The sequence below is a fragment of the Lupinus angustifolius genome, chromosome LG19, assembly GCF_001865875.1.
Source record: "Lupinus angustifolius cultivar Tanjil chromosome LG19, LupAngTanjil_v1.0, whole genome shotgun sequence".
Classification (NCBI taxonomy): Eukaryota; Viridiplantae; Streptophyta; class Magnoliopsida; order Fabales; family Fabaceae; genus Lupinus; species Lupinus angustifolius.
Genome location: NC_032027.1, coordinates 13,874,207 through 13,943,418, shown reverse-complemented (window position 1 = coordinate 13,943,418; position 69,212 = coordinate 13,874,207). Strand labels below are relative to the sequence as shown.

Here is a 69,212-nt window from a genome sequence, read left to right as displayed (position 1 = left end):
TACCTGGATTTATTATTGCTCTTCTCGTGGTATCAATATTGAAGTCTACATCCTTTTTCTTTCAACATAACTGCCTCTACTAAGTTATTTTAATGTGGAGTTAAGACAATTTTGATTCTTTGTACTATCCTGACTGAACTAACCATTGTTTCTTCACGTATGGTTTTTTAATCATCTTTTTATTTGATAAAAATAAATTATTTACTTATCATTCTCATAAAAAAAATCTAATTTTATTTTATGCCTCAATTTTAGCAAACACGTGAGCATAATAATATCTGTATCAGTAATTTGTATATTTTGCTGGATAAAAATTACAGATTCCTTATCTGGATGAGTGGTCTGCTCTGGAAGAAGATTACTCAGTCTCTATTACTGAAACAATTCAGGGTTTGATGAATGCCTTAGTGCAACTTCCAACTGGAGGGAAAGTTAGGGTATGATTATTAATCCTCTTCTCATGTTTGTTGATTATCTAGACAAGTGAATTGTGTCTCTTTTTGTTATGCTTGTTCGTTGGGATTGTATACTAACCAAACTGTATCACGCCACAGGTTGATGTAAGAGAGATGGAAGAGGCACTAAATTCAGCATTAAAGATGATGGAAACAATTGTTTTCCATATCCAAAGATTCATGCCAAAGGTGAGACAAATGAATGAATGAATCTATTCAGCTTTCAGGAAATGTTCTTGTATTCCTTCAAGCCATCTATTTCATCTATTGCAGTCTTAAGTTTACTGGAACTTGAATTGGACAATAGCTTTCTAGTAAAAAGTCTTCCTTGTCCTGCTTTCCCTTCGATTATAGGTGTTTCTCATTTAGTCAGTGTTGTTCACTTTGTACTATAGACATTAGGGGTCAAAAAATGAGTTTCTTTGACAATATTGGTTAAGAAACATATCAATGGTTGAAGTTTGAATAAATAAGTGTGTGTAAGCAGATCTAAATGGATTTTGACAAAAAACAATAGCATCATTCGATCCATATAGCCAATCTGACCTAGTGGAAAAAGTCTTTTTGTTATAATGTATGGAACCAGATGTCTTTTCAATTATGTACTAATGAAGTTTGTGAAACACAGGCAGAAGAAACAGATACTTCTATTTCGGAATTAGCCATAGTTGCTGGTGGAGAAAGATCTCTTGTTGGAGAATGTGGAGATTTGTTGTCAAAGACACACAAGTCACAGGTTTGTCTTGCTAACAATCCTGCCATCTTCATTGTAGATAATGGCTAAATTCTACTATCATCTGTAGTATACTCTTTATCCCAGGCAGTTTTTTTATATCGTGAAGCTGCTCTACTTTTCAGATGGAGGAGTGTACCTTAAGGAGCCAGCTAATCCAACTTCATTCAGTTTGCCATAAGAATAAGAGTACAGAACAAGTTACTGATAATTCAATTGCAAGTCCACATAAGTAAACTGTGGATAATACCGACACATCTGACTGCTGCTGATCGCGGTGAAACTAAGTGCAGGACCTGAAGATTCATTTCTTTTTACCATTTGTTGAGAAAAGGGGGAGGATCACAGTTTTGACTGTTCATAATGCAAAGTTTGTTTGGGTTGCTGTAGAAGTTGACAAAGGATTGTATTGTTGCCCATGTGTAATAATAATTTGTGTATAGAGCTCAGTAGCTCAACATTTATTCTTGTTTCACTCACTGGATAATGTAATGAAAGTAATAGGATACTTTGTCCATGAATGGATGAATGAAATGTTTAGCTGGCACAAATTGTAGCAAACTTTTTGCTTTGAGAGGCTTTCATGCTTGTGAATATTTTCTCATACAGACAAAATATTTCATGCAATGAGTTTGATGTTTGAAAATTTTAAAACAAGGTACTGTTTTTTCCTTCTTTTTGCCATTTCGGTGTTGTGAATTCTTCTCCATACTATACAGGCTTCAAGAGTGATTACTGTTCTTCTACATTATATGAGTATTTCTGGAATCATGGGAAAGTCTCATAGGGATGGGAATAGATAAAATAAGTAGAAATGGATAAAGAAGTCTCATAAAATTATTTGTTTCATCTCATCAAATTATTTGGTTTATTAAAGAAGTCTCATAAAATTAATATAAAAAATGTGCACTGCATACCCAATATCTATATCATATACTGATACCTATGAAATTAACAAGGCTCAATCAGATTCAAATTATAAATCAAGTGAAGGAGAAAGACTTATTCTATATAGAATTTCATACATGATACACGATATACCAAATTTGATAATTTGATACGTGGTTCATAAGTTAAGCTAAATGAGAGAACCATGCACATCACGATATATTTTGGAGGTGATTGTCTATGTGATGCTGGGTGATTTGATTACTAATTTTAGTTAACCTCAGTTCTCCTTAGACCTCTCTTTCATGTGCTTTCTTCCTTGTATTAAACCAACATTTGTTATGTGGAAAACTGTTTGATATATCAATGAGATAAGCTATTTAGCCGAATTAAATATTTTTTTGTGTGTGATTCGAGTTGAGAAAATCCATTTAGGGAGTGAAGCTCTCAATATTTTTATTAGACATAAAATAATTGAATCAGTGTTAAAAGGACAACATTGTTAAAAGGGGCAAGTATCAATGCCTCAAAAATAACCTAAGGGTGAATGTTAGCATGTAGTAAAAACTTATCTCTTACCTTAAACAACAATTTATACTATACCATATAGATTTAGCAAAGTTTTATATTGGTCATGGAACCACTATGGTGGTTGTATTAGTAAAAGTGTAACTGATAGCCTATGAATGCTTAGGAGCAGACAAAAATAAGGTTGCAGGCTTAGAATAAAGGGAAGAACGTGTTGTTCTTAATATAGGCAATGATAATTGCTGGTCCATACTTTAGTTGCATGTCTCTATCATAGTTTTTTTTGGTCAATAAGGGTATTCTCCCCTTTTGGGTGAGGAACTAATCCCTTTTAACAAATGTCACTCTCAGGAATTGAACCTTTGACTTTTTGGTCATCGCGGGATCTAGCATGGCCTTATAACACTAGACCAGCTCGTTATTGGTTTTCTCTATCATAGCTTTGAGTAAATAATTACCTAATATTGTCACAAGACTCACAACTTCTAACTACTCCACCTTATTTGCAGCTAAGTGTGATTATTAAACTTATTAAATGCAACTCTTGCCAAAAAAAACTTTTGGTAATTGTGCTTGATATCACTTTCATGCCAGCAAGTGTGTAGTAATGAATTTATGGTAATACAGTAGAACAAGTTGGTGATGTTTATGGCATGTTCATTCCCTTATTTAATATATTTGATAGAGATAACTATATCTGTGTACAAAGGACACAAGGACACTGATAAAGTAATATTTGGCACATGGTTGCCTTTCCTTTACTCTTTTCATTTTTTGCATGTTTGGATCAAGTGCTTCTCAAGTTTACTCAAATCATATATGTAAAGGGAATGTATATGTACATGGTGATGGTCACATAATGGAACAAAGATTTGTTCTTTGGTGCCAATGATAATAAAATAAGAGCAACTAAGGTGGTTGTTTTGTTCTTAAATAAGAACAATTATTGGTTATTTTTAGCCAAGAGAAAGTGAAGAGAGAGTAGACGTTGTAGAAAAATGTAGGACCCAAATAAGAATAGAATAAAACTGATGTTTGTCATTGTAAGAAAAAAATTGATGTTGTTCTTATTTTATGAGAAATTATAATAAATTATAAAATAATATATGAGAAAAAAAAATGAAAATATTGTTTAACATTACAGATGATTAGATGTTCTTATATTTGGGTTATTTTTTAGTCTATTTACCCTCTTTATTTAATGGCATATAGGATGCACATTTTTAATATTATTTTTATTGTATGTATATGTTTATCATCCCAAAATTGATATCTAGCTCTTTTTCTTTCTAACCGAACTCTAAATTTTTTCACTTTCTCACTTCCCTCTTCTCTCACTTTCAACTATTCAACCAAACAAAACATAATTATATCATTAATGGCTTATTGCCGTATAAGTTTTATGTATATCATTTATAATTAAAGATGATTCTTCAACAACAAAAATTTAATATAAATAAATAATATAGTGAGTTATGGATTATATATAAATTTTTACATTACTACTATATAGATATTACACTATTGTATAAAAGTAAGTAGTATTTATGATATTGTTGTAACTTGTAACAACCATGGTGTATCGCCGTATATTACACGAGGGAAACAATGGACCATGTTTCTGGTTTCTCCATCACTATTCATGTCTACACGTCGTGAACATATTTAAAGCACTCACTGTTATGTACATAATGCAAGAAACTCCTTTGACCTTTGGCCCCACACTACACATGATCATTAATTTCATTTGTACAAAAGAGGGTGAACACCTTATTGGTCATTGATAATCACGAGTTTAAATCATGAAAACAGTAACTCTAGTTCACTCCTTCATACCAAATTCAGTATCATGTCTATCATGTATAAGTTCATTATAATAGAAGAGAAGTCTTGTAATAATAATAACATAAAAAGTGACAGACGAGTATCGACCATGTACCATATTACTTAGTCTCAGACTCTACTAGATAGGAACCTCGATGTCCCTTTCTATTTTAAGCTGCCTCACTAATAAGGGAAACTGTCGGTGGACCTGAGAGTAGAGCATTAGTGCAACATATATCTTCTGAGATAAGAGTCAGAAGCTGCAACATAACCAAATTTTCAGAGCCAGTGAAGTTGTGTGTACAAGATGAGCTTGTTTTGGCTTCTACTTTTCTCTGCACATCTTGCAATAGCATCTTCTCTTGTCAAATTTGAAGGCATGTATCACAATCACAATAACTTCATAGCTGATTCTTAACTTTATGGCTGCAAAAGCTTCCTATTTAGATTGTAATATGGTGCTACATAATTATCTACTTTCCTTGTTGATGCAGTGTTTAACTTTGTTTAATTTACCACAATATTATCTGTGGTACATAATTAAAGAAAACAATCTTATGAATCTCTTTTTCAACATCATAATGATTATGAAATCCTGCTACCAATTATGTACATTAAACAATTAAACTGTCCATTTTGCAGATAATGATTTGAGGCACAAGCAAGATTCCATGTACCTTGATTTATATCATGTTACAAGCCTTGAATCCTATGTAACATCCACATCACCATTTACATTCTCTGACATGTTCAAAAAAGATGAGGATCATGTCAGATACCTACATTCAAGAATAACCAACAATGAGGATGTCAGAATTTCAGGTACTACTTCCTCCTCAGGTAAAGTGAAGGGACCAAAACCTGTGAGCATACCCTTAAAATCAGCTCTACCACTTGCTTCAGGAAACTATTATGTGAGAATAGGACTTGGAACCCCTGCTCAGTATTTTAGCATGATTATAGACACTGGTAGTTCCCTATCTTGGCTCCAATGCCAGCCTTGTAAAGTATATTGCCATGATCAGGTTGATCCTATATTCAACTCTTCGACATCGAAGACCTACAAAACCTTTCCATGTTCATCCCCTCAGTGTTCCTCTCTCAAGGGCTCTACACTCAATGAGCCAGGTTGTTCAAGTAAAACTGGTACTTGTGTTTACTCAGCAAGCTATGGTGATTCCTCTTTCTCATTTGGCTATTTGAGTCAAGATGTGTTAACCTTAACTCCGTCCGAGACGCTATCGAGTTTCGTATATGGCTGTGGACAGGACAATCAAGGGTTGTTCGGAAAGGCTGCAGGCATTATAGGCCTAGGCAATGACAATCTCTCCATGCTTGCACAATTGTCAAGCAAATATGGCAATGCCTTCTCCTATTGTCTTCCAACGTCTTTTTCCGCATCGAGCTCGAAGGAAGGTTTCTTGTCCATTGGAACCTCATCATTGACATCATCATCATCATCATCATCATCATATAAGTTCACCTCATTGGTTAAGTTTCCAAATAAGCAAAGCTTATACTTTCTTGATTTAACTTCCATCACAGTGGCAGGAACCCCAATAGGAGTGGCTGCATCAAGTTACAAGGTTCCTACAATCATAGACTCTGGTACAGTAATCACAAGGCTACCTATGCCAGTTTATACAGCACTGAAAGATGCTTTTGTGAAGATCATATCAAAGAAGTTTGCACAGTTACCAGGAGTTTCCATATTGGATACTTGTTTTAAGGGGAGTGTCAAAACTATGTCAATATCAGTGCCTGAGGTTCAGCTTATATTTCATGGGGGTGCTGACCTATCACTTAAGGCTCATAATACCCTTATAGAAATTAAGAATGGAACTACTTGTTTGGCTTTTTCAGGTAGCTCTGGATTTAACCCTATTGCCATTATTGGCAATTATCAACAACAAACTATTAAGGTGGCTTATGATGTTGCCAATTCCAAGATTGGATTTGCACCTGGTGGCTGCCAGTGATCACTATAGTTTATCATATGTTGTTTTTCATATATATATATATATTATAATAAGGACCACATGTAGAGGGAGTACTTGATTTGTGCAAATAAGAAATGGAACTGAGTTCATATTAAACCTATAGTTACACTAGATTAAGGGCAAGTTTTACTTTGGAAGTTCATATTTGTAACACTGGGTAGCAGCATATATAGTTGCATGTGATGAAATATTTTGCAAGTTAAACTATTACTCATGTTCTAGTCCCATCTTCTGCAAATGGTTTTGTCTGCTAAACATGGCTTATTGTCATGTTCTGCTGTTTACTCAGCTTAATTGCTATTGTTTTGGAGCTTCCTTCAACAATTATTTTGAGTTGGAGGATTGAGAATAAAATAAATTATTGTGCAATGTCAAACCAATCTAATATTCCAATGATTTTACTTCTGTAACAATCTTCTCTTTCAAAGAAATGAATTTCTAGTTTCATAACCATGCTCAAAATAGATAAACAATATATAATATGACTAAATTTATGTGTTCTTGACATGTCAAATGTACAAAAATTTGGTCTTATTTATATGACAATGACAATAGACAAAATAATGAGATAATCAAAACAAAAAATAAAAAATAACTGCTAAGAGATCGAGCAAGATATTCTAAAATATTCCAATATACAATTAAATATTATGTGGTATCTCTTCCATAGTCGAATACTCGATCGACATGATTCAAGATAAATCATTATCACGTCGTTTGGTCTGATCTAACCAAGTGGAAAAAGGCTCTTGTTTTGCTGATAGCATAACAAGTGCAGCACATCATTACCAACTAGTTGGTCAATCTAATTACCAAACCATGTATGAACTGGATTTAGTTTACTTGTGCCTTCAGGAACTTTAAGGGACCCATTCTTTGCTGTCCAATTCAATTTTCACTACAATTGAATTAATGTAACGTGCATAATTTGATGGGTAGCATTAGCACATATTTGGTGGGACCATCCCATATTTAATTATTATATCATATGTTTCTTGCATCCTATGCTGACTATTCTATATCTAAAGTCCAAACCTTGAAAAAAACTGCATATAGAAGACATAATCAGAGACAAAAACTAAACATAAGTTATTGATTCATCTTTACTCCATTAAGCCAAGTAAGTTCCTATAACATCATGAGAACATTATGTTGTTCATGTTCATAATCCTCTTACCTATGATTGTTTGATGTTGTTTGTGCATGTTGTTAGTATATTCTTATTTATTAGTCTTTTTGTTGGGAGAAGTAATATTTTTGCACAAAACCTGGATGAAAACCAGATTGTTTATTTATCTAACATTCATTGAGCAATGTGCAATGGACATAAATTAATATATAAATGGAAAAAGGTAGAATTAGATGGAAACAATGCATGTTTTGGACCACTAAACAATTATCTCTAATGATTCACAACAACTACTAGCACAATATTAACAATTTGAAATCTGGCTCCATTTTTGTTTAGTGTAAATATTGCATGCCCCACCATTAGATATTAGTATTTAAATTTATAAAAGGCCTCTCTCAGAGCATATACACTGTTAGATTATTAGTGAGTCAAGATTATATTGCAATTTAGATTATATCAAGGGTGTATATGTAGATACCCCTATTTGGTCACCTCACACAGAAGTTCACTTTAGAAGTGTTTTTTCCCTTAAATCTTATTAGGCTTTAGGGATTTTCCTTCATGAATTTGGTCACTTAATGCAGTAAAATATCAGGTAATAAAAATGTGATGAAGTGTAAAGTTGGATTTTCCTTTCAAAGCATAGCTGTGAAGTAAAAAACTAATGATGTCTTAAAAGTGCCTTGCTGGATTTTGCTTTCATCCAAAAAGTTATCTATTCTTGTTTCAGGTTCATACCCTTGCTTTGTATTCCCATAGGCCAAAGCCTACAAAGTCTTCTACTTTTGAGTATTCAATCACTAAATCACTTCTGTGATAATAGTTCTATATCTTTTGCAAGTGTAAACTTGAGATTGGACACCAACTACTGGTAAGTATTTTCCACTTAATCCTGTAAAGTCTAGAGTTTGCTTATATACCTAACATTATTTGTTGAAATATGGGTCACTAACACATTTCAGCTGTGATGTTCCCTAAAGATCCGTTTGCGAGTTGAGTTTTGGAAAGGAAAAAGAAGGTTTTAGAACCATCTCACATGTGTATTTCATGGCTCTCAAGCCTTCTCTTTCTCTTCCTTCCCCTCCAAAACTCAACTCGCAAATGGATCCTAAGAATTTGTTTCTAATTTGTGAATCCAAGTTTTCTATGTGACTAATCATATGTCTGATTAATACAAGCCTTGTTGCTTCTATCTATCTCCATTTCCCCATGTCAGGTGTGTCTTATAGCTACTTACCATGGGGTGCATTTCTTCAAAAATCATAGCTAGATCATTGAGCTACCATGAAGAGAGAATGCAAGGGTCGCGGAGATCAGCTAATGATATTCCATTGCTGGAAGATATAATCATCTCCGCTAATGGCAGTGACCAGTACCTTGCTCTTGTATGCGCAGCTAACAACGTAACCAACAAACTGTATTCAAGGAGTTTTAGTTCAAACAAGTCGCCGAAACAAGCCATTGAATCTGCCTGTTCCGAAACTATTGAGAAGCTGGAGATATCATCAAGGCAAGAACAAGAAGGAGGGAAACAAATTGAGGGTGATGAAAAAACCAGGTCCAAAAGTTGGCACTGGTTTCCAGATTACATTGTGTCATCTCTTGCACAGGAGAGTTTATTTGATATTGAAGAGCAACATGATTTAAACTCTAAGGGTGCGGCGCGTAGTAGGAGTTTTCACACCGTGGAGGATTACGATGATATGGTTAATAGAATATGGTTGTCCAAGTACCACAGTGTCGATCAATGTGAGTTTAATGATGAGGAAGACAACGGTTCGGTAACCAACATGGACCTTCAGGTATCTGAAGATAAGGATTCAGCCATCAAGAAAGTGCAACCATTTGGCTTACACAAAAAATATTCATTCCAAGAGAGAAAAATAGTGGAGAAGAAGAGTATTCTGAGCACAGCATCAGAAAGCAGTGTGGTAAGTACAAGTCCTAAAAGCCAAACCTGTAGTTCAGGTATTAAACATGAAGTAGTTCCAAATCAGAAAACAAATATAAGTACTATGGACAAGGGAAATAAAAGAAAGGCTTTAGCAGAGAGGCTAGAATCACTTAGAGTCCCATCTAATATCGAATCTCCGGCCGTTGCTAGACTTAGAGAATGGCTACCTGCTGGTGGAATATACTCTCCTGGATCCTATGTCACCCCAAAATTTGGCAGCTACTCTCTAATGGACATTAAGAATGCAAATGAATCTAGTGAGAATGAGGATTCTATATTCAGTCCTGAGTTGGTATCTGCATTTGAACAGTGTATGCAAGAACTCAATGCAGATGAAGAAAACATTCTGAAACAAATTATGGAGGGTGTAGAAGAAGAAAGTTATTGAAGAGTGCAGCATTAAGAAAGAACCCTTCCTTGCATAGAAGGTTAAACTCATACTTGCAAGAGAATTTAGACAATAGTGGATGTCATTTCTACTCCATTACTCTATTTTTTTTACTTCACATCTTCCAAACATGTATGCAAGTGAATCTCAGGTTCACATTTTTTCTTTCAAATTTATTTTGGGGAGAGGTTTTAATTTACATGGCAGTAATGTAAATGCAGGTTGTTGTATGTTTAGATTTAATGCTTGGTCTCATGTTTTATATCATCATAATTATAAGAGTGGAGAAAACAGTTCCATTGGAAAGAAATATCAACAAGCTTGTGATTCTTAAATAAATCAGGAGCATGCAAGTGTCAAGACTGTTTCACCTCATACAATGAGAAATGTATCAATCATTATAATAACTCCATAATTCTTATCTGTCATGCATGTATCTTGTCATATACTGAACATACTCAAATAAGACACGAACCATGTTTTCTACTATAGGAGTTACCTTATATTCATAATTCTATATTCTCTAGTATATCTACTCATCTAACGCAAGATTCTCATATATATATATATTGAAATTATTCTCTAGTATATTGATTTCAACCATAAATTTGGCATCTTATCAAACAAAAACCTGCCTCTCAGGATTTTTGACTCAAATCATTTCCTCAGCGACCTCCTGATTCAAATGAATGTTCCAATCTTCATTATAAGATAGGGAAATGCAAGGTACAGATGACTGCTATATCTGATGAGACAATGTGCCCTCATAATATATTTTGAGCAAACAAAGGTGAATGTGACCAACCAAATGCAGTAGAAGATAAGGTGAAACTATGCATGTACAAAATTTGTTCCTTTTCTATCATTATTATCATCCAAAGATTTAAAAAACATAGATTGGCAGACAATGTTATTTAACATAATGGTGTACAACAACTGTAACATCCTCAGGCTATGTCCAACTTTGTGTAATGGAGCAGTACACTGGTCCTCTTGATTTTGGTGGGATGGTGCCACAGTACTCAAATTCTCAGATGAAAGGACATAAGCTGTAGGTACTTTAAAGGTTATGCTCACAAATTTACAAGGAGTCGAGATACATGTAGTTTCTGCGTCGGTTGTATTGAAGAAGACTTCCATAGGTACGATCCCAGACACCTATGAAAAGTGATTCGGTGTCGGGGCTAAAAGATACACCAGAGATCTCTCCGAAAAAATCGATCCCCTGCTCCTTCTCAAACCCATGCTTTGCATCATAGATATGCACAAAGTCAGCAGGCTCAGCCATTGCCATGAACTGTCCATCAGATGTGAAACGTATTGATCGTATAGCTCCAAGGTTTCCCTTAAGAACAGCAACAGACTGAGACAGGTTCCTAATATCCCAAACACGGCATGTTTTGTCTTGGTTCCCAGTGGCAAAAATGCGCCCATCAGGGTGCCATGCAGATGCAAAAGAGTAATCCAAGTGTCCACATAATGATGTGATAGTCTACAATGACAACCGGAACTTAAATTAGATGTTAACAGTTCTCCCACACTTAACACATACACCCCACCCTATCTTAATTAAAAATATACAACCAATAGTTCGTAACATAGACAAAGCAGAATATGCCAACCTTTCCAGTTTGAGAATCAACCAGTAGCCCTTCCGGGTTGTCTCCAACAATAGCAATTAGTTTACTATCCGGGCTCAATGAAGTATGCTGTAGACAGAAAGGGCACAAAATCCCATTATCATTTATGCTATTAACCAAAAAAACATCGTTATGCATTTTCGAATAAGTGATGGGCCTTCATAGTGTAAGTTCAAGAAAAAAATTAAATGTATTTAGACACACTTATTCTAAATTCTCTCTCCTTTTTTTTTAACTTTGACCATCAGTTGTAACTTTCCAATTATGCTACTATTTTGAATATGTAAGAAATTTCATAAAATATACATGTGAGTCATGTGAGTGTGAAATTGAACCTAGGTTACTAAGCTAAAAATTATGCATCTCACCCTCTCCTCATCCTCAATATATAGAAATAAAGAACACTAAGCTTTTAAGATAAAAATTGACACCAAATGAGGAATTTTCCTTCAAATAGACACATAGACAAAGACACTCGCAGCTGTCCCGATTGACTAAAAAAATTCAACATTTAATTACAGAGAATAAATTCATTTTACTAGCAATCATGGAAACTCAGGATGCAAAATGGTCAACATACTAATTTTTTGTCACAAAGCAGTTGGCCAGATAGTCAGTACAAAGAGGAGAATATAATCAAAACCATTAAAAACAGAAAAAGAAAGAAAAGAAAGTACACAAGTTTCCAAAACTGAATTTCAGTAAATTCTTAAGAAAAGAAACTTGCTTTCAAGGACCATGAATATGGTATTTTTGTTTCACTAATAAATTATTAAAGGCAGAACTCTTTGTTGTTGTTGGGCTAAACATTTAAAGGTAACTTCAAATGTGATTTCAATTCCTAGACAATTCAAAGAGCCCAATGACCATAATGCTACACAACTAAAATGTTAGACCAAAATTTTGAAAAACAACAGCAAAGGTGGGAATATATATTCAAATAACATTGTAGGTATTTCAAGACAAAAACTGTTCTTTTCTCTCTCTTCTCATTCTCTTGTATATTGAAGTATTGGAAACTAACATATTCATCCTGAATCTAAATTTGTCACGAACTCTGACTCAGCTCTAGCGAAGTTTCCATATCTATTATTCAAACATGGAAAGTAAAGTGAAAGTACTTACATTTACTGGCCAGGGGAAGCAGAAATGTTTGGAAAGCTGAAACCTCTCCAAATCGAAGTCTCTGACACCACCATCATTATTTGAAGCCATAAAATGAACAGCTCCACTGGCAGATTAATTGATTGTTAGTAAAGAGCAGTCCATAGGTGAGGGTTGTAGTGACTAACAACAGATCAACAATGTAAGACCCAAAAAATATAGAAAAGGAAAACAAGCAGAGAATAAAGACCTGGGATGGTCATAAATCTCAACAGCGTTTGTGATCGCGTTGTCCTCATAAGTAGTTCTGGAGCAAAAGCTGACTCCGGGTCGATCTAAGTACTGCAAAAAAACATTATTTATATTCGTTAATCAGTAAATCAAGATAAATTAACAGAACTAATGACTATTGAACATTATTTATATTCGTTAATCAGTAAATCAAGATAAATTAACAGAACTAATGACTATTGAACATTATTTATATTCGTTAATCAGTAAATCAAGATAAATTAACAGAATTAATGACTATTGAACATTATTTATATTCGTTAATCAGTAAATCAAGATAAATTAACAGAACTAATGACTATTGAACATTATTTATATTCGTTAATCAGTAAACTTTCAATTACTCATAGAAAGGAACTCCACCACATCTCAAAAACAAGGTGAACATATACATATTAAAAGATCGGTGTAAAACCCATAAACTAATTTGTGCCGTATAAAGCAGCAAAATGGCAATATTGAGCACAATGTATCTCACTGATCATGTTATATGAAAAACTACATTTGTTAAAAATTGTTGAGAAAAAGATATTTCAGTCCAGAGAAGAAAACTGTAAGTACGAAAGATATACCTTGCAAATAAGTTCTCCTTGAAAGCCACCAGCAATTAATAACTTATCTCGAACAGCCAGTGTACTGATTTGTGTCTGAGTAAATCCTTCCAAGAGACTTCCAGGATGTTTCTATTCACATTACACACTTATAATCTCAGATGCCCTCTCTAAGTGGTGCTTTCAACAACAAAACAGTGTAAACATGATAACTTACCTCACATGGGGCTACATGCCCTGATACATTCAGTACTTCAGATCTCTTAGAATTTAATGAAGACCAATGTACAATTGAGTAATGTGAAACAAGATATACATCATGCTTTGATGTTGACCAAACCAAGTTCCTCAACTGCAAATAACAATTACAAGTTTCACATTAGTGTTACTTAAAATTATTGGCAGCAATTGCAAAATCTAAGTGTCTAGAAGCAAGTAAGAAACCATAAAGATAAATCGCCATAAAACACATGTTATCACACAGGTGTGCGTGCAGGCACATGCGTTTCCACAAGAGACAAGATAACATGGAGGTGTAAACTAAACAAATCTTATCATATCCACACATGATTAAAGGTAAAGGGTTACTATTTTAACGTACTTGGAAATGAAGTATCGTTGACTTCACGGATCTAGTGTTTTGCCAGAAATCATAATACATTCCTCCTTTCTCTGTTGGTTTGCATTCCTGTAGACAATAAAGGGGGAAATCACAAGGTCAAAGATCTAAAAATCATTACTCAAATACTTAGGAACTCGAAAGAAGACATAGTTTACCTTCTCTGATCGCTCCCCTGATTGAGGTATATTTTCATAATTCTTGTACTGTTCTAGTCTAGTTTGTCTATACTTCTTCCGACTAATGCTCAGTCTATCCCAAGGTATACCTTGGATATCCTTACCCCTCCTAGCTTCTGCAGCAGTAGTATCTGTTATCCGGTTTTCCTGCAGTACCCAAAGCCCCACCACAAGAAAACATGCAAGCAGATGAGAAGATTACGTTAATGGCAGAACTGCAGCAAATATAAGCCATACTTGCCTTTCAAACAAAAACCTTCCTAGGAGTAATGAGGCAAAGCAGAAAGTAGCAAGAATAGAAAAGAGATAACATATATGCATCGAAGGACTTTGCAATGGGAATGAACAAACAATCACACACAAAATAAGTTCAAATGATAACAGAAGTTTTGCTTATGACTCGAAACAAACCAAAGGGTCATATTCATCATCGTCGTCATCAGAATCTGATTCTCCAAATCCTCTACCACGGAAATATATGTCATCGTCTACATCTGCCATTTCATTATCGTCGGCATTAGCAACGTATTCCATTTCGTCTCCTTGGTTCTGAGACATGTTTCCTGATGCCGTTAAAGCTTAATACCTAGTACATACAGTGAGCATGATAAAATGAGTTTCATAAAAAAAATTAAGTGAAAGAAAATAAACATAAAATTCTTTGGCTTATACACTAGAGATACTAAGGTTAAACTTTTGTAGTGTAAAGAATACAAATTCGCTAAACATCAAATTCTGTATGACCTTTGAAGCTACAGATGATAAGTTCAAAATTAATATAGCGAAGCATACCGGATAAAGACATTTAGCAGTAAGATGAACTATAACTTAACCCTAAAACTAGATACTTTCCTTTTACTTCATTTATAAGAAAATATACAATCTAATTTGGACTCTGAACCTAAACAACACCCAATAAGCAAAAACTACCAAAATTTGAGGAAACATAGCATATACCCCAGGAAATGAATTCAAGCCTCAACATACATAACAAGAAAAACAAATTTCCACTAAATTAAAAAATTGAAAGTTGCAACGAATATTGTACATGGTCTCAGGAAACAAACCTCAAAAACAATAATTATTAAATAAAAGGCTACCTACCCAGAAACAAATTTGCATTATATGCATACACAAAATTGTAAAAATACAAACTTTAAGAGAGAAAAAGGTTAATTGAATTAAGAAAATTAAAAGGGTGGAGCAATTGCAATTCACAACATGAAATAACATGAAAGGGGTTAATGGGCATCATAAAAATCCTGAACTTGATTTTATTTTTATTTTATATTTAGATTTTAGGGTTAGTGAATAATGAATATGGGGAAAGGAACTAGTTATTGGTGATAAGGACCTGAATCTGATCTGAACGTATACGAATGAAGCAGCAATTTTTGCAACAGAAGAAATATATAGAGAGAGAGAATAGATAATGCAACGTCCGTAACCGCAACTTCACCTTCCTTTGAGTCTGTGATTCATATCATCATACATAAATCATGGATTAGTGGTTTTTGTCAGATTCTTTTCCCAAAACAAATAATACTATTAACTAAATCTACATATTTGCTCCAATGTTGCTTTTTCGGCTTTATATTCGATAAAACTCAACGAGCCAAATTAAAACTAATAAACACCAAGCATGTAATGTATTTTTACCTTTTTTGGTAAAGAACTAATAACTTTTGGGGTATGATTGTCATTATTAAAAAGTGTTAATTTTTTTGTCTTTCTAGAGATTAGCGAGATTTTATACTACTATACCAACAATTTGGTTTAGCAGAAGATAAATGTGATTTCTTGATTTATGCAACTTATTTTATAATTTTACAAATTACTTTTGGAGAAACTAAAGTCAGGTTTGTACCAGGCATGAAATTATAGTGTTTATGTTTGATTGAAAGTTACATTAAATTTTTCTAAAGAAAATTTTTTAGAATAAAAATCCACTTAATCTAAAGTCTAAACTCAATTATAATCAAAATCTGATTTTACTTTCATATACTCAAATAAAAGAGATTAGTTCATTATTTAAAGGTGTGAGCGATACTTATTGGGGGAGCGACTATACATTTCGAAAGAGATTAGTTCTTTAATCATAGAGTGAGAGTTATCTTCGGACCTTGGTTATCCAAAAAAAATGTGCTCCAAAAAAGATAGCAGACTGTTGTACTTTTGTACCCCATTTCCCTTCTCCTCTTACACACCTTTGATGGTAAGAATTATGAAAAATCTGTTTCAAAGTGCCAGAATGTTGGTACACCTATTATCAGCAACCTAAAATACAAGAAGATGTTGATTAAATTTCATATCAATGTCCAAGTAATTATTCTTTGTTTCCATAATCATGTTGTGTTATTTTCCTCATGTGTAGAAAAATATACTTCCTACATCAAATGATTAAGGAAGAAAAGATAAAGATCAGTCTAGTGTTTCAAACAAATCCGTTTACACTAATATAAATTATTTTTCATTTATAATCATTATCCCAATTTTCATTTAAGGGTAGTTACTTTTTTTTTGAAAAAGAAAATTGTAGTACTGTAGTTTCTCGAAAATGAATATAGAAAATTGTAGTACTGTAGTTTCTCGAAAATGAATATAAGATTGATCATATAGCATATGGTTCTAATATACTTGTGTTACCTAAGCGATTGGCAGTCACATATCTCGAAAGACATTTGTTACTTACTCATCGAGTAAGGAGATATCTTGATTAACACAAAATAATACAAAATCATCTGCTACATATTCCATGCATATTACAAACTTTAACATATCTTTTGAGTCAAATTCCAGTATCTCATCCATTAGTTATACTCACCATTCAGTGAAGAAGCTTTCTATTAATCCAATCCAAACCATTCAGTAAAGTAATGAACTGAAAATTAATAAACATATGAATCTATGAAGAACATGTTCCTTCATCTATTAAGCAATACACTAAACACACACAAAAAACTAAAATGAGTCCTAGTGCACAAGCTACATACTACACCAAATCACACATTATTTCTCCAACTCCTCACCACTTCTGCCAGATATACCCCTCAATGAAGGGTCAAATTGCTCTTGGCAAAGGAAAACAGTATTTGCATGCTGATATGAAGACATACTTGACTCCAGTATCTGATGTGGAAGCACCATGTCTTGCTTAGAATATGCTGCTTCTTCCATGCTTACCCTTTGCTTCTTGCTTGATCTCTCCCCTTTAGGACTCTCAGCAGGGGCACCAACATGGCAGCCGGAATCAGGAGTCCACGGTTCATGGTGAGATGAAAAAGATTCAATCGAGAGACTCTTTGCCGGGGAGCGCTCTTTGGCAGCCTTTTCTGGGTCAGGGGTTGCTGGGTCAGTCTTGTTATCATGTTCTTGGCACATATCTCCTTGAGCTGAAGCTGTGACCACAGAATCAGGTGCATCTGAAAGAACCCCACTTAGACGATTTTGCTCTTCAATTATCTTTTTCAAGTATTTACCTTGAGCTTCGATTCGTAGTTGAAGCTGTCTCTGCACCTGTTTTACATTAAAAAAATTACAAGCTCATTTAATTACATTCACCATTCTGCAATATTCTGCCTTGTCACCTAAATTTTAATGATTTATATAATAAAAATAATTTATGCGATTGGCACAAACCAAAAGAGATTAATCTCATCACTTCATCTCCCACGATTAAACATCATCGGAATCATAAATAGTACAGTCTGCTAATATAAGTCATTAGATCAGTTCAACAAGGAAAATATACCTCCAATTGTTCATGTAGTCGCTTCTGCACCTCCATTTGAAGCTTTAGTGCTTCAGTAATCTGCATCCCACTGCAGACAGACAAACCCGTTAATAACTTCAGTCATTTAGACCACTAGAAGTTATGAAACAATCGAGATCTTTGAGGCATTGAACATGAAAAATTAAATAAGAAGCTTCATTTTGTTAACAGTGGTGTAAATTTAACCGCAGGATGTAAAAACAAATGAGAGGGTTAAAGCCCAGCTGAATGTGCACCAAGTAACAAGAACAGAAATATTTTGATCATAAGCTTTCCGTCAGCTTGCGTAAGTACATAAACTCGAGAAAAAACAGCCAGCTATACTCACGATGAACCATCAAGGTTGGAAAGAACATCCCCGGTTTCTTTCTTCTCAGCATTTTTCCCTTCTGTCAACAATTTAAGAAGTTATCACCGACAAGTATTAGGGATAATACAAAATTACAGAGTAAAGACAATATGCTTGATGGACTAAGAACAATAATCAATCAACCCTGAATATTACGCACATGCGCATTTGAAACAGCGAAAATCAGATAAACATACCATCGGATGAGGAATCAGGTAGGTACTTTGCTAGTCGATATTTCTGGTTACAACAGAAAAGTAGAGTGAAAAAGATTAATGAATGAAAATGACAGACATTAAGCGAAGAGGACCTAAAGTGCAGATTACCTGTAAATGACTTTTGACGTGATAAATTGTTAAGCCTTGCACACCCATAACTCTGAGGACCCCTTTGGGTGTGGCACCTGCGAAAAGCACGGTTAAAGGTTTAACATATTTTTATCTACGGAATGTAAACAAATCATGCATAAAAGCTTTGCAAGCTCATTATCCAACATTAGGATATCTACCCAACATAAGTATTACATATCTGAAAACATAACCAATATTCTTTACATGTCACTTTTAACATTATCTCATGAATTCCTTGCAAACAAAATTCTCATCTGATCTCCGTCTGAGTTATCTAGTAGCTTTTCCCATCCGATAGAATTTTAAATGAAAATAGTCGCTCATGTAAATGCACATTTTCAGAAAGAGAGCAGGAGAAAGATTACTAAAACTGTAAACATTCACAGATGAATTATAACTTTAACAGTTGACTTGACATATCTGCAGTAACATGTAAAATTGATGAGAACTATGCAACATGCATTATATTTTATTATGTGATACACAAACTAGTAACCACATTTTACTAAATAGTCATTCTTATGTTTCTATAGAAGTCATAGACAAGAAGAAAAACTAGTCACAATTACTCAAAATAATAGGGGGGAATACTCACGATCTGGTCCACCGAGTTGTGCCACAGCATCCACAAAGCGTTCATGTAGCTCATGTGTCCAACGTAAACGTTGTTTTGAGGAGAGATTAGGGTTGTTGGTGATACTGTTTCCTCCATTGTCAGGATCCATTGTGCTGCCACCACAATCTATTTGCTGATCATGAACTAATGAATTGCTTCCAATTAGACTTTGACTAGGAAAGTTCTTTGTATGATACATTTACCATTTATCTGACAGAAAACGAAGTAAATGAAGTAATGAAGAGAATACAACATCAACATTAATACTAAGATCTCGAACTTAACTGCATAATAGAAGTGGTTAATGAAGAAATGTCGGGAAAATCAGACATGCACACAAACACAAAGACACATAAATATATTGTTCCTCGAGATAGGAATACCGCTAAAGTGGGTTCTGGAATGAGACCCAACCTGACTCAACCCGCCACAATAGTAGTGTTTGGTTGCTAAAAAAGCACCCCACAAGGACCTGAGATGCTATGAACCGGCTAGCTTAACATGTGTCTCAAACTGGGTTGGCTCACAGGCTAGAGAATTAAATTTATAAAAATAAAAACTAAAGAAATAAATAGATTCTGGGCGTGCGGCTTAATCGCAGCCTCTTTTCACTTCACTTTCTTTGTTGTTATCAGCAAAAGGGTTATTGGACTATTTCTTCTTTTTGGGTGAGAAAGCTTCACGGATGACCTTCTTCCCTGTTGTTGATCTCTTCGGTTGCTTGGAGACAGAAGTGGGCTTTTAGTGGATTCAAACAAATTTATTGGCTAGAACTAGTGGTACACACAAGATGGAGCATTCACTTTTTCTTCCAATCATAGCAATCACTGTAACAATGAGTTTTGGAGTTCTATTAATGGTTTAAGTTGCAGATACAATTACATTAGGCTTACTTGCAGTAAAATGTGGCTTGATACGGCTGTAACTGCAGTTGAGATGCAATTGTGGAGACCAGTCAGACTACCAATACCACATCATAACGGCCAGAATTTAAACCCTTTGTACCATCAACTTTTATCCTCTCTTAGACTACAGCTGAATTCTCCGGATTTCTTATGATCTCTCCTAAATATGTGTGTATATATCATACAAGTGGAAAGCATCTTCCCATTGAAAGCTATTATAATGCTTTGTTGTGCTACAAATGTTTTCTCTGGAAGTAAATTTGAAGAATTTGCCAGGATGGAGTAGTCTCATACCAAGATCGTTAAAAGTTATTTTCTGTTAAATTTTCAAACAAAATAGTTAGGTGGGGAAGCCAACTTCATTCACCAACTCACAGCCATGGTGCCAATCACAACTTTCCATGTTGCATACCTTCTCAGATTTAGCCCAAACTGGAATTGCTAGGTATGTGAACGGAATGCTTCCTATTTTGCAAGAAAGAAAATTCGCCGCAGCCGCTAAGAAGCTATTGGAAACTTTGACTCCAAACAAAGAGCTTTTCTGGTAGTTGACCTTTACACCAGAAACTAATTCAAAACATCTGAGAATGTTTTTCATACTCCAAATATTAGGAGTGGTTGGCTTGCACACCATTATTGTATCATCCGCAACTGCAAATCAAACACTTCAATACCTTGCCCGCCAACCTTCAAACCCTCAAACAAACCTACTTTCTTTGTATTGCAAACCAAACCTGCGAAACCCTCCGCCACCATTAGGAATAAAAAAGGAGCCATTGGCCCCCTTGACGGATGCCTTTAGAAACTGAAAATTGGGAAGAATGGTTGAACAAAATTTGGTTTGCCACTAAAGGCAGGCCAGCATGGACCAACTCACTTTGTAAGCAACCTATAGTTAGAGAAAGGCGATTAAGCTGTGTTGGCCCATTTTGGATACCCTACGACTTTCAGATTGCCGCTAACAGAATTTATACAGTTGATCATTTAGGTACTCTGAACAAAAAACTTAACAAATACTCCAAGACAACCAATGGACCATTTGGTCAAATTTTACAGAACCTTAAACATATCTATGACTTTCCATAAACAGCACTGTTGATGAGTGGCAAAGCATCACAAATTAAGGACCAAATGGGTGCTCGTTCATTTTCTTGTAAAGATTTGTGCTTCATCATTTTTCACTTCAGGTAAGTTTACGGGAGAAACTCAAGCCTCATGAAACACACTGTCTCCATGTCCACAAAACTTAAAGCCAAGTGGTCTTTCACCTTCCTAAGTAATTCTAGAACAAGGTTAACTTTTCTTGTGCTTTTATTCGACGAAACTATATCTACCGAAATCATATCAAATAGTACTTAGCTTCCTAAGATCTCTTATAGTAAGGTCATTTTTCTACAACTACAACATGCATAGACATCTCAGAACTAATGATTCTCTCCCTAGCATAGATATCTCAGACACCCCACCTAACAGAAAAACTTAAATAATATTTGGAATGAAAATAAATACAGTTTATTGGTCAATATACTCAGTAAGTCACGAATATATAATTCCTATATGTTCAGAGCTACAAGTTTAATATCATTATGCAAACAAACTCTTCGATGAACAACAAAAGCTGAAAATTTTACATCTTTGAGACTCTAAGAAATGTGGGATTTCCCAGCACAAAGCAAAAAACTTTACAACTTGGGGCAATAGAAAAGTTGAAGTCAAAGCTTAAAAACTCAAACTTTAAGGTGATGCAGAAACAATGGCATCACTAAGATGAAGCTCAAAGAAAAGAATCCAAAAGGGTCACACAAAAACAAAGAAAAATTGCAGAAGGTTGAAAGAAGAGGAAGAAGAAGAAGGTGTGAAATGAAGAAAATAATGAAAAACAAAATTGAAAAGGGAAAACAAATAGAAATACAAAGACATACCCAGATCTACGAATTCCAACAAAATTTCGCAGCCTTCAATTTTGGAGTTGTGCAGTTCTAATCGTGTCTCTGTTTTCTCTACACTGATTCCTCTAATAACTTTTATTTTTTTCTTCTGTTTCATTCATTTAATTTTTTTTAATATATTTCAATGAGGCTATAAAACAAAAAACATGTTTCTCTCTCTGTTTTTTGAAGCTATAAAACAAAAACATGTTTCACAAAACTGTTTTGGAATAGGAATAACCTTAAAAAAATTAGAGGTTGGAGTGGGATAAGGTTAATGTACTTTTTTTATATAATAAAACTGTTTTTTCTTTCACAAAAAATATAGGATATTTTGTTGGAGGAAGTGTGGTATGATATTGTTCTATATTAAATAAAATATATTAGATACAAGATTATAATAATATATTATAATGTGTATATAATATAAATGAGGGAAAAAAATGTATACATTAACTATATATAACTTTTTAAATCGTCAGTGCATAGATATTATACTCAATATAAATAGTATTGTTTAAATATTATATCTTAAATGTGAAAACAAGAAATAGACTATTGACTATACTACCCCGTCCAAGTTTAACCAACCCTTCTTCCCTAATTGAAGAATTTCAAAGTCTTCTTCACTGACCCATTTTCTGCTTTTTTATCCACCTATGACTTTTTTCTCTATTGATAAATTAAAAACTTGTGATATATTGCTTACATAAGTTTATGTAAAAAGCTTGACTTGTGAAATTCTTGCTATTACTATATGTCTCTCATAGGTGTCATCAGCTATTTATAGTTTACTAGCAAACCATGCATACCAAGTTCAAATAACCAACCAATTAACTTTTTAGTGAAGTTGGTTTATAAAAAAATTAAACTCAAATTAGTCATAAAAAATTATGAATATTACTCAAATTATTTCTATTAGTAAGGGTTAAAGTGTCTAAAAAATTCTCATAAAAATTATAAATAATGTTTTGAGGAATTAAAAAGTTTCTTCCCTCTTAATTTTTTTTTCATGTGCCAATACTTTATAGTAAAGCTCAAATATTAGATTTTCTGGTCATTATCAACTTGACCATGCATTGCTTGTTGTGAAGTTCCTGCTATTGAAATTTTGTATAAATGCATATTATATAACCATTTTGAGCCTAAGATGTGATGACTCAAAATCCATTGCACACTTACTACTTAAGCTAAGCTAAGCTCAGGTAATATATAAAAAAAAAACAAAGAAAACATGGAATGTTATGTGTTTGGTTCAGTTAAAGAGGCACATAAGGAAAGGAGAGGAGAGAAAATACCTTGTTGTGGAATAGAAGAAGAAAGTTTGAAAACACAACATCTCTCTCTCCTTTCTTTTTTGATTTATTATGTACACTTCACTCCTATAAGTTTTAATTTGTAAATTTTTTATTTGGTATAACTAAAAGTATTCCTTCATCATATAGTAAGGTTAGCACATACCCTTCTCAATAAATGTTATTTCATGAATTAAACATTTGATATTTTTAATTTATTAGGAATCTAGTAGGATTTTATATTACTAGATTAATATGTTATCAATTAGACTGTATATGATTATTTTTATTATTCTTATTAACATTATATGGATTATTATTATACCTAGCAGAGTATTGGTTATAACAATACAATAGTTGAACCAACAGTTAACTAATTAAATCAACATAAATTAACTTATTTATATTTGATAAATTATATACATATAAATATTATTATTTACAATAATCATTAATAAATAATATAATAATAATATAAAAACTAAAAAACTATATACTTTCTCTTACCTAATATCCTTATGGAATAATAATCTATGACTAGTAGTGCATAGTTGAACATGACAACAATGTCGCCTAGTAATCGACTAAGATGGAATCTTCCATTTATATTCCGATTCTTCCACCAATGCTTCACAATATTATAATGTTCCGGTAGTGTAGTCATTTGAGTATTTCCCTTCAACAATGAAGAATACAAAACAATTAATATCAACATTTGCCTAATCCACTTCCTAACATATTTTCATCTATGTCTAGTATATATATGTAGCAAAAAATACTACTATGTCTACTAAACTCCCAATTTTGAAAGGAGCATTCATTCTTTGAAGAACATGCTCTAAAGTTGATGTTGAAAGATTATTAACACGTTGTTTAATTTATATATTTCTAAAACTTTATGTCTAAGTATTCGATATGTGGTGGTTATGTAGCATATACACTTCATATGAAATTATTTTAACTGACTGTATATAAATCTTCTGAATATATTGAGCATTGATTACAACTAAATTATCACTATCCAAACAAATATCGTATTCCGATGACTACTGCCATCATTATGTGAGCACCATGTGACTATCATCGACATCACCTTAGCCAATGGTCTCAACTACAACCATTAGAATGACCACCACCATCACCATTCAACCATCACAAACCAAACAACCACCAGCCTAACCACCACCATCATCACCAATATGATGACCACTAGCACCACCACCACCCGTCCAACTAAGATGATAACTATCATCACTTTGATATAATAATGGTAGTAAAGTGTGTCTTGTGGGATGATAAGAGTACAACTCTTCTCTAGTATTGGAGAAATCAGTATTAGAATATAAGGATGAATTTTTAAAGATTTTTTATTTATTTTTAATAGAAAATAACATATAATCATAACCATTAAAAATTTTCTTTTACCACATGTCTTAATCCTATCTTGTTCAGGACTCTCGAGGAGAAGATCCCCACGCGTGTAATAATGACAAAGAGGGTATTAAGGTGGTGGGTTGTTATTAAATATTGGCAATAAATAAAGGGTGCACCACAGTCCACAAATAGCAACATTTGAGAAATTATAAATTTGACAATAAATTTTGAAAACCATAAAAGTTGATGTTGAAACTATAAAACTAAATTAATTTATAAAAAATCAAATGCTTAAGCTTTGATTGGATTTTATATATATCATGACACTTCTCTTTTGTTGTTATAAGCCAAAAAATGTTTCTTTAGTCATTGGTCAAATCTAACTGTAAGAGATACTGAGTGCAATAAATCACTATGGTTTCCTCTAAATGATTTACTTAGGTAGAAGCATGGATTAAGTCAAACCAAGTAGGTGGACTAGAATCTACAACCTCACTTTTGCTTTATAAGTTGAAGATTTTATCCAACAAAATGACATCATGTGGAGACAAAGAAGGTCATCCTATTTAGCATTAAAGCAATAAGCCATAATGAATCCATAAAAATCATCAAATCACATAGTAGTTTGAATTTACAACGTGGGATAAGTGTAGATTGACAACATGGGATAAGTGCACATAACACCTCTTTTCCTAGTTCCATTAACAAGACAAGGAAACATGTCAGAGAATTCAAGTACCTACCCTATAAATAAAGGAATGAACCATCAAGTATAGACCTTTCATCCTTACATGCCATACCTACTCATTCCATGAGGGTTACCTTGTGATACATTGATGGCTTGAGTTCTCATCTTAGCTTCACTCCATATCAAAGGTGCTGCCATAGACTCCATGCCCAACATTCTTATTTTTCCACCACCTTGAGTTCCTTCAAAACCGATTCCTCCGGAAGTCTCGTGTGAAGTTAGGCAACTTTCGGTTGAACAATCACCCCGTTGGGGTGGGAGACTTGGTGGTATTTCTTCTTCCGGGAGGTGCACTCCGACCACCTCAACCGATGACATGGAGTAAAAGCCGAGAGCATCAACCATGGGACCTCTTGGTGATTTACTTCCAATTCCTTGAAACTTTTGGCTATCTGTGTCTGTAACAGTAGCACCTATAAATTGATCAGCCAGCATCTTGCAAGCTCTTTCGAGCATGGCCATGTATCTCCGCTCTGCATCCTGGCGAATTTGCACGTGCTTCTCTGCCTACAGTGAAATCATTATTTATTGTTATCGGTATGCATTATCAGGAAAATGTTTTCAGAAGAATTTCTTCACAAATTAACAAGTCGCAACTTCCTTCAATTCAATGTACAACTTTCGACTACCTTTAAAATACCAACCAATTTGGTAAAAATTCATTAAGCCATATTGGATACATCACTTGCACTAGGAAAATGAAATTTACCTCCACTTGCAAATGTAGTTTACTTTGCACTTCCATCTGTGCTCTTAATGCCTCCTTGATTTCGTAACCCCTACGACAGAACATTAATTATTCCCTAAATCTGGTAATTCAAGACCACTGAACATCCACAGGAAAACAAAATGACTTTCAAGGATTAATGAAAGTTCTTACTCGTTTGTATCGGAAGCTGGCAAATTTGGAGGAGAGTTATCATTACCAGGGCTTTCTAAAAGATAAGAGCCTGACATTCCTTCCATAAATTTTCAACAAGAGTTATCAGAAATCCAAGACTAAAACAAAAAAATTAGCTAAACTTACAATTTAGGAAGTTTTTAGATTTAAAAGGTTTGTAGATAGACATGATTTACGAGAACACATTCTAAGGTTGTTAGATCCATGTAGCCAATCTTATCTAGTCGGTAAAGACTTGTTGATTGTTATACAATTTAGGAAGCCTTGGCAAAGTTTCTCCCAATTTAGGGACAGTCACCCAAAGTGAACATAGAATGGTTAGTAACGGTTCAAAATCAATGAGTAATTTAATGGGTTAACCATAAATTAACTTGGCTAGCTACTCTACCAAATCTTTGGCTAAGTTGCTTCATAAATGGAAAAATATCCAACAAGATTCCCTAATTGCAATTCTACATGGACAGTTCCACACCAATGTGTATCAGTAATATATCGTGCCATTAGTTCATTCAGATTAAAATTCCAGGTGCAGCCTTTCCGTTAGGAAAGGGAAAAGAAAAAGACTCCACTGAAAACATTGGACAGAACAAAAAACACCCAGGATAGGAAAGATTCAGATGAGAGGAACATAAATGGAATGTTCGGAGAGGAATGACAAGTGACAACCATACCATCTTTGCATGCCTCACTGATATCTTTTCCTGATTGCTTGCCAAGCCTGTATTTCTGCAATGCAGAAAGGAAAAGTTTCATTTACATCACAAAGCCTAAGATAGGCCAGATCATTATTATATAAAGAATTAAAGAGACCTGAAGATGACTCTTTAAATGAAATAGAGTCAGACCCTTGACGTTCATAGTCCTCAAGATTGCTTTTGGTGTAGCTTCTGCAGATAACATCAAGAAACTCATCAGAATATGATATTGATGATAACATACACGTGAAAGTTCCAACAGGAGCAAGTCAAAAATGGAAACTGGAAAGTAGGCTTTAATAGCAAGTTCACAAACAAGTGAAGTTAGGATATTTTATAAGCCTCAACAGACATAGATGCATGATTATTAGTACTTTCATATTCATATCTCAACTGTAAATTTAAAAAAGTGTAGTTATACTAAGAATGCAAATATATCGAATCATAGTATCACATACCACCCATTCAAACCATCCAAAAATCATGTAATATGATAAAATTTAGTTGGTATTCATGTTTGTCATATCATCGAGAGTCTGTCTTAACTAATGATCTCAAGACAATCACAATTCACAAGCAAAAAAAGTCTTGGCCTTTCTAATGTGAAGTCTATGAAAATGTTAATTTTAAATATTCAACATCCTAGAATCACATTTGAGCATAAACAAATGAGTTATGTCATATTTTACGTTAAAAAATATATTTTATTATCATTTTTTCGTGCACCCTAAAGTTTAGTTCATGATTCATCTCACTGGTCTATCAAAAAACATCTAAATATCAATCTTGTGATCACATATTTGATGAGACAACATTGTTGAAACGAAGTGGACTTCGTTTCAACAATGTTGTCTCATCTTTTTTTACGAGATCTTGAGGAATCGAAACTGAAACCCTAATCTAATCCCAACTTAATTTTATTGTGATTCAAAATTTGGTTTTTGGCAAAAATGTTTTGTTTTGCCTTGTTTAGAAGTGATTTTGTTTCCAAAATGAAAGACAATTAATGTTCATAAAAATTGTAATATAATTTTAGTAATGAATGTGAATAAAGTAGGGCATGAAAGAAGATGTAAACTTGTAGTGCTGTATTGATTGACTTCTACATTGAATGTACATATATAATATTATCAGTATTAAATCGGAACTAAGACAATTTTGAAGTTGAATTGCTTTTGAAAAAAACCTTGGGCAATAGTTTTAGACTTCAATCATATTCTCATCCTAAGAGATATACAAGAAATGCAGCCGTTGATACTGGCACACTCTCATACTTCATTGAAGTGAGTGGAGTACATTTAGGGTTGTATCGGCTCGGTTTGGTTTGTCTACACAACACAATACCTGGCCCTTAAGAATCATGCTTGAAAGGATAAGAGAAGGTGTAACTGTGCTCAACAAGTAATGCATCTGGCTACGCAATGCAATAAATCGTTTATTACTTGCTAAGCAAGTGATGCATTAGATCAGGGTTGATTTATTCTCGAGTAAATTAACAAGGTTTGAATTGAATCAATTGATCTCCAGAAAAAACGTCAGCACCAGCAGTTTCAAAATCAAAGTAGTTTATGACAAAACATGCTAGCTATTACATCTCACGTTTACGGTGCTCCATGCCACAACTATATAATGTTTTCCTATAAGCGCTCTTTTGGCTGCTCTTCCATTATAACAATGTATGGCTGCTATTGACAACCTTGTAAAACATGGCTACAACTCTATATAATCAAGCAAATTTATCAAGTGACACATGCAAATTTTCCAGAAAAATAATTGTATTAATCATTTCAAAAGTAATTATATACTTAATAATAGCCGAACAAACTCAAAATTTAAAATCCATAATAGCCAAACAAACAGGGAGTGTAAGATCTAAACATTAAAGATCTTCAAAGTTGAATTTAAAATGTTCACCCAACTTCATTGCATTGTTTGAGTCTATACTCCTTTGCAACAAATGCTCCTACAAATACTTTTTAATATCCGAAACTCGAATGAGTTTCAACTTCTTAATATCACTAGCAAAATAGCCATTCTTAAAGATTATGGCACAGTTCTTGCAGTCCGTCATTACTTGACTTGTTCCTAATAGACAAATAACTTCCCTTTTATCATTTAAAGATTTAATATAGCATCTAAAAGTGCATGGAGTTCTAGCAATTCTTACTAAAAATTCTAGTTACTGCATATAACTTTAGAGTCATAACACAGAAATCCTCTCATTTTTTCCATGCTCCTCAAAGTCAAAGGTGGATCATTTCAAAGCATATCCCAGCAATACACAATTTACAAATCAAACTAAGCCAAGACTTAAAGTCTACCAAATTTTTTCATGAAAGAAATAAAAGGCAAAGGAAATTTCACATATGCCATAGAAGGAAAACTGAACTAAAATTAAGAGAAGATTAAAAGGGAAAAGACACTTACTGCTAGCACCTCCAAGCTGAGTAACAGCATCAACGAACCGTTCATGAAGGTCCTGTGTCCAACGAAGTCGAGGTTTTGGATCAGCAGTGAGAACCAGACATGGATCTCCCTTATGATTATGAGAGAGGTTTGAACCACCACAACCACCTTGAACATCTTCAACGAGCCCATCAATGGGGTGTATCATTCTTGGAAACATGGCTGTTCTTCTTGTCAAATGGAGAAAAATTCAAGAACCCCAGAAAGGGAAAAGTGTGTAAATGATGGATTTTGTGGTAAAGGTAGAATCTTTTTGAGATTTGAGGGGTATGTGTGAGATTGAAGACAGAGAAAAATGAAGGGTGAAAAACAAAAAAGGTAAGAGTGAAAAAGAAGATGACGTTAATAGTGGCACACCTTTCAGGGATCTTGTCCCTTTCTACTCTTTCTATGAAACACAAACAAGAAGAAAAGAAAGGGAAAATTTAAGGGTTGTTGTCTATGTTCTGTGGGTCTATCCTATTATTGCTGTCTCTTTCTCTCTCTTTCTCTCTCTTTCTCTGTATTTTCTTTTTATTTTGTGTCTATATCATTGGGTCCTTTTCTTTGGGCTGTAATGCAAGTAGATGGAGTCACTGAATGTGGATTGTTGGGTGATTAATTAAAAGATATATCATATTTTTTTTTATATTATAAAAGATATTTCCTCACTCTATGGATAAGGAAATAATCATTTTCGAGATGTATGATTGCTGATTTCAACAAATATTGCATCCAGGAAATATATCATATTTATGTGTATGTTTTTTGGTACTATCGTTTATGACTAAATTCTAATTAAAATTAATTTTTAATGTTTTGTTAATATTTTATTGGGACTAAATTTTAAATAAAAGTAATTTTTAATGTGTTGGAAAGATTTTATTGTTTATTTGTATGTAAATATTTCTTCACCTTCCGCAATTGACAATGAATGAAACTTGTTTCTATTCTTTGTTTATATCCCTTTAATTAAGGTTTAGTTTGTAGAGTAGTTTCAATTATTTTGGAAAAGATTAAAAAAATGAAGCTGAATGATGGGTTTTTAGATGGTCAACTTTGGGTGATGATTGATGTTGTTGAGTTTATCTTTGTTTAGTGATTACTATCATGTGTTAGTTTGTAATAATTTACAGAAAACAATGTTAGTTTGTAGGGTCTGCTTACCTATGTTTGTATTTTTGTGATTTGTTCTGTCCCTTGTTTTCTACATTTCTAATACACATTATTAATTTGGATTAAAATGTCTTTTTATTTATAGTTGTTGAACTAAAATATTAATTTGCTCTCTAATATTAGTAATGTTCAACTTGGGACCTAATATCTTTGAAAATATCAATTAATTTAATCCATAACAATAATATAAAATGTGATTCACGTGGCATATTAAATACCTGTTAGCACAACTTTGATGAAAGAGTATTCAACTTTTGGACAAATAATTCTAAAGTCAAATGTTGGAGCTTTACAATGACTACGTTGACAATGCACCAAATTTTATCTATCAATTTAAAGGATCGAATTAATAATTCATTAAAGTTAAGGACCAAATTAATAACTTGGCTACTCCTACCACCTATGTTTACATCCCTCACTATCTCTTCAGAACCTTCAGTAACATCATCATCACGGTCTCCTACACCTACACCAGTTCAGTTTTTCATATTTGGTAGCCCAAAGGTATACTTTTACCTTTTGGGTAATGAACTAATTTCTTTCGGGGTATGTGACAGTCCCTCCCAAAAAATGTCACTCTCATTAATAGAACATTTGACCTTCGGGATCTAGCAGGACCTTACAGTACTAGACCAACGCGTTGTTGGTACTTGTACTCCCAACACACTCATCAATTTCACTTTCAATGTAGCTATACTCTACATACACATGATTGCAGTCACCCAAATCTATAAGAATTCTTCTTTCTTCTCCACCTCTTATCCCTCCAATTCTTATGACCCTGCCAAGTCTCTTGTTTGCATCAGCTAGGGTGGTAGCAGACCAATGTTTGAATTAAGCAGTGACACTCATAGTAACTAATGTGCATAACTCAATGTCTCAATAAACTATACAATTATGGTTGCTCTTTAACTGATAGGGAATTAATCTAACATTAATGAGTTATCTGGTGCATGAACCATTTCCCTCATCAAAGGTTGAAGATTATGTTGTAACAATATGTAAATTTCATCAACCTGGGGATGAGATTTCTCCCCAATGAAAAATACATGGTTTCTTCCATTTACTTGTATTTGACTATATCCTGGAATTTTCTTCACGTTCATCTCTCTCATTCTTTTCCTTACTTGTGCAAACTCATCCCATTGCCCATCGGCAGCATATGTATTCGCCAGTAGTACATACCCTCCCGAACTAGCTGGCTCTAGCTCTAATAGCTTCTCACCAATGAAATTTGCCATTGCAACATTCCCATGTAGCTTGCATGCACCAAGCAATGCCACAAGAACAGCTTCATCCCTCTCAGAAGGATGGATTCCAGATACTACCTCCATTGCTTCATTAACAAGTCCTGCACGACCTAGAATGTCTACGAGGCAAGAATAGTGCTCGGCCTTAGGATTTAAATCATAAGTACCCTTGATTGAGTCAAAAAGTCTTCTACCTTGGTTGACTAGTCCAGCATGACTACAAGCTGATAAAAGTCCCACAAAGGTGACCTCATCTGGCTTGATTCCTGATACTATCATGCGCACGAATAATTGTAGCGCGTGGTGACCATGTCCATGATTTGAGAAGGCTACTACCATTGCAGTCCATGTTACTACATCTTTGGACTTATGTAGCTCAAAGACAAGTAAAGCAGAGCAAAGATCCCCACTCTTGGAATATAAAGTAATAAGTGCATTTGTAAGCCATGTGTCACGGTCAAACCCAAGACGTACAACTATTGCATGAACTTGCATGAGTTCTAACATGCCATCACAGGAAGTGACCACACTAGTTATAGTGGTTTCATTAGGTCTAAAGCAAGACCTTAGCATCAAAACAAAGAATCTTAAGGCTTCCCCTTCATCTCCATTCCTTGCATAACCGTCAATCATTGTGTTCCAAGCCACAACATTCTTCTCTGGCATCAAGTTGAAAATCTCACGAGCTTCATCCAAGAGCATCTCATCAACATATGCAGTAATCATTGCAGTCCAGGCAGCTAAGTCCTTATAAGGCATGAGATCAAAATACTTCCTTGCAATGGCAACCATCTTGTTTTGCGCCAAACCCGAAACCATCGCTGTCCACGAAACATGACTCCTACCCGGCATCAATTCAAACAACTGTATAGCCTCATTCACTCTATTGGCACTTAGACAACCCGAAATCATGATATTCCAAGAACGAATATTTTTTTGAGGCATTTCAAGGAACAGCTTATAAGCCTCATTGAAAAAGCCATTGTCCAGATATGACTTGACCATAGCTGTCCAAGCTATTGTATTTTTTTCAGGCATGAGATCAAAGAACTCGCGAGCACGATCCAACAACCCATTGCGAGCAAAACCCAAAACCATCGTAGTCCAAGACACCACATTTTTCTCAGGCATTTGATCAAACAAGTGCATAGCCTCCTCAACTCTTGCGCACCTAAAATACCCAGAGATCATACTGGTCCAAGAGAATGCATTTCTCTCAGACATTTCATCAAACACCTTGCGGGCATCATCCAATCGACCACCTTTCGCATACCCATCAATCATTGCGGACTCAGCAACAACGTTTCTTTCCGTCATTGAGTTGAATATAGTTTCAGCTATAGTCAAGTCCTTGTTTTTGAGATAAACTGTGATAATAGAGTTGTAAGAAACGAGATCTCTGTGAGGCATTTCATCGAACAGTTTCCTAGCTTCAATGACCTTGCCATGGCGACCCAGAATCGTTATCTCCGCATTACGTTTGTGAAGTGAGGAATTTTGATCTGAAAGTTGTTTAGGGACAGTAAAAATGCAAGCTTGAAAATGCTTCAGAAAATGGAAAGGGAGATGAGACCGGGAAAATATGCGACTATGTTTATGGAGTAATAACATGATCATAATCACGATTCCTCCTATATTCAATCATGAATTGTTCTTACTTACATGCTAATAATCTTTGTATTGAAACATTTTATAATAAAATCATGTTTTATATGAGAGCATTATCACAGAGTGTATTATTAAATAAAAACAATTAGAAAGAGAAGCATTATATTTGTCCCTTACCTAACACTAAACATTGATCGTAATTAATTTTTGAACTCGAACTCAACTCTAAAATCGATGAAAACAGACTATATTCGGGCCCGAGCATGATCGAATCAAAACGGATAAAGTTAAATCTGTTTTTGACATATAAAGATTTATTGAGGCATAGAAGTGTGATTTAATCATTGAGAGAAGACAATATTTCTGCTCAACATATACTTGTTATCCATATTGTTTTTCAATTCTCATTTGGTTGAGCATACAACACAGTTAATCCAATGCATTCATGACATGGCTTTCTAAGATAGCAGCCAATAATCTTATTTGGTCTAATATTATCAACTTATTTGTCAAATAGAGACTATATGAACAACTTAGAAACAACTATAAAAATTTCACAAAGACCCTTAAAATCATGATTCCTTGAATGAAGCTTGGGATAAGTTCCTTTAATAATGCCTTGGCAATGCTCAACAGCAAGAGAAGCATTACTAGCATAATCAGCCAATGCATTGTAGGTCTCAGAGTCCAAATCATTGTGAGCTATTGCAAGTTTTGACTCAGCCTTTTCATAATCAGCAGCACAATCTTCAAGATTCGCGCGATCGCCGGGCGAAGTTGTTTGCCCTATGAGCTTCTCTATGTACTCACTAGTATTAGTGGCGTCGAGGTATGCCAAATCAAGAGCAACATAGGCTAGAACAACGCGATCCGCAGTCGCGGTACGAGAGTCGGAATAGAGAGATTTGATGCAGAATGAGTAGTCTGAAGTTTTGGCACACACATCATCAACCAATTTGTTGTTGAGGGTAAAAGAAGGATAGACAAGGATAGAGATGAAGAACATAAGAGAAAGCAAATGATATTTGATCATATTGTTACTATAGAAAAGTGCATGTGAAAAGATATAATTTGTATTCCAAATTTCTAACATATATCAATGAAGAAGTGAAGCTCAAGCTATTAAAAACTATAGAGAATGGCACCTACTGAATAATTTGTTTTCATTCAACCTATCATCATTTACTTATACTAATTCCTAAGATGCCAATTTCATTGAGAAAAACGTGCCTTCATTATTTTTTCCTTTCTGGGTCTTGAAAAAAACTTGCTCTTTTTGAAAGGGTATATTTTGGATAAAACTTAAGTATTCTAATCTAGGTAATTATGATGGTATTTTTTCAATAACAACATGACATATGTAACAATTTCATGTGTAACAACCGTTACATATGCTATACATTTATTAAAGAACAACACTAATTCCTAAGTAACGACACAAGATTGCATGCTTCCTTTGTGATATGAGTACTAGGGCATATAGCTCTTTATCATGTGTAGAGTAGTTAAGATCAGCTAACAAGGGAAGAAAGGAAGTCATCTTTGAACCAGGATATTGGGTTTGGATCCATATGAGGATGAGGATGAGGATAGGATCGGGATGAGGATGAAGATGAGGAAGAGGATAGGATTAGGATGAGGGTGAGGATGAGGGTGAGGATTGATGTAAACCCATTGGGACATAACATCATTGAAGACCCTTTACATGGCTTAGGAGGACCTATGACTAGAGCTAAGACCAAAAAGGCCCAAGAAGCACTTCGGCAACTCATATTTTCTACCATGGAAACAAGTGCAAATGGGACCAAGCATGAAGAGAAGGCTTTAATTTGCATAAGTCTTAATGAAGAGCTCAAGGAAGGCTACGGCCTAAGGGAGGATCCACCTTGATCTCTTTAGTTCTTACATTAGTAATTAGGACCATAAATATGGCACATCAGCTATTGTCTCTCACGTGTAAACACAATGGAAATGCAACATATATATTTTTTTTGGTACAATGGAAATTACAAAAAAAACAACAACAACAGAAACTAGGAAAGCAAAGAAAGATCCAAGTCAATAAAGTATTGACAAGCCGATGGAACTGAAGTCCAGGTCTTGAACTCCTCATGGGAGAGAGATCCTAACTTAGTCATACAATCTGCTACCATATTAGCTTCTCTGACAACAAATTTAGTTTTTATCACTCAGTCACACACCAGCTAAGATCGAATATTGTTGGCTATAGATAGAATGGTGAAATTCTAATTGGAAGATCCTCATAGATAATATGAATTGCTTCCATGCATTCACTTTCCATCATAATATTCTTGAAACCAAGGTTCCACGCTATAGACAACTCATGTTCCATAGCCAAAAGTTATGCTAAAATAGTTGAACCCTGACCGAAATTAGCTGAAAATCCTGACAACTAGTGACCTTTATTATTACGAAGGACACCACCCCCTCCCATAATACAAGAACTTTTGATGCAACTACCGTCTACATTTAGTTTGATATGACCAATCTCTAGGTAACTCCAACGAGTCATGGGAAGCTTCTCCTCCAATGTCGCAAAGCACTCCAAATGGCACCACTCCCAAAAGTCATGGTGCGTATTACGGGCCACGAAGTTAACATCCCAAAGAGTATCCCCTAGAATAAAATTGTTCCTCCATCTCCACACCCACCAAATACCAGCCAAAAAAAGGAGGCCAAGTCTATGATTATAATTCTCCATAAGCCAACCCTGGAAGGACTGAGACAACTAGAAACAAGGCGACGTAAATCCCAAGCGAGTCCATAAAGCACATGAATCTTAACAATCCCTAAAGATATTCAACAGATCTTTAACACTAGAGTGACACCTAGAACAAAGAGGGGTTGTCACTAAATGTCTTTTGAATCGTAAATCATTATACGGTAGAGCTTCATGAAGACCCAGCCAACACATAAATTTAACTTTTTTAGGAATCCTTAGACGCCAAACTATCCTCCAAACATCAATATCGGTCGAATCATAACCGTCCATGTCACGGGGCCACCAATAAGCAGACCTAGCAGTGTAAGAGCATGTAGCATGTCATCCCAAATCCAGCCCACCAAATCAGTGGGAGAACCAGGCGAGTAGTTATCACAAATAAAGTTCTGCACATCTGACAGAACCATAGTATACAGACGTGTGAAATCCCAGCTACCTACCATCCAAAGATTCTTTATATGGAGCTATGTATCCGATATATGAACAAAGTTAACATAAGAACAAATACATTTATATGAAGAGAATAAATATATGTATCCTTATATGGTAAGTGAAAACATTATTTTTGAGAGTAAATACTTATTTCAGTCGCTAAAAAATTGAAAAACCCAAAATGATCACAAATTTTTAAATGGTGGTTAATTTAGTCATTTTCAGCATGTTTTATAACATAAGATAAAGACAAATTTGGCTCTAAAAATGACTAATTTGATCATATTTAAAAAATTTGGGACCATTTTGTATTTTTCAATTTTTTAAAAACCAAATTGGTAAGGTTGAAAAATATAAATGACTAAAATGGATATTCACTCTTTTTATAATTTTAAACCACCACATTTGGGTTAAAAGGAAACAATTTTACTACTATGATGAGATTCTCATGTATTAGACATAGAATGTAAGTGTAAAAAAAAGTGAGACTAAACTTTAATGAGATGGTAAAAATACTGTAATTGTGAGATAATATCTTACATAAAAAAAATATGTAAATAACATAATTCTTGCAACTTTGCCACCAAGTCTTGGATGTGTATGAAACAGTCAGTAGTAGTGCTGTTCACAGAGTCCATGAGGTGTGGCCCTAAATCCTTGAAGAGTGAGGATGTCTAGTCAAAGGTATTTTATGTCTATTGTGATAGTCAGGAAGAAGCTCGTCACGCCGACCGAATGAGACTCCTACATAGTGGAATCTGAAAATAATAGATATACATAATCTTATCCCGTAAGTGAAGAAGTTATTTTCAGAACTTAAACATGTGACTTTTTAGTTACTAAGAGACAACCTTACCTTCACGGTGATTCACGTGAAGGGTACACGTGATCACAATGGGCACCCACCACGTGATTACAATAGCATTGTCATCTCTTTAAAACTACTAGGAGACTATACCAGTTGGTTGTGCTAATTTATTATCATTTCTATCCATGTTTTATTGTGTAAGGGACCCAACCAAAGTATTTATTCACTATCATGCACTTCAACTATCTTTCACTTTGGTCCTACCATACTTCTATTACTTTAACATGTTTCTAGTAACATTTCTTATCACCATTACCTACCTAACTCTAAATGCAACTTAACAAGCCCATGTCAAAAACAGAAAAAGTTGACAAAAGGTACCACTCACCTCACCAAAACTAAGCCCTGATTTGTCCATGTAGATGTAGTTATTAACTATACTATGATTATATTCAACAACTTGCCCCTCCTTTTTTAGTAGAATTTTATATGCCACAGTTGCACATGGATAGTCAAGATGATAAACCATGAAGCAAGGTGAGGAAATATTTATATTCATGTCCTCATGCTTCACTTGATCACTTAACAAGGACTCCATGTTGTAATCAATTCTAAAGGTTAAGTATTGGAGGTATTTTATAAACAAAAAAATATATGTATTAATAAACAGATCAAGTGAATGTTCAAGAAGAGATTAATGGCAATTGCAGAAGGTAATATTGCATATAAGCAAAACAATACCACTTTACTAAGGGGCATAAAAACTAAATGCTAATGAAGAGTGTCAACTTATGATAAAACATGTACAAAGAAACAAAGGAAATATCACAAGACTAAACAAAAGACCTACATTTTTCATTTCATTTACAAGTACAGGTAGCATCTCTGCAGGTATTTGATCAATGGTTGCAAATTGACATATGATTTTGGCTCTGAATCTTCTATATGCTCAAATTCAAAAAATACTGATATAGAAACAGGATACGTATACAAAAAGAATCGTAAAGCCTTAAAAAGGAAGCCCTACACAGATGAAATTACATACGCCTATAAGGTGATTCGCAACATGGCTAATGTCGATAAAACTTCAACGATTAAAAGTACCAAGAAGACACATCTATGGATTGATGTTGCACTCTCGCAAATACACATGATCATAGTTGACATACTTCGTCCAATAACTTCGAAACCTGGGAATGCTTATCTCAAGCCATGGCTTCAGGTTCCCATTGTAGTGTACAACAGCAGCCCGGTCGATATCTTTTTGGCTAACATTGGGGTTGTAGCCAAGACCCAAGGTATGCCAAGATCGGTTCAGTGGGAAAGTTCGTTTCCAGAATGTTATGAGTCCAGGTGGCAGTGTTCCTAACTTCCACAGAGTTCTATCATGATTCTGCATTTCAGATTAATAGAAAAAGAAAATCAGTTCACAATTCAAAACAAACATTAAAAAATTGCATATAAAGGCCCTTCACAAATTACAACCAAAATTCAAAACATTTATGACAAATGTCAACCATATGTGATACATTCTGAAAGGTAAACCAAAGTGCATCACTTACCAGATTCTGCCAGTTGTGGTACACCTCCGTGATGTTTTGCCTCTTCCATTCCACTAAATCGAATATATTCATACCATAAGCCCATCCACAAGCACGGGGGTCAAAATTCTTGGCAATAAGAGGATTTGAGAAGTTGAGATAGCGGTCAAATCGATGAAAACTTTCTCCACAAGTTTCTACAGCACCATTTACATTGCCCTTCAAATCAACTGACCAAAGACCAGTCAGATCCTTCTGCACAACTATATCATCATCCAAGAACAGCACTTTGTTGAGCTTAGGAAAGATCTCGGGCAAGTAGAAGCGGAGGTGGTTCAAAATTGATAAATACTTTGGATTCCGATACTTCAAGTTTGAATCAGAACTTGCTCGATGAGCCTTGAAGTAATAATCTATCATATCAGGAGAATTCAACTGCTTAAGAACAGGACTGTAACTTGAATTCAACCATGTAAAGTCCTCAATGTTCTGAACTTGAATGGTTGCCTTGCCTGGGGGATTCACCAAAAACCACATCCTCATTGCCGCATGATTGAGCTTATCAGTAACAATGTGGAAAACATGCTTTGAGGCATCCTGCAAGTTTAATAAAATTATTATTATTATAAGCAATAGGACATAAATGTACCATTGACATTCATGAAATTAAAAATACCAGCACAGCCGTACAAATTTGTTTCTCAATGATCTTGGAGCCCAAAGAAATACTGAATAAAATCTCAGTGAAAATAATTTACCTCAGCATTGGCAGTGACCGAGTTTACAACAACAGCTGTTGCTAATATGTTGTCTGAGAATATTGCATAATGGTATAGTTGAGGGTCTTCTAACTTCTCTTGATTGGGGAACTGTTTCTGAGAAGAATTTGAGTAATAATACTCGGTTGTAAGACGTAATGGAAGACAATGAAGACCTCTGGGCAGTGTTTTTGCTGTCAATTGTGTTAATAACAAAGTCTGCTTCTTGTGCGCACGAAGCTGCTCCTCCGTTGAATGGATCATAGCCCGAAGCTTCTTCACAAAAGCAGCACAATCATCTTGAATTTGCTTCCCTTTCATCAATGATTGCTCCATTGCCTTCACTCTCTCATTTGCACTGGCATTGGCACAAATACATACAAATAAGGACAGAAATGCAGCTCAGTGCAGAAATTTAGCTATTCATCATATTTACATGCAGCAGCAAAAGAAACTTAAAGGGAAAATACAAACTTGATAATCATTAACAAAATAGAAAAACATGAAGACGAATATAACAACATCCATAAAGGTTCACTTACTTCCTAGGTAACTCAGAATCGTTGCTTGCATCTCCAAGTGTTCGTGTAACTTCCTTTACCCGTAAGCGAAGTTCCCGGATGAGATGAGGGTTGGCTTTTATTGCTGGAAGGGAAAGATAGACCTTAGCTTGGATGAGCTGATCTTTAAGTCGGTGTACAAAAGCATCTGATGGCATTTGTTCATTCTGCCTATTCGACAATATGGGTCCATTCTCGTTTACATTACTAGAAGTTTCCATTGCTGGTTGCTCCTGCTTAGTAGCCTGAAAAAAGATGCACCAAATGTGAAAAGGTATAAATATTCATTGAGGTTGACTTTATTTCATTAGAATGATGTAAACAGTCTGGTCAAATTATAAGTTACTGAGACACACACAAACATATATTGATCGGAAATTTATTTCAGCATAATGAGAAGCCTAAAAGATTAGCCACTTATCAATGTTTATGACTACCGTGACCATGCAGGAGCTGCAATATATACAAAAGGAATGACGAAGCAGATAGAAAATAATGACAAATATATGTATCACCTACCTTAATTGGAGACTCTTGGTCAGAAACCTGATCTGACTTAGTAAGTTTCCCATCATTGTCATTCGCATCAATGACATCTTCTCCGCTTACATTTTCACTAGTTGAATCACCTTTCTCATAGATGCTGCCGCCTTGCCTTTCATGCCTGATTCCATCTGTTACCTGTTTGATGGGGTTATCCCTTTGAGCTTGATCTTCCTCAGTTGTCGTATACAATACCCTCGCAAATGCATGCTCCCTCGATTCCCTGAATCTCAGGCCTAGGGCAACATGACAATTAGATTGGATAACAATGAAAAATACAAGCAGGACCTCGGAAAATTACCAAAATCTTACTGAACAACAAAGCAAGCCAAACAAAATACCTCGAGGCAAATTCTTAGTCTTAGTTGAGTCCTCAGTGTATACAAACCCAGCAGGTTCTTTAAGGACATTTGAAGTTTCCTATATGAATAAAATAATAGTCTTCAGCAATAAATTGTAACAGATTCAACACTACATTATGTATAACCAAAAAGGTGAAAGTTTCTTCCCATAGTAGTTATCAAAATTAGAAGAGAAAAAAAATGAAAGTATTAAACCTTACCTGGGGAAGTAGATTCAAATGCCCAGAGTCTGTTGCACTTAGAGACTAAGACAAACATAACAAAAACAAAACTCAGAAATTCAAAGATCTAACTTTCTTACAAAAAAACAACTAAAGAATCTTTCATTTGAAACTTACAAAAGCAGTGACATCTTCAATAAACTCTTGCTTGGCTGAAAAATGCATTAAAAAAACAACCAAAATAAAACAACAGAATAATTCAAATAAAGAAATTAATGTGAAGAAAGCTAAAAGGGAAACTCACTTGAAGGTGAATTAAAGGTGCTAAGTCGATCAGTGTATAGAACAATTGGAGCAACAACAGTAATGGAAAGCAACAACAACACAATGTTCCTCAAAGATATCATTTTTCCCTCAAATCAGAGGGAGAGAACCCTCAAAGAAGAAATAAGCCACACACGTCACAGTGGAGCAAAAAAAAGAAACTTTTTTATCAGAAAAGAAGACCCGCTTTCTCCTTTTGTTGTGGGGTGTGTTAGAAATTTCGTTGAGAGAGATTTAAAGAACAAAGATTTGATCTTTAATGAGAAACAGTTACATCGAGTTCAGGAGGAGGAGAGAGAAGAAGAAAAAGCGCAATTTTGGGATCGAAAACACATTAAGATTTGTGGTATTTTTGTGTTTGTGTGTGTGAGAGAGAGATGAAAATGGAATGGGAAAAAACAAATGGAGGATGAGTTTTTGTTGATTGGGTTGTAACTTTGTTTGAAGAAATGAATGGTGAGAAATGAGAAGAAGTGAAGCAATGAAGGAGTAGTGAGGGAACAGAAACTACACTTTGTTTTGCCTATGTATCCTTACTTTCATCACATCTCTAACTTTTTTCCTTTCACTTATTGGGTTTTTTTTCTTGTTATTCGTTACAATGGAAAAGCCTAAAACATTAGTTAGAGAAATTCATATATAAGATTTCTATGAAGCTACATCCCAATATTTGGGACCATTTAATGACTGAGATCTAATTTTAGCCATAAAATTTGTCCACTATGTTTGTCTTCCTCAACGCAAACCAGACTTTAACAATTCAACAACCCAATTGTTCTCTGGTATTCCAATCGGATGCCCAGTAGAACGGAGATGATCGAAAGTCTTGGTCAGGATGTTGTCTAGACCCGTTGGAAGAAGTGCTTGAAAAAGTTCTTCACGATCAAGTCAATAAGAGATAAGAGTCTTAGAGAAGAGGTGAGAATAAATAAGAGAGAAGTTAGAGCAATAGTAATAAGTGTATAAATAAGAGAATGAAAATTACTTATACTTCATATATGGGATCTTTTATTTATAAAGTTTTGGGGTCGTTGATGTGGCGTCTAGTCATTGGTTGGTACGTGGTGGGTACAGTGGAGATCTACCGGATTGCCCTTGTTCACCCTACAGGTCTATAATTGTCAAATTGTCGGGGGACAGTTAGAATGTGCAGATGGCGTGTCAAGTGGAATGTTAGCTAGCATTAATGGCAAGTTAGTGTCAAATTGATGGAGGGGTTATAGATGCATTAATGACTGATGTGTCAACAGCATTTACGATACTTGCAGTAGGTCTGACCTATCTTGAATGGTGAATAAGAGGTAATACGTTCTAAGCTATGTGTTTGAGATGTGTTGGAAAGAACCGGGTTTATCCCGGGTGGAACACCAACCCAGCCTCACTTTCTGAATTTAAATATGTAATACTAGTTTACATATTTTGTTTATAACTTGTATCATCCATAAATATATATACATTATTGATCTCTTAAATAAAAAATATATGAATAATATATGATATATTAATAGTATAGAACAATTTAAGTGTATTCTAAATGATATTAGATTATTAGTTAAGTTAGAATAATTATTATCTTTTGTGACTATTCACTTGGTGCTACTCGAAAAATATACTGAGAGATTGTGCATTTTCTATCTCGAAAAGGTTATTCTCTAAACATTTATTTTTTATTTTTATAATTTTCTATCAAATATATCGTTATATGATTTTAAATAAAAATAATATATATATATATATATATATATAAATATGGCGCAAACGTGATAATTTACCATGTTAACTAATTTGATTGACTTTCAATTCTTAAGATGAATTAAAGAACTTGTTTGTTAGTGAGTTATATGTAAGCATTTAAGTGCGTGTTTGTTATAATTTGGACACTGGATAAATATGGCTATCAAATATAACACTAATGGAAAAACAATCTTAGCATTGGTTCTAACACAATAAAAATGGACTGCACTAAGAATTAAGAAACAAACTTAATTCACTTAACCAAAATTCAAATCCAAAAATTACCATTTTGGATACTGATTTACCTCATCAATAACCTCAATCCAAATTCAGATGACAAAAAATCAACAGTGGATATCATGAAAAATATCTACGGCATGTACCCATAAGAATAACTTTCGGGTGAGAATGAGTTTTATGATACCCACCTCATAGGTATTCACAAAATTATAAGTTTAGTTTTTAATTAAATTTTTATATATTATAATCTTTTATTATTTTTTTAAGATTATATATCATATATTTTATTATTATTTCATGATAAATTGTACTTATTTGACTATGATCATAAGTTTTTCATATAATAATTATTTTTACACATTTATTATTATAAATGATATAAATATATAATAAAATTAAATATTCGTTGGGTATCTAAAAATACTTACTATCCACAAATATTACGGATTTGAGAATGAGAATAACTACCCGCGCCTGTCCATGCTTACTCTTCTACTTATTGATTCTAAATAAAAGAAATAACCTAAAATAAAAAGGCCTAATATATATAGAAATATTATATACTAATTTCATATATCAAACACTAAAATAACTAGTAGTTAACAACACAATAACTCAATGCTATCTGCTATTGATGAACCTTTTTCCATATATATTTTTATATTTTATAAAGTATTTTATTATATTTATAAAAAGAAGGAACCACCAATCACGCAGTGCAAAGCAACTATTGATGCACGTTCAGTCCCTCTACCTATGATTTTGGAAAAGTTAATATGTTAAATAATATAAAATCATTAACTAATCATACACCATGCCATGCCTAATTATTTTATTTTCAGTGGCCACTTCCCTTTTCTTAAGCCTTCATTTGCTACTTTTATATTTCTTAATCACAAAGCTTGGTCCCTTCCTGACAATTAAGTATGGAATAGGAAACATTTATGTCATATATCAATATTTATATTTCTATACTATTAATAAAAGCAAAACCCAAAATAACTTTTATGGAGTAGTTTATGTTTCCTAATTTCATATTTTATAACTTATAATTTTATTTTATAATTTCTACTTTCATCTTTGTATATAATAATATTAATAAACATTAAATAACTACCGTGAAATATTTTATATAAATTTATATACTAATACTAATAGAAATTAGAAAAACATAAAATAAGTACCCTTGAAATATTTTATGTTTCCCTACTTTATCTTTAATAATTCATAATTTGATGTTTATTTATACTAATAGATAAAAAGATATAAAATAACTTCCACGGATAATTTTAATTTCATGTTTATAAATATTATATATTTGTTAATGTAAATTAATGCATCTTTTTTAATTACCACATCAATTCTTAAACCTCCCATTTTCAAATTGACGTGGCTTTTTGAATGATAAGTGAATTATATTGATTATGACATTAAATTTGAAATATGCTTAAATTATTTAGTCATAACATTTTACTTTCATTTTTAACTTCCTGCATATATTACATGATATTTTTCTTAAATAATATAATGTGAAGATGATACATTCTATATAAAAAATAAGAATACAGGTGACCAGCACGGAGTGCCAGTGGACGCGCTAATTATCTTATAAAAAGAAAAGGAATGTGTATATATATTTCTAATTTTTTTGTGATAATGCTACAAAGGCTATTTGACACTTTTACAACACTATTATACTATGATTTAGCAAATTAAACTGTTGTGTGGGGATCATGTGCTCAACAATTATGTCTCCCTCACAATTTTCACTAGGTGGATGTAGAAGAAAATGACATTTTATTAAAATGTGTTAGTATAATAATATAAAGATTTATTGAATATAAATAAATTAAAATGTTAAATGTTTAATTCTTGATAACAACATTTATTTAGAAGGATAATTGAACACTTTAAACAATATTAATTCTTTAGCCATAGTAAGAAAGTACCTTAATTATAAAAAAACAAGTTAACAATGATTTTATAATATAACAAAAAAGATCACAATTTTTTCTTATAGCAAGTAGCAACACATCTATTTACCTGCATTGATCTCTCAGATTCTTATGGCTAAGTATTATACTTCTTATAGTAAATTACATTAACACTCTATAAGTTTTATAATATTATACAAATTATCTCTTTATTTTTTATTAAAATTTAATGATAATTTATGTAATTTCACTAAAATGTAATTTACTATATTTCTTAATAGTATTTGTTTTTAACATACATATAAATTTATAGATAGAATTCAATACTCAAATACTCATTTCACTTCAACCAACACATTTTTTTTGGTGATCCGGCCAACACATATTGATAGTGGGGTATCAATCTAATTAATTCATAGCCTACTTGATATTATATGAAGACATACTTAAAGACAAATTTTTTAGAGAATCTTCTATCATTATTTTCTTGGTTGGCTTTAAAGTACTGAATCAGAAATGTTATAGATAGAAATAAATACACTTCAATACAACAAAATCATGTATGTGTCATTTACCTAATATTCAAGCATTAATGATATGACAAATCAATTTTCCTATAAAATGAATGCATGTATTGATAATGTATAAATTTTATAGTTACTATGTTATCTATTATTCATGTGTCATCATTATAGACTCTTCAAAAAAGTATTACAAATAAATGATAAATAATGTATTAAATTTATATAAATCTTTGAGTGAAAATTGTAGAAGGGAAAAGTGTCGGCAAAATGAAAGATGGCAACAACCCAGATAGTGCAAAGTAAGAGTAATCATTTTCAATTTTTTATATAAGCAAATTGTACTAAAAGCGGCAGAAATGGTGTTGACAGAATATATGGGAAAGATGAAGATATAATCCTTTTAGAAGCTAAAATAATACAAGTTTTTAGATCATTATACTAATTGGAAAAAACTAAAGAAGTTGAAGCAACTTTAGAATAAAACCAAGACCAAAATCTTACTTGGATCAAATCCAAAATATGTAGTTGATTGCCTTATCAAAAAAAATCAGTTCATTCTTCATAATCCATTTAGATTAAAACATAGTATCCTCCACAATTTTGCCCCATTTATATTCGATCTAATCACATCATGTAAAACTAACACTCACCAATTGAGGTACAAGCAGAGACTTGTAACCAACCATTTGCAATTATTGATGCTCTTTTTATCACCTTCCTTTTCAAATAAAAAAACACTGTATATCACACCCAAAAAAAAACATCCTATAGCTATAATATTACATGAAAAAGGATTTTATATAATAATTTTGTTTTTCTTAAACTCTTTTTATTTTGTTTTATTTATTTATCAGTTAATTAACTTATTTAATAACTTCCAACTTCAATTATCTATTCCATCTGTCCTTATTGTTCGGGTAAGGAATAAAGTTACTTCCCTTTGTCACCATTTTTTGCATTAAAATAACTTTCCCTATATTTATATTCTTCTTCTCTGTAAGTTGTAGTTAGGTTGACACCCTTTGCGTCCGTTTTTAATATATTTTTGCTTATAAAAAAAAACTTTATTTACCTTTGAAAGCAAAGATCAGACCCTACATGAAAGAGGAAAAGGTTTTGAAAAATGATAAATTATTTACAACAAAAACTTCACAACCTGTGAAAATAGAATCACAACTACAACAACATGCTAACCCTACCCATACATTTTGAAGGTGACTCAATGTCTATTAAGTGTAGAAATCATCAAAGCAACACTTGTGTTGATCTCTCAAAAAAATAAAATAAGAACTATTGCAAAGCAAATAGTGGATCTTGAACAATACTCTTAAAATGTTGTTTCTGTATCAAAGAGGGTGATTAAAAAGAGAGTTCCAAGTACAATTATTCACATCCTCATCTTCTAGTTCCAAACTATTATTGATCTGAAATGGCTTCCATAAATCCTCCACCACCTTGGATTCTAGAATAGGACTCATTGATACCTCTAATGTCTCACACAAATAATGATTTTCATCAAATAATTCAATACCATAGCCTCTTAGAGATGTCATAAAATTGTCTTCAAAACCCTCCAACTTCTCAGATTTTGATATAACACCATCTTTCAGCCAAGGGAAATCAAACACTCCAAAAGCCAAGTTCACATTAGAATCCCAAAAATCTTCTTCATTGTCCTTCATGAAACTTATCACAAGATCTCTCTTTTTTGCATTGTTGTTAGTCTCAAAAGAAAACCCTACAATCTCATTCCCACCTTTATCTTCTCTTGCTCTCTTCTTCTTCTCCTGCTCCATTCTTTCACAACTTCATCATATCATTTCTGTTAAAGGAAGATTCATATACAATGTTGCAGTATTAAGATGTGATCATCATAACTTAAAAACAAAGAAAAACACAGCTATGCACATTCATCATAATCTCAAATTAGATCACACTACATATATGGAAAATAAAATAAAAGACAATTTACCATAAAAAGTAATCAACAAAATCTCTTTTAGTTAATGTGACAAACAAAAATATTGAAGAAAGGATTGATACAATTTTCAAAATGATTATATCATACCTATGAATCTCTCATATGATGAGTCTTGAGGCTGAGGGACAACTAGGGACTTACGAGGTACATATATGAACATGTATATATATATAGAACGATGTTCTATCGTGTGAGAAATGAGAACATTTAATATGAATCATGGTACTTTATTTGAAGGGTCAAAATTAAAAGATATATGCACATGACTATCATCTGATCAATAACTAACTTTTAATCATAACCATCTATGATTAGTTATAACACTCATATTTATTATTCTCACAATTTTTATATAAGAACTATTCTCAATTTTTAGACCCATGTTTATTATTCTCATAAAAAAGTGATTGTGAGCTTTACAAACAAACAATGATTTATTATCTCAAATCATGTCCCAAAGTCTATCTCGCATCACTAAAAAATATGGGTTGGGACAACAAACTCTTGTTTTTTTTTACGCACATGGTACGCCATTTTAAGGCCCAACTTACATGAGAAAGCATGCACACATGCAGACACGTACCATATACCACATTTGTTTCATTTCACAATGGAAATGTTAGATAAAGGTCATGTCCTCTTTTTCCGGTTCTAATTTTGGTTAAGGAAAGATTACAAACACACAAATATCACAAGGCAGTGAAAGGGGTTTTGTGAGCCAATCACGTTTTACATCATAGTTTTGAGGTAACTTCATTTAGGCATGTACACCATTTTTGGTTTCTGTTTTTGTGCCTTTTAGTTATACTTTCTAGTAAAATATTTGGTATTAAGCTCATTTAATTCATTCTTGGACCAAAGTGCATTCTCATATTCCCTCATTATTTTAGTTTTTCATTACTTATCACATGCTCATTATTGCTTGTTGCTTCTACGTTTCATTGCAACAAATAAGTGTTGAAAGATATCTTATGTGATGCTTGTCATAAAAAAGGAAGTCTAGTTTAAAATTCCAAAAAAAAGGAAATTTCATCATCTAGACCTTTGTAACTTTTGCGTATGGATCTATTTGGTACCCGTGCTATCAGAAGTGACCATGAAGATGAATTCGAGAACAAATAATTTAGAGTTTGTTATGAAGAAAATGACATTTCTCAATTTCTCTAAGTTCTTCAAATGAGGATGTTTCCTTGTCCATAAGGTGAAAGACAATATCTGTAACTGTAAAGTATTATTAGCACACCTAAGGAGGGAGCCATGGCAAAAATGTAAACAACAAAGCATACAGAAGAAGTGGAACTATTTCACACAAATCAGATGGACCAAACTAAACTGCATACAACAGTAGTTCACTTCATCCCTCCCAACTATCTCTAGATATCTACACAAACCAAAGTTGATACTTTTAACACTTTCTGCACAGCTGATAAAATACAATCATGTTATTTACAGCTCACTAACACCGAGTTTATGACGTGCATGAGAAGGCGGGTCGTGCTTGCTTCCGCAGGGGAGGTAGTTGATAAAGTCCGATGATGGCTCAGCGTCTGGTATACTTGATCCAATATTGGCCGCACGTGAGCTGAAATCCTTGGATCTACTGGATTTAAAGCAGCAGCAACATCTGTCATCCATGCCAATTTTCTGGGAGTCTCGGTAGTAATGTCACAGGATAATTGCTGTAGAAGAGACAGAAGTACTCCCTGGCTTAATGGTAATGGTACCATTGTCAAGATACCAGCTAAATCAACCTGGTCATGAAAATGTATGAAGTTAAATGTTAGCTACATTGAATTCGTCAGATATAATCATACAAAGTACAAAATGTATGCATTGACCAATAACACTATTGTAGGAACTTCAAATGATTTTCAAATTTGATATTGCATGCCTAATATTTTTTGGTAAGTTTTAGACCTTGAAATTTACAATTTTACAAAAGGCAATAAAACCAAGTACCTAACAGTTATATAAAACTTACCTAAAATTATTCAGTTGGCTTTTATACACCACATGAAAAATTATTCCAAATATAGAATTATGTTTTCCACTCCTTATAGTTCAATTTAAAAAAAAACCAAGCTAATCTTTCACTATTTTGCGTGTTTTTCGTCGTTTTGATTAGTTGTTCATAAGCACCATTCCTAACAAATACAATTGTGAGTTGTAACTCAAGTAGAAAAAGACAGATACAATTAGCATACCTGAGAACATAACCAAGAAACTATCGAAACATTACTCCTATGAAGGGCTCCAGTAAATGCTTCCTCAAACTTGCCCTCACTTATCAACCTTGATAGTTCTTTGGTAGGATCCTCAGTCTGTCAAGAGCATGTGATTAATATAGTAATATACGGTCATTAAAAATAGGAAGATAGGGGAATGACAAAGAAACATACCATCTCATGTAAGCCATTGTTGATTTGTGTTACAAAGGTATCTGCAGCTATTTTGGAATTAGCCGCAATTTCTATAAGTTTACGCTGGCCTTCAGTCAATTCCCCACTCAAAGTTTGAGTGATTGATGATGCTGAATTAATTGTTTCCTGCGAAATCATAGCACTACATATTGAGTATTCAGATATGATAAGTCAGACGTTCAAGAGACAAAGGCCAGTAGTATATTACGGCCACTTGATAGTGAACCAAGATTCCCAAGAATGAACCGAAATTCAAGCCTCTTGTAGACATGTATATGTAAATAAATATTACTGAACTTCTTGCCCGGTTGTGACTGATGAGAAATGAAGTAAACTTATTATTTCCAAAATGATTTACTCAAAGAAAATCTTTTTCTCATTTATAGAAATCATAATTTTAGGTAAGAAAATGTATTATGAAAGATCACATTCTAAATTATCCATTCAAAAAATTAAATACAAAATGAATTTAAATCCTATTCGTACATCAATCCAAGGATCGTAAACTTTTCAGAGCAATGAGAATTATTTAACATATACTACAAATCTCTTCAAATTTCATCTGATTAGTGCCATGTTACTTTTCACCACTAACAATATATTTGCCAATCAAGGAAACATAAACAATAAAGTGCAAAACAAATTGATAGAAAGGCAAAAAGAATCTCTGATGTCGGGAAAAACAACATTAAAAGAATTCACATTATCTGTGTTTTAAAAACAAGCATTCTGCACGTACTCTCAAAGTCATGGCCAAAGGAGAATGAGTAGAATCATATTGCTGTAGAATAGCAGTCGTGTGCTTTGTAAGTCCATTATGAAATGTGACATTAATTTGCTCAAACATAGCTTTGCAAGACTTCTCAAATGCAGGAACAATTGAACCTTCCAAACTAGTCCGAAGTGCTTCCTACAAAGAACAGCACAAATAGAAACGATTAACCAAACAATTGCAACTAATTCCAGACCATTCATGATGCAAACAATAAAATAAACCCAAAATATGATGCTAACTTGAATTACACTACATATGAAATAAGATATTGCAAATATGATAATACCACAAAATGAAGTCCAGAAAACTGCAAATACAAGCTCCGGAAAATCGGCATTAAATAATTAAACTTTGAGAAAGTAAGATTGAACATTAGCTAGAAACATAACACAGTAAATCTTGGCTTAAACCTAGGCAGTGGATCGCACGCAATAGCGGAGGTTGCGGACGTTGCCGTCCTTCCCCGTGAAGGAATGGTGCATAGCGGTGCGGTAGGACAGACCTCACTTACAAAATTTACCGAGGAAATTCTCAAATTTCACTGCCTTCTCTTGAAAACACAATGCCCCAAGTCATGTGAAGCTGCAATGGTCCCCCATATATACACATGCTTGATATAAGGCTATAAAAGGCTAAGACAAACTCCATAGAACTCTTAGCATTGATTTAAGGCATTAAATATTAATTAATAATTAATACAAATTATTCATCATTTTTCTTCTTTTTGGGAGACGTTTATACTGCTATCACATGAACACATCTTATTTTTTACAAAGAACATGCATATATCAAGTTAGATCACTATTCAGGTTATGAACGAGATGTCCTTGGATGACCAATACACTTGCAGGCCACCGATATTATATTTGCACATTACAGTGAAGCTGATACATAAAGCACAGGCTGACGGGCAGAAATTCATACTCGACATGATAACAAGTAGGAAAATAATTGCAAACGGAATTTTCAAATATATCGTGGGTATTGACTATATGCTAACCTGAAGAGCTTGCTTGCCAGTAGTATGAAATTGTGTTTGTATCTGCCTAGCCACTGTAGCTTCAAGTTTTGAACTAACTGATTTTTCTAGTTGATTCAGTCCCTTCTCTCCCACCCCCTTCTGCAGAATTTAAAGCATAACCTCACTCAGAAATATTGAAACAGAATACATCTTCACTTAAAGCAGTGACGAAACATTAGGCAAAAATTGTAGTATCAAATTACCATATAGAGCAGAAAATTATGTCAGGTGGTAAACCATAACTGGCAGTTTGCAGACTTAATTTTTCGATATAAAACTTGAGTTTGCCATGACTTTTGTTATTTATTTGAAGTTTGCGATGACTTTTTTTATTAACAGTTTACGATGACATTCAGCTACTCTATATAGTAGTCTCTGAAAGATCATAATTTGTCATGTGATGCCACCATTCAGAATGGGGATCCCCCAAGCAAATTAACACCCGAAAAAGTACAGTAACCACACTTAAGCTATGTTTGAACAGAAGAACTTTCAAATGTTGAAATTAATTCAGACCTGGAATGACTCCATGATAGCAGATGATACTGTTTTCTCGACACTTTGACTAACAGAACGAGCAACAGTTGATCCAATTGAAGATATTTCCTTCTTGATGATTTTCTCCAGTACAGTTGTCATATCCTTGTTTACGTAATTGGAGATCAAGTTTGTTATTTGCTGTGTACAGTCTTGCTCTAACTTCTCCTGCTTCGCATTTTCTTCTTGTAAGCGAGCCCACAAAGCATCGGTGTTAGCCTTGACAACTTTCTCCATGCTCCGAACTAAGGATCCTTCTAATCTTCGGCCTTCCTTGGTAACTGGGGCGGAAACCATCACATTCATCTGCTTTTGCATTTCTTTCTGCATGCTTAATAACTGTAAAATATAAAATGAAGGAGATCAAGAAACAAAAACATTCTAAAGTGGCTCAGTGGGTGACACACGTATATAAGAGAGACAGAACAGCATAACAGAATTAAAAACAAAATACGCCTAATAAGGGTAGACTATGGTTTTCATAAGTATTATATAGGACGGGTGAAGAGAAAGTGACATTATGATAAAATTCAGCAATTAAAAAATAATACCAATCTCATCGACTATTAAATAATGTAACCATAAAACCATGGTGCTAATAAAGACAAGGAACATGTTGCTTATCCATGTTTTAGAATAACTGAAAAGGAATAAAGCTGAGAGACATATATAAGAAAGAAATGAAGGTAAGGGATCAGGCTTCATCACAAGACATTTCCATTCGATTTTCGAGCTGCATATGTGACATGTTGTATGGTATGCTTATCCCCAAATAAGAATCAGCACACCGTGTCTTCACTAAAGCCTACAGAAACTTCCATAACGTTTGTCGGGGAAACAAGCATTCTGTCCCAAATTTTATTACAAAAAATATAATAAAAAATCATTTTAACACGAAGGTTATGTAGCAGTAAATGATTATGCTAGATAACAATTAATTATGATCTCAGAAAGAATAGCACTACCAAAACCAATGCCTATTTTACAAATTTTAAATATATGCGAGGTACACACTGTTAAACAAATCCAGCAAAAATTAAAGAAAACTTCAGATGTAAATAGATAACCTGGCTCATCATCTCTTGCATAGTAGATAACTGGGGTAAAGCAGCTTCGATGGACGAGCCACCTGAATTTCCACCTTGATTGTTTGATGAATCTGTTGAGTTAAAAGGACTGACAGAAGGAGATGCACCAGACACTTGAGAATTTTTGCCTTTGTGTCTTTTACCTTTCGCAGCAGGTGCTGGAGACTGCAAATTAGCAGCCACAGTTTCTGATTCACCAATGTTCACAGGCACATCCTTACTCATGTCTTGAACTTCTTCCTCGATAGTGTTAGAAATTTGATCAGGAACATCAATAGTCTTGATACTATCAGCCTGACGAAGTCCCTCGGCATTATAAGCCTCCCTGGCCATCTGAATGCCCAGATCAGAGGCCTGAGAATAGAATAATTTCTCTTTTTTCTCAGCAACATCGGTGTAAGAGTCCCTGTCTCTGACGTACTCAGTATTTTCTTCATTGGAACCTGTCTCACCTACAACTTTAACCTCTACTTCAGAGTTTTCTGCATCACCATGAGCAATCACATCTTGAACATTCATACCTTGAGAAGTTTGGGGATTCTCAGAAGATAAAGCAGCTTTGGAGAATATCTCAGATGGAGTTACCAAATGAGTTGGGTGTTTAAAGGTTGTTGGGGAATTAGAAACCACCAAGACATCATTTTGTACAAGTCCATTCTTCTTCAAACTGTCACCCGATGCAAGCACATCAGCCATATTATCTTTTTCAGATTCCACTCTCCGTTCAGCTGAAGGCTCAAGTTTTGTCTGCTCACTGTTGGGGTCACCATTTGTTGAACTAGTCTCTAAATTATTTGATGAACCTTTGAAACCAGATAACTTATGGGACAATCTTGGACTCGGAGGATGGGGAGGTGGAGAAGATTGGATGTGTTCAAAACCATTATGAGAAGGCAAATCATTGGGCTTGGTTTCTATATCCGAAGTAGAAGCTTCAGGAAGACAAGAAATATCTGAAGAAGACAAACTTATAGGAAGGCTTACAACGGGGACACTTTCAGAGTTGCTAGAATGAACTTGTGGCTTATTTCCCGTTTCCAGATTAGAAGATTCATTCAAAGCATTAGAGGAACGAGATAGATTGAGTTCTGATTTTTCTAGTTCAGCATTGTCCAGGAGCGGAGGCAAACATTGTGACAAATTGAGTGCATACTGTTGAATAGCTTGTGTTTGGACACAGTATACCTGTACAATATGCTCTCCATCCGGTAAACCATCACTGGTACCAGTAAGACTTAAAATGGGCATCGTGACGGTGAACTCAGCAATGTAATCCATGCGAGTGGCAGTAGGATTCGATCCATACTCTATGTGAACAGCATATATTGTATTTTTCTTGGCATTTGCTAACAGAAACAAACCGGCGCGGGGCAATGCTACAACTTGATTAAAGAATGCATCCTCTGGGTTGGCTTCAGAAGAACTTCTTATATCTAAAGTCTGAACACAACTCCATGACTCGGAATCACTAGGCAATAACCAGCCTTCCTCATTGTCAGAGACCCATATCTTCACTTCCTGGTTTAGTGGCCCCTGCAGTAAAGGAAAAATACATGGAACAATATTAGTTTATAAATGACACAAGGGGGGTCCTGGATACCACTTTGAGCAGACATGAATAATGGTCATTCTGCATAACAAATTAGTACAAAAGCACCCACAAGTGAAGCATAATCATATACTGTGTTTCTAATAATGGGAAAGACTAGAAGCATATACCGCTGTAATAAGAACGATGTGATCAGGGCGGTGAGGAGCAGTCAAGAATGTCACATAATTAACAGGTTCGCCATCATGTGGTCTTATGACAGCAAGTGGAGTTGCATTACGTTCTTCCCATATCTTCACCTGTTGATGAGAACAAGTAATAACTTCAATATGCAATACAATGACTTGAACCAATCATCCCCCCTTCTCCCACCGTATTGAAAGAAAAGATCATATTAATTGTCTCACAGATTCCAATAGTGTGAAATTCGAAGACAAAAATATACAAAGCAACAGATCAAGGCAAGGAGAGAGAGTCAAATGCAGACCGTGCCATCTTCCGATGCAGAAGCTAATCGACTCTTCATCCATTGGCACATTGACAACTCAGTGATATTTCCATCATGATTGCCAACAAGTTGCACCCCATCAATCAACTTATCAATGGAACATTTAAGAGGCTCCTCTGCAGAAAAAGTTTCACCTTTACCAGCTTTCATAGTGTCAACTTTGAGGATACGGTTTCCAATAGCAACCATTAGAATCTCCTGTTAGTCAACTCCAATTGGTGAGGAAATTTTTTATAGGTCTTAGCACAAATTGGAAGATAATAAACTTAAGAATAGTTGCTCTTACTTGTTTGTGCGGATGCCAGCAAACTCGCGGATGAACTACTTCACTCTCTCCTAATATTTGAATGGCTGTAATAACTTTTGCAGCAATTTGAGGCTTGTCTTCATCATCAGGGCCCTCATTGATCTTCCACACGAAAATTCTCCCATCAGTACTGGCACTGTGAACACACGAGTAAATTCAAGATGGAATATGATTAATAAACATAAGTTTACTGCATGAAAAATGTTAGAACAAGAAGTAGAAAAAGGATATTTACCTGGCCAGCAGGTGAAGATCTTCAGCGAAGAAAGCCATGTCTGTTACTTTCTGCATAAAAAGGTCATATACATAAATTGAAGGGGAACATAGATTGAAAAGTGAATAAATGGATACAAAAATTATCACATCTGAAATGTGTTATCTACAGGAAACTCATTTAAGAGGTAGAAAACACTTCACATGTTGAAAGGTTGTGATTACAAGAAATGAGCAATCATGGGAGAACAGCTACCAAGATAACTCATACAGTGGTTACAGAAAGAGCATCTACAGTTACATATTACTCTAAAATTTTAGGAGCTTGATATCAACAACTGCACAAACCAACCCAATTGAAAGAAAGGACACAACCCAATGTGAAGGAAAGAACAGCAGAAGCAAGTCAAAACAATCTCTTCCAAATATCTATCAGCACTCATGCCATCATGTGTTTGTACTATATCTTGCCTTACTTCAAGACCCTATTAAAACTCGGGGTGAAAAACTTAAATCAAGAGAAGGCAAACGTATGAAATCCTGAATAACATAAAAGCATAAAACCTAATAGTCCCATATTAATTTAAACTTTTCCTTGGTGAAAATTACTCACAAATTTATAAGAAAAATGATTAAATATTGTGTTTTTTATGGTCACAAAGGCAGTGCGGGTAGCATGTATGGGCTGTGTTTTCAGCCCCCAAATCAGGTTTACATGCCCTGAAACGTGATTTTCTCACCTTTCAACATGTTTGGAAAATTTCCCTTTGCTTTTTCAAAAGTGATTTGGGGGTTCAAGAGTATTTTGGGAGAAACAACTCTATCTACCTTTTGCATTTAGTGGATGAAATCCAAACACAAATCACTTTACTTCAAACTCAACTTTAATCAAAACCAATTTCATCCAAAATCACGTTTTACAAATGCTCGCCCAAAGACAAGCAGTGATTATTGTGAAAAGAATACAACTTTGTGATAGGGAACTGAAGCTCATATCAACCTTGCTAATACGAACATGGGCTAATAAAACACATCATGCTGACACAATAATGTTGAAAACATCAAACACTAAAAGGAGTCTATTACTACACTCAATCACTGAGACAATGCATCAATCCCTTATGGCACAAAGAAGCCAAATCTGACTAAACAAACGGTTTTTTAAGAAGAACACAGATCCACCACCTAAATTACTACACTCTAATCATTACTACAAAGGCATGAAAATCAATATCACAATCAAATTCACCCCAGAAACAACATATATAGAGAAACACCAGTGTGAAAAACAACCAACCTGAGTATGACCTCTAAGCAAATATCTCAATGCAGTATTGATATTCAGCACCCGGATAGCACCAAGTTTGAGTCCATAACAAATATAACTCCTATTGACCGCAATTTGACGACCGAGCATGAGGCCAGGGTCAGATGCATACTTGGTAATAGGAGTGACTTCAAGCTGAGGCTGCACCTCACCTGGCAGCTTAAAATCAATGTCATAAACAACATTCTCTCCAATCAAACGCCGCCCCCTCGGAAACTTAGTACTCAGCATCCTAGCTGCTGCAGTTGATGACTGAGGGCTCACAGGTGAAGGCAATGGCACCACTGCAGGGCTTGCAGGCATTGAAAATTCATTTGATGAAGGTGCTGCTTGGTACAAAACAGGTGAATCATGGTTAGAGGGAGGGTTTTGAGTGCCCAACATGGCCATAAGCCTTGCACCACTTGTAGTGTTGGGGTTTGGTGATGAAGGAGAAGGTTGAGGGGGTTGAAAGATTGGTCTTTGAGGAACATTCATTTGATGAAGATGCTGTTGTTGTTGTTGCTGTTGCTGTTGTTGAAGGTTTGGATATGGAAAAAAGTGAGGGTTATGAAAAGGGTATGTGCCAGTAGGTGGAGGGTAAGAAGAAGAAGGAGATGGGAATGAAGAAGGTGGAAGTGTAGAAGGAGAAGGTGAAGGGAATGAAGGAGAAGTGTTCAAATTTGTTGGATTTGTTACTGTTGTTGGATTGAAAAGCTTATTCAGATCAAAATGGGGTGTTTGTGTTTGTATATGTTGTTGATTTTGATTCCCAGGAAAAGCCATAAACTTTGATGCAAAATCAAAGGAAAAATTGAAACTTGGGAATGAATAATCAAAAAGATGAAGATGGGGTGCTACCAAATAACAGATCCGGTTGATGCTGATTTAATGAGATCTGAATATTTGGATTTTTTGTGTGTGTTGAACTTCTACTTCGTACTATGTTCTTTCTTTCATCGTAGAGTGTTTAGCAATAAAAAAATGTTTTTTTTTATAAAAATAATAATAATTGATGGTTTTTAGTTTTTACACAGAATCTCTTCATGTGATTATTACTCTCTTCGGTCTCCTTTGCTATGAACAAAATAAGTAGATATAAGACTTTAGTGAAAATTCATGTAAAACGAAAGGTTAATCAGCAATTTATGATTTGGCACATTACTCTAATTTAGAACATGACTAATAATAAAAATAGAATAAAATATCTTCTGATATAATAATAAGATGATATATATTATTTGGGTATATTAATGCAATCTTTATTAAGAGACATGACCATTTGGACTAATGTTTGTGGACCTCACAAATATTCTTTTTTTAGTTTGTTTCTATCTCTTTTCCTTCATATTTTATTGTAAGCTCTCATATGAATAGCCCCTAGAAAAAAAGAATTATTGTATGAGTCAATTGATAGTGATACAATGTCAATTATTATTTTTTAGATCTATTGTTAATTTTTTTGACTAGGGTCTTTCTTTATTAATATAAGTTGGTTTTTGTTTTGTTTTCCATATGTATGCCGATACTAGAGATAATCATGTTTGAGCCGGGAACATTCACAGGTATATCCCAATGGACATTTTTCATCTAGATGACTCGAACCCGAGACCTTACTTAAGGAAAATCAAGCATGTACCACTTGAACCAGAACTGTTGGTATCAAGAAATCAATTCGAATGAAAAAGAATGAAATTGTGACATGTGAGAGTTTTAACTCTTTAAATTAAGGTAATACTTAAATGGGAAGAATAAATTCTTAACGGTTCAATCCACCTTCAACAAATCAAATCATCATAGTTTCCCTTCACAAAAAATACCAAACAGCCTACACCTTGAACATGATAGGTAATGGCCCACAAAAGGTAGAAAATTTATAGAAAGAAATGACTTAGTGGAGCTACTATATATACTTCAATTTAATAAGTAAAAAATTTGATTTTTTATTTTTAAAGACAATATTTTAGTAAATAGATAAATTGAACCAAACTGTATTTATTCAATTTTTATACCTTAAAATAGCATGAAACAAACTAAATTAAATTATCTTATTTTTATTGGTTTGAATTCTTATCCTTCAAAATAAAACCAATCAATTTATACCATTACACACCCCTAAACCCACGCATTACATGGTTTTAATGTAGTTGTTTTAAAATCAAATTATATTAAAATGCAATTACATTAACTATATATATCACAATTAGATCAATTGTTTCATAATTATATTTTCTTAGTATTTATTTAGAATAATACTTGTTACACACATATAACATGCACTCAACTCAAACATGTAAAATGTTAGCTTGTCATACACTAAATGTGATATAAATGTAATGTGAATCTTGCAAGTATATGCATGAAGCAATATTTCTTCCTACTTTTAATATTTTGATTTCATAGGCACTCTCCTAGTCATAAAATTCCATGCACCATAGCATTATCAATCATGACCCACACACATTTGTTTCACATCTCTGGGTTGTGGCATCACTTGATTAGGGAAAAGAAAAATCAAACACAAACGAAGGAATATGAGAATTATTTATGATGTGACAGTGCATATTAATACCCCACTTAACACAATTATTAGAGCTAATAAAAGAGTATGATACATGTACCGAAGTAAAAAAATTGATCCAATATCCTTAGGGTCATTTTTTATTTATCCATGTATATTTTATGCCTCCGAAACTTTTAACTTCCTTCTATTACTCTCAGAAAAACTAAATTAGGACTTAGTCCCTAATTTTTTTTATCAACATCCTTGATGAGTAAAGATTATCGAAGTTGTTTTTTCATCCAACCAATAAGAATTGGAACTCTGTTTGATAAAATAGTAATTTTTTGTACTAACGATGATATCCCTTCATCTTATAGGTAAGAAATTAATCTCTTTCGAGGTGTGTGGAACAAGTACAATTACAAGGATGAAACAATTATATTCAGCACAAGAAGAATGAAACAACAGATCAATTAATTATACAAACAATAAATACAGACAAATAATGAGTTTAGGACAAAGAAAACAATGTCAATATCAGACAGAAAACATTATACAGTTATCTAACTTTTATCAATGAACATAGTTGGTATATATCTTGCATATCCAAATCCAAAATAAAGGAAAAGAAAAGAATACATAAAGGACTACACTGAAACAAATAGTATGCAATATAATCTTCACTTCAACTGCAGCAACCTCCACTTGCAGCAACAGGGCCATCCCTACCTCCAGAAGGTCCAGGAATTCCACCATATCCTACTTTTATTCCATGAGACTGCAATCATATAAAATTTATCAGTGTCTTAAGAATTTCTCCTTCAAATTGGAAGAGTATGTTTTTGCTTGTAAAATATCAGGTAGACTGAAATGAAATATCCTACCTATCTTCTATGTTTTTTATGTGAAATTTCCATTTCCATATGTGGTAAAATAGATAAGGTGAATTATGACACCAAGCTAAAAAGGAAGAAACTAACCTCATTTGATACATCAAAAACTCCATCTTGAATCTTTTTGTATATGGTTCCAGCTGTTTTTATGAATGCCTGCAAACAGATAGCGCATGTCAAAACTTCTATATAGATAACGTTCCAACATATTAAACCTATACAGGGATGGAGATACGGGGCGAGCATATGCTTGGACCCCTCCAGCCTCAACTATTTTTTATATAGGTCTCCTATTATATGTTTATATATACTCATTTTTTTCTTGCCTTCTTTAGTTCTATTATTGTTTCACATTCCACACTTTAGAGAAACAATGGGCCCCTCCTCACTCTACCCTTTCCTGGATCCATCCCTGAACCTAAGACATTTCTTGAGGGAGTGAGAAGTAGGGGAACAATGAAGAAAATCGAAGGTAAAGTTAAATGATGTGACTTTTGACCTCTTCAACATTCTGAGCAGTTTTTGCTGAGGCCTCCATGAAGATCAAGCCATGCTCCTTCGCAAACTGCTCACCTTCCTCCGTGCTTACGGCCCGTCTATGAGCAAGATCACACTTGTTGCCAATCAGCATAATTGTCATATTAGCATTTGCATGCTGTCTTGCATCTTCCAACCAGCTGGCTAAGTGATTAAATGTCTCCCTCCTATTGGTAAACACAGGTCAGCATAATCCTCATTGCCTTGTATGAAATAAACCGAACATAATTCTCATATACAACTACATAAACACGCATGCATCAAATTTTTTACACACATCATTCTATAGCCCCACCAAATTCAATAGGCACAAGATATGCATCTCACAAGCAAATAAAAACTCATCTTTCTATTTTCTATTAATATTCTTTTCAAAATATTGATGTTCCTTATGCAGAAAAGCACATCATACCTTCCGTAAAAAATTCTAGAAGTAATTCCACCCACACAAAAGTTTAAATTTAATTATATTGTGTTTAAACAATTTATATATAGAAATAAAAAATCATTTATTAAAATGGTTTAGAAATCATATTTTAAGTAATGGCATTGACTACACCTTTAATAATTTATACAATATGATTTGTAAATAAGATGGAATCTTAAAAGAAATTATTTCTTCATAAATGGAATTAATCAATGTATTTTAGGATTTCAAACAGAATAGAAGTTCAAATTTAATGATACCTGGTTATATCATAGACAAGTAGTGCACCAGCAGCCCCTCTGTAGTAAGACCTTGTAATAGATCTGAAGGATTCTTGACCAGCCTGAAATGTTACAAGGAAATTCTATGGCTCAATATCTGGAACAGCACAATTCATATGACTCGAGCAACTAATAAAGCAGATTTTCCATCACCGGAATCTAGATAATCAATCCAATGGGTCATCCAAATTTTAGCTGAGCACATACATGAACACATACAAATAAAAAGGGCAGCCCAGTGCACAAGGCTCCCACCTAGTAGGATCTATGAAGGATAGATGTACGCAGTCTTACCCCACTAGCAGAGATATTGTTTCTAGGATTAGAACTTGTGACTTCTTGGACACTATGCAACAAACTTACCGTTGCGCCACCGGCTCACCCTATACATGAACACATACAAATGAAACCCAAATTTTAAACTAGCTAGATTATTACAATGGGTAATCCAGAAATGTGGCTTTGTTGTTGATTTATAGACACTAGCCATCTAAAAAGTGAAAGGTATCTTATGGGGTCATAACCACTTGAGAAAATGCCACCACCCCACTCTAACAGCTCAATCATCTGACTCCATATCTCATAACCACTTGAGAAAATGCCTTGAGAAAAACTATCCAACCTCTCAAATAGCCAAAAGTATAGGTATGTGTATATTCATTTTTTCCGACAAATTCATGACTAGTTGAATACAAGGCTTTTTTATCCACAACTGATTAAGTTTCAACAAGGGGAAGATTCTACACTGTGCTTGGCATGAAATTCTTCAGAACAAAGTGATATCAAAGTAATAGCAACAATTATGATAAGACAAAGCATATCAGACTTACTATTACTCAATATGAATCATATCAACATAAATCTATCAAAATAGCCAGTGATTCTACATAGAAAAATGAATATACACATACCTATATCAGATTCTAACAGATTCTAACACACAAAACACTTCAGGGTGGATATACAACCTAAAGGATGAAAGTGCACCCAAGATCCCCTCATTTAAAATGCTCACCACGACCAATTACCAATTCTTAAAAATGAAAGACAATAAAAAATGTTCCACAGATCTCTAGATTTGAACTAGTTCGTTTTATGAGCAAGTTTAGGAAAGGGTGAACGAACCGTATCCCATATTTGCAACTTGATAGGCTTATTATCAATAGTGATCATCCTGGCCCCGAATTCAACACCAATGGTCAAATCATGGACAGGTTGAAAGCGCTTGTCCGTGAATTGAAGTAGAAGACATGACTTTCCAACTCCTAAAGAAGAAAAACAAAGGCAACATGATTCAATTTCTCCACATCAACTACTACCACTAATACCATGTTTAAACTATAGTTTAACTCAACTAAACAACAACCGTTTCTTCACTTCCACTCGAATCATGGATTGAAACCCAAAATCATGTGCAAACTATAATCCAAACATGTTATTACACAACATACAAGGTAAAATACACATAGATAAAACCAAAAGAAACAATTTATATCATACAAGCGTTTCCATAAGTAGAATCAGAACAAAGGGAACCAACACCTTGATCTCTAAACCCATCATCTTAATCGTAAAATCAAATCATTAGCTTAAAAATTCTCAACAAACAAAAGAAACATAAAACAAATCAAATCCAATCAAGAACAGAAACTGGGCAAGCTCCGTATGAACCAAGCACCAGAATTTCCATTTTTTGATTTGATAAAAATGTAATTAGTAAATCAATATGAAATTGCACTTGTCAACCCGAATATAAGAAACCCAGATCAGAAAAAGGGGATAATTGAAATTACCGGTGTCACCGATGATGATATACTTGAAGAGGTAAGCATATGACATTGTATGTGATTTTTGTTTATATGGGCACCAATCAAATGGAGTAAAGTTTAGATCTTTTCGATTTCAATCTCAAATATAAGAATTGAAAAGAAGGGCACAGAGAACGCGATGAAGAAAGTGGGATGAAATGAAAGCCCCAAAGAGAGAGAAAGTCAAAATCAATTATTAAAAAATGTTATAAACATTTCATTCCTTTCACTTTCTTCCTTCTTCCCTAAGATATTTTAAATAAGTGCATGCCCACACTGTTCTAAACATCTACGCTTATATGTGTGGATGGGAAGATACATTTATCTATTATAATCTTATTTTAAGTTATCTAATCTATTCATATTTAAGTTTAATAGATAGATTCTAATTTAATTTTTCTATGATTCTATTTTCATATATTTAAATTGACATTTTCATTTGATTTTTTATTGGGATTAAAAATACTATTAAATAAAATTATTATTTTAAAAATTATTGTACTAATAAAACATTTTTAAAATTACCTTTTAACATAACTTTTTTAAAAAATATTTTCTAATGTGAATTTTTATTTATTTAAAAAAATGTGATTTCATGAATTTAAAAAAATTGGAATGTTTCACAAGTATACGACATTTAAGGTTTTATTTGTAAAGTTTAAAAAAAATACTTATAGTGTAATATTTATATATTATCGTATAAAAATTTATGTATAATCACTACATCATCGACAATTCATTTGAATTAATTTTTTTGAATAATCAATGATGAATAAATAGATGATAGGTGATACAGTGATAGAGTATAAAATTCATTTATTATCAGTACATACATTTTTTCTCATATTTATATATGTTATGTACTTAAGAATAAACTTTTAATATTAACTACATTCACATGTCCTATAATTTATATCAATTTAATAAAATATTATAAGTGAGAGTGAGAATCATAAATAAATTTGATTGAATTTAATTTTCTTCAATATTAAATGAAACTGAAAAGCAAATAACATTTATTTTTTGTTTTTTTGTTTTTCTGATGAATTGAATATCTATCCAAAGTGATATATTTATGGATATCCATTGGATATAACAGATTCATTCAAATTCACTCATTAATAAAATTATCCATCAAAATCCATCCATTTAAATACATTAACTCTAATGAATAGATTTGGATGAATTTAATTTTTTTGGATTTGGATAGATTCTGGATTGTGAATAATTTTGTCACCTCATAATATAGATATTTTCACAACATATCGAAATCTAAGAAAATTATATTTACTCATATCTATCCATTAAAGTTAATAGATTTAAATAAATATAATCTAATGTATAATTTTAATAATAGATAGATTCAAATTTATTCATTATATATAACAAATATTTATGAATATATATATATATATATATATTTAGATGAATATTCAATACATCCAAAAACAAAGATTTACAACTCTTTTAGTTCTCAATTTTTTCACTATCTTAACTCTCACATTCTTTTTTTTTTTGCATGTGTATTTTATTCTCACCTTGATTTTTTTATTAAATTAAATTCTCATATAGACTTATATTTTTAGTAACATTTGTTTAGATCATATTGATCAGTGATAAAATATGTGAATCTAATTAATATTAAAATTTTATTCTTAAGTACATAGCATAATAAATATATGTTAAAATATTATATATAAAAACTTAAATATTGTAAAAAATGATTTTTTTTAACTCAAAAAAACTTTTTTTAAAATTATTTATTAACAAATTAAAAATATATTTTTATAAAAATGAATGTTTTAAAAAAAACTTTATTGAAATGTGATTTTTGATATGACTCTTAAAAAATGATTTTAGTTTCAATGCAAAAGAATCAAATAGATTAGATATCCATAAATTAATTTATTAAAATGGATTAATGGATGAATTGAAATTTATCTGTTAAGTTTGAATGTAAATGAATTAGATAATTCAACATATTATTTAATGAATTTATCAGGTTTTGTGGATGACTTTTCATCCATCTATTAATATCTAAGTCCCAAATTCATCTAATTCATCCATATGTCACTCATAGTGACTAATATGTATAAACTTTCACCATAAAAAAATAATTTATATAAGAGTCAATAATGATTAAATATAAATAATAAATTGCTAAGGGCATATTTTTTTCCCTCTTTTTTTATCTATGTGTCACCTATAACTCTTTGAAAAATATTACTAAGATATTGTTTTTAATTTTTTTAACCTTCCTTGGTCATAGTAAGTGAGCAATAGCGTTTAGGTATTGATACTGAAGGGTAGTTGAAGTCCAAGATCTTGACTTACACTATGTTTGGTTACATGGAAAACAAGGGGAAAGAAAAGGGGAGGAAAGAAAAATGGTGGATGGTTCAACATTAAATAAGGAGGAAAGAAACAAATATGTGTGAGTCCCACACAAAACTTTTCCTCCCTACTATGGAAAGAAAATGAAGGAAGGAAGAAAAATAATCGAAAATTCCAAATTTGCCCTTTCACCATGAATTGAAAGAACAATAATTTAGGTGAATATATATAAAATACAGTAAATTTTTTTGTTTATATATTTATTTTTATATGAAATTAGTTAGCTTAATTTTATTTTCGTTGTTTTTGAGCACACAAATAAATAGTAATTATGTATGCTAAAGATGGATTGAAAAGAAAAAAGAAACATAATTACTTAAAATTATTAACAAAGTGACAAATAATAAATAAATTAGAAAGATAAAACACAAATATGTGAAAGTGAGATGATTAGAAATATAAAAGTGATTGTTAAATATGAGTTATATTTTCTTTTAGACACATTAGTGAGAAGAAGATGTATGATGGTAATGATTTTCATTGAATTTTATAAATAAATATTGTTATTTTAAACTTAGTTTATATGTTACTTAAAAAATATTAATATTATTAAAAATGAATTATTTAATTATGTAATTTGCAATTTAAAAAGTAGATATACTACATAATTTTATATATATAAATAATAAGGACACTTGTGTCATTTTCAATACACTATGTATAAATGTGTATTTTCTTTCATCTCATTTTCCTTTCATTTTCAATCATACCAAACAATAAAACTATCATCTCATTTTCTACTACTTTTTTTTTCCTTATAATTTCTTTCCTTCTACTTTCATTCCTAAACCAAACATTGCCTAAGGGCACCCATAACGATGAGGACTATAGAAACTACTCATCTGAAACTTGTTATAACCACAGGCACAAAGGAAGTTTTAGTAATCATTGGTGGTTAAGTTATGAAAACACATCTTTTGTCACAAACTTTGTATCACTTTATATATCTTTTATTTTTCTTCGATCAAAAAATATAAAGTTAATATTCATTTAATTTAAATTTTATTTTTATGAACAACAAGAAACAATAAATACGTTAAGTGATACAAAGTTTGAGACATAAAATATAGTTCCTTTTAAGTTAGACAAAGCTGGGATCCACAGTGTAATTAGGTTGGATGAGATTGAATATTATTGATAGAGAGGTATTTATATAATGAAATATTTTAATATTGAGAGGAGCTTTATTTACTATAGGAATAAGTTTAAAAAACTAATCCTACATCTTAACTATTAATCAATTTTAGACAAATTCAATGGATTGAATTAATGAATAAATTTAAATTATTAGATTTTCCTAGAATTAATTACTAAAATTTGGAACACGTTTTTTAAACTTATTCTTAAAAATAATTCTAAGTGGATCCCTCCATTTTATATTAGGTCTCGTGTTGTGAAGTTGTAATTTAAGTAGTTTTTTGATGTTAAAGTTGTTAGTGTCATTCATCAATTTCAGCAATAATTGCCCATTATGTATCATACCTGCACCATAACAACTTTTATAAGAGAAAGAGATGTTAGATGTGCTGCAACAAAAATAAAACTATCAAACACACACATATAGAGTAGATAATAAAAAAGAGCTCCACTTAGTATTCCTCAATCCTCATTAGAAAAGGCTTGGTGCATCACCTCACATATAGTGAAGTGGAAAATTCAGCATGTTTTGATCTGACAGTGAAAGTGAAGAAAATGAGCAGTTATTTCAGGCTGGAATCAAGAGAAGAAAGTGAAGAAAATGAAACCAAGATTGAGCTAAAACCAAAAGGTTACCATGATTACGTTGAAAATAATGCATAGAATAAAAAATCCCTGAAAGTGCACTTATATATATATGGTGCATTAGGTATTCAAATCTTGAGGATCTTTGGTGTAATAGGGTTTGGTCCTCTAGAGGAAAAAGATGCCATGTATAGAGAACGCTTTGTGTTCAAATCGGTTTTGGGAGGAGGAAGATATGCCATTGGATTCCTGTTATATGATATAGTCATCCAACATATTCTCAAAACAATGCAGATGTAAATCATCAATCATCACAATCCACAACCCAAAAATGTTACTTGGAGAAAAAATTTCATCAACCCAACCAAGTGAGAAAAATACTTGATTGTTGTTGTATAGTACAATTTTGATTTTTAATATCAGAAAGTAGTTTTATTTTGCATTATAAAATATAGTTTTTAGAGAAGTTATTAGGATTTGTTGTACATAATAACACATTGAAGTTGTGCTTATGACAGAGGGAAGAAGGGATTAATGTGAGATACATGGTAGAATTGATGTAGGTTACAAGTGCAAGACC

General features: G+C 33.3%; 12 protein-coding genes and 1 long non-coding RNA gene across 29 annotated transcripts in view; 3 read left to right on the top strand and 10 right to left on the bottom strand.

Moving 5' to 3' along the window:
* LOC109333695 (protein ENDOSPERM DEFECTIVE 1-like) overlaps positions 1–1,768 on the top strand; it is a 3,733-nt gene extending 1,965 nt beyond the window's left edge. For 2 of the 3 annotated variants that reach the window (XM_019569247.1, XM_019569245.1), the window contains 4 exons: positions 321–437; positions 555–644; positions 1,084–1,194; positions 1,317–1,768. In XM_019569247.1, the coding sequence (XP_019424792.1) occupies positions 321–437; positions 555–644; positions 1,084–1,194; positions 1,317–1,424 (426 nt within the window). In that variant the 3' untranslated portion in view covers positions 1,425–1,768. Of the gene's footprint in view, positions 1–320; positions 438–554; positions 645–1,083; positions 1,195–1,313 lie in introns of all 3 variants that reach the window. The other variant, XM_019569246.1, reaches the window with a different exon arrangement.
* On the top strand, positions 4,726–6,633 carry LOC109334188 (aspartyl protease family protein At5g10770-like). Its single transcript, XM_019569807.1, has 2 exons — positions 4,726–4,805; positions 5,071–6,633. Exons 1-2 carry the CDS (start codon positions 4,736–4,738, stop codon positions 6,405–6,407), a joined length of 1,407 nt encoding a protein of 468 aa, XP_019425352.1. The 5' UTR covers positions 4,726–4,735; the 3' UTR covers positions 6,408–6,633.
* On the bottom strand, positions 6,291–6,983 carry LOC109334189. The gene is made up of 2 exons (XR_002106076.1): positions 6,831–6,983; positions 6,291–6,675 (listed from the first exon to the last, which is right to left on the bottom strand). It is a non-coding gene; the product is annotated as an uncharacterized LOC109334189 (long non-coding RNA).
* LOC109334184 lies at positions 7,388–10,241 on the top strand. Of its 5 annotated transcripts, none has more exons than XM_019569795.1 (3): positions 8,048–8,270; positions 8,320–8,431; positions 8,777–10,241. In XM_019569795.1, the coding sequence occupies exon 3, from the start codon at positions 8,799–8,801 to the stop codon at positions 9,900–9,902; it is 1,104 nt and encodes a 367-aa protein (XP_019425340.1). In that variant the 5' UTR covers positions 8,048–8,270; positions 8,320–8,431; positions 8,777–8,798; the 3' UTR covers positions 9,903–10,241. The 5 variants fall into 5 exon arrangements, with proteins under 5 accessions (XP_019425341.1, XP_019425340.1, XP_019425342.1 ...); XM_019569797.1 differs by having other exon boundaries at positions 8,048–8,375; positions 8,406–8,431; positions 8,790–10,241; XM_019569799.1 differs by having other exon boundaries at positions 8,048–8,431; positions 8,777–8,909; positions 8,973–10,241.
* Positions 10,700–15,818, bottom strand: LOC109334183 (uncharacterized WD repeat-containing protein C2A9.03-like). Of its 5 annotated transcripts, none has more exons than XM_019569791.1 (10): positions 15,641–15,818; positions 14,698–14,882; positions 14,266–14,433; positions 14,090–14,176; positions 13,706–13,840; positions 13,510–13,620; positions 12,897–12,988; positions 12,668–12,773; positions 11,525–11,611; positions 10,700–11,394 (listed from the first exon to the last, which is right to left on the bottom strand). In XM_019569791.1, the coding sequence occupies exons 2-10, from the start codon at positions 14,842–14,844 to the stop codon at positions 10,984–10,986; spliced, it is 1,344 nt and encodes a 447-aa protein (XP_019425336.1). In that variant the 5' UTR covers positions 14,845–14,882; positions 15,641–15,818; the 3' UTR covers positions 10,700–10,983. The 5 variants fall into 5 exon arrangements, with proteins under 5 accessions (XP_019425336.1, XP_019425335.1, XP_019425334.1 ...); XM_019569790.1 differs by having other exon boundaries at positions 14,698–14,872; XM_019569789.1 differs by having other exon boundaries at positions 14,698–14,872; positions 15,658–15,818.
* On the bottom strand, positions 17,109–22,339 carry LOC109334185 (myb family transcription factor PHL7-like). 4 transcript variants are annotated; one of them, XM_019569803.1, is made up of 8 exons: positions 22,201–22,339; positions 19,353–19,517; positions 18,734–18,810; positions 18,605–18,647; positions 18,387–18,447; positions 18,038–18,107; positions 17,383–17,802; positions 17,109–17,301 (listed from the first exon to the last, which is right to left on the bottom strand). In XM_019569803.1, exons 1-8 carry the CDS (start codon positions 22,322–22,324, stop codon positions 17,296–17,298), a joined length of 966 nt encoding a protein of 321 aa, XP_019425348.1. In that variant the 5' UTR covers positions 22,325–22,339; the 3' UTR covers positions 17,109–17,295. The 4 variants fall into 4 exon arrangements, with proteins under 4 accessions (XP_019425348.1, XP_019425345.1, XP_019425346.1 ...); XM_019569800.1 differs by having other exon boundaries at positions 17,109–17,802; XM_019569801.1 differs by having other exon boundaries at positions 17,109–17,802; positions 18,387–18,444.
* Positions 25,418–30,119, bottom strand: LOC109334187 (protein PHR1-LIKE 2-like). Of its 2 annotated transcripts, none has more exons than XM_019569804.1 (6): positions 29,647–30,119; positions 27,335–27,411; positions 27,196–27,250; positions 26,504–26,582; positions 26,333–26,402; positions 25,418–26,130 (listed from the first exon to the last, which is right to left on the bottom strand). In XM_019569804.1, the coding sequence occupies exons 1-6, from the start codon at positions 29,843–29,845 to the stop codon at positions 25,663–25,665; spliced, it is 948 nt and encodes a 315-aa protein (XP_019425349.1). In that variant the 5' UTR covers positions 29,846–30,119; the 3' UTR covers positions 25,418–25,662. The 2 variants fall into 2 exon arrangements, with proteins under 2 accessions (XP_019425349.1, XP_019425350.1); XM_019569805.1 differs by having other exon boundaries at positions 26,504–26,573.
* Positions 31,096–33,778, bottom strand: LOC109333762 (pentatricopeptide repeat-containing protein At2g35030, mitochondrial-like). The gene has a single exon (XM_019569328.1). The coding sequence runs from the start codon at positions 33,705–33,707 to the stop codon at positions 31,764–31,766; it is 1,944 nt and encodes a 647-aa protein (XP_019424873.1). The 5' UTR covers positions 33,708–33,778; the 3' UTR covers positions 31,096–31,763.
* LOC109334005 (cell wall / vacuolar inhibitor of fructosidase 2-like) lies at positions 34,219–34,731 on the bottom strand. The gene has a single exon (XM_019569580.1). The coding sequence runs from the start codon at positions 34,729–34,731 to the stop codon at positions 34,219–34,221; it is 513 nt and encodes a 170-aa protein (XP_019425125.1).
* LOC109334530 (probable galacturonosyltransferase 4) lies at positions 38,758–42,455 on the bottom strand. Of its 2 annotated transcripts, XM_019570354.1 has the most exons (10): positions 42,080–42,455; positions 41,911–42,047; positions 41,784–41,818; positions 41,646–41,690; positions 41,425–41,503; positions 41,060–41,319; positions 40,523–40,785; positions 39,981–40,338; positions 39,244–39,819; positions 38,758–39,074 (listed from the first exon to the last, which is right to left on the bottom strand). In XM_019570354.1, the coding sequence occupies exons 2-10, from the start codon at positions 42,011–42,013 to the stop codon at positions 38,799–38,801; spliced, it is 1,995 nt and encodes a 664-aa protein (XP_019425899.1). In that variant the 5' UTR covers positions 42,014–42,047; positions 42,080–42,455; the 3' UTR covers positions 38,758–38,798. The 2 variants fall into 2 exon arrangements, with proteins under 2 accessions (XP_019425899.1, XP_019425898.1); XM_019570353.1 differs by having other exon boundaries at positions 41,911–42,454.
* On the bottom strand, positions 47,499–48,487 carry LOC109334119. The gene is made up of 2 exons (XM_019569688.1): positions 48,431–48,487; positions 47,499–48,184 (listed from the first exon to the last, which is right to left on the bottom strand). Exon 2 carries the CDS (start codon positions 48,156–48,158, stop codon positions 47,709–47,711), a length of 450 nt encoding a protein of 149 aa, XP_019425233.1. The 5' UTR covers positions 48,159–48,184; positions 48,431–48,487; the 3' UTR covers positions 47,499–47,708.
* LOC109334357 (enhancer of mRNA-decapping protein 4-like) lies at positions 49,512–59,048 on the bottom strand. 2 transcript variants are annotated; one of them, XM_019570090.1, is made up of 13 exons: positions 58,452–59,048; positions 58,059–58,421; positions 56,784–56,833; positions 56,528–56,684; positions 56,221–56,439; positions 55,904–56,032; positions 54,164–55,717; positions 53,076–53,435; positions 52,539–52,658; positions 51,503–51,673; positions 50,743–50,889; positions 50,548–50,664; positions 49,512–50,094 (listed from the first exon to the last, which is right to left on the bottom strand). In XM_019570090.1, the coding sequence occupies exons 1-13, from the start codon at positions 58,851–58,853 to the stop codon at positions 49,786–49,788; spliced, it is 4,098 nt and encodes a 1,365-aa protein (XP_019425635.1). In that variant the 5' UTR covers positions 58,854–59,048; the 3' UTR covers positions 49,512–49,785. The 2 variants fall into 2 exon arrangements, with proteins under 2 accessions (XP_019425635.1, XP_019425634.1); XM_019570089.1 differs by having other exon boundaries at positions 58,059–59,048.
* On the bottom strand, positions 61,028–64,719 carry LOC109333610 (ras-related protein RABB1c-like). Its single transcript, XM_019569127.1, has 6 exons — positions 64,502–64,719; positions 63,834–63,973; positions 62,688–62,770; positions 61,963–62,167; positions 61,551–61,619; positions 61,028–61,348 (listed from the first exon to the last, which is right to left on the bottom strand). The coding sequence occupies exons 1-6, from the start codon at positions 64,545–64,547 to the stop codon at positions 61,256–61,258; spliced, it is 636 nt and encodes a 211-aa protein (XP_019424672.1). The 5' UTR covers positions 64,548–64,719; the 3' UTR covers positions 61,028–61,255.

Excerpts from the sequence above, each read along its gene's own strand:
- LOC109334187 (XM_019569804.1), bottom strand. The coding sequence starts at position 29,845 with ATGTTTCCAAGAATGATACACCCCATTGATGGGCTCGTTGAAGATGTT. Across the intron at positions 27,412-29,646 it reads TCAGCTTGGAGGTGCTAGCA|AAGCTACACCAAAAGCAATC; the intron begins GTAAGTGTCTTT and ends TGTTATCTGCAG. Across the intron at positions 26,583-27,195 it reads CAGTGAGGCATGCAAAGATG|GAATGTCAGGCTCTTATCTT; the intron begins GTATGGTTGTCA and ends AATTTATGGAAG.
- LOC109334005 (XM_019569580.1), bottom strand. The coding sequence starts at position 34,731 with ATGATCAAATATCATTTGCTTTCTCTTATGTTCTTCATCTCTATCCTT.
- LOC109334119 (XM_019569688.1), bottom strand. The coding sequence starts at position 48,158 with ATGGAGCAGGAGAAGAAGAAGAGAGCAAGAGAAGATAAAGGTGGGAAT.
- LOC109334185 (XM_019569800.1), bottom strand. The coding sequence starts at position 22,324 with ATGAAACAGAAGAAAAAAATAAAAGTTATTAGAGGAATCAGTGTAGAG. Across the intron at positions 18,648-18,733 it reads ACGTCAAAAGTCATTTACAG|AAATATCGACTAGCAAAGTA; the intron begins GTAATCTGCACT and ends TGTTGTAACCAG. Across the intron at positions 18,448-18,604 it reads ACCTGATTCCTCATCCGATG|AAGGGAAAAATGCTGAGAAG; the intron begins GTATGTTTATCT and ends AATTGTTGACAG.
- LOC109333610 (XM_019569127.1), bottom strand. The coding sequence starts at position 64,547 with ATGTCATATGCTTACCTCTTCAAGTATATCATCATCGGTGACACCG. Across the intron at positions 62,168-62,687 it reads CTTGTCTATGATATAACCAG|GAGGGAGACATTTAATCACT; the intron begins GTATCATTAAAT and ends GTTTACCAATAG. Across the intron at positions 61,620-61,962 it reads CTGCTCAGAATGTTGAAGAG|GCATTCATAAAAACAGCTGG; the intron begins GTCAAAAGTCAC and ends ATCTGTTTGCAG.
- LOC109333762 (XM_019569328.1), bottom strand. The coding sequence starts at position 33,707 with ATGATCATGTTATTACTCCATAAACATAGTCGCATATTTTCCCGGTCT.
- LOC109334530 (XM_019570354.1), bottom strand. The coding sequence starts at position 42,013 with ATGATATCTTTGAGGAACATTGTGTTGTTGTTGCTTTCCATTACTGTT. Across the intron at positions 41,819-41,910 it reads CACCTTTAATTCACCTTCAA|CCAAGCAAGAGTTTATTGAA; the intron begins GTGAGTTTCCCT and ends TGCATTTTTCAG. Across the intron at positions 40,786-41,059 it reads ACCAAGAGTCTCCAATTAAG|GCTACTAAGCAGGAGCAACC; the intron begins GTAGGTGATACA and ends ATCTTTTTTCAG.
- LOC109334357 (XM_019570089.1), bottom strand. The coding sequence starts at position 58,853 with ATGGCTTTTCCTGGGAATCAAAATCAACAACATATACAAACACAAACA. Across the intron at positions 52,659-53,075 it reads CTATCATGGAGTCATTCCAG|AAGGGGGTGGGAGAGAAGGG; the intron begins GTCTGAATTAAT and ends TAAATTCTGCAG. Across the intron at positions 50,095-50,547 it reads TTTCTTGGTTATGTTCTCAG|GTTGATTTAGCTGGTATCTT; the intron begins GTATGCTAATTG and ends TTTCATGACCAG.
- LOC109334183 (XM_019569791.1), bottom strand. The coding sequence starts at position 14,844 with ATGTCTCAGAACCAAGGAGACGAAATGGAATACGTTGCTAATGCCGAC. Across the intron at positions 12,774-12,896 it reads GAGATTTATGACCATCCCAG|TGGAGCTGTTCATTTTATGG; the intron begins GTCTTTATTCTC and ends TTAATCTGCCAG. Across the intron at positions 11,395-11,524 it reads TTGATTCTCAAACTGGAAAG|ACTATCACATCATTATGTGG; the intron begins GTTGGCATATTC and ends TTGTCATTGTAG.
- LOC109334184 (XM_019569796.1), top strand. The coding sequence starts at position 8,799 with ATGGGGTGCATTTCTTCAAAAATCATAGCTAGATCATTGAGCTACCAT.
- LOC109334188 (XM_019569807.1), top strand. The coding sequence starts at position 4,736 with ATGAGCTTGTTTTGGCTTCTACTTTTCTCTGCACATCTTGCAATAGCA. Across the intron at positions 4,806-5,070 it reads TTCTCTTGTCAAATTTGAAG|ATAATGATTTGAGGCACAAG; the intron begins GCATGTATCACA and ends TCCATTTTGCAG.